The sequence below is a fragment of the Homo sapiens genome, chromosome 16, assembly GCF_000001405.40.
Source record: "Homo sapiens chromosome 16, GRCh38.p14 Primary Assembly".
NCBI classification, from domain to species: Eukaryota; Metazoa; Chordata; class Mammalia; order Primates; family Hominidae; genus Homo; species Homo sapiens.
The window spans coordinates 61,205,069-61,277,157 of record NC_000016.10 but is presented as its reverse complement, the minus strand read 5'-3'; the positions used below and the strand labels follow the sequence as shown (position 1 = coordinate 61,277,157).

Sequence of the window (72,089 nt, the reverse complement as noted above, 5' to 3'; positions counted from 1 at the left end):
TCTCTTTCAAAGACAGTTTTTCTGTTTTTTGTGTGTGTGTGTGTGCTTGTGTCTTCAAAAAGTTTGTGCTATGGCCATGCTAAAGTCTAAGAATAAAAAACTATGTAAAAACAGACTATGTTGTTGAAGCATCTATTTTCTGGTGAGGATAAGAAAAACCTTTTCGGCCGGGCGCGGTGGCTCACGCCTGTAATCCCAGCACTTTGGGAGGCCGAGGCGGGTGGATCACGAGGTCAGGAGATCGAGACCATCCTGGCTAACAAGGTGAAACCCCGTCTCTACTAAAAATACAAAAAATTAGCCGGGCGCGGTGGCAGGCGCCTGTAGTCCCAGCTACTCGGGAGGCTGAGGCAGGAGAATGGCGTGAACCCGGGAAGCGGAGCTTGCAGTGAGCCGAGATTGCGCCACTGCAGTCCGCAGTCCGGCCTGGGCGACAGAGCGAGACTCCGTCTCAAAAAAAAAAAAAAAAAAAAAAAAAAAACCTTTTCATGAATACAGGTAGAATATGCAGTAGGACCAAAATAAAGTAGTCATAAACTTGACTGGTGATTCTTTTTTGTTAATCATAAAGTGGAGACAGAATTTGTGTTGATATGAGGAATAAAAGTTTGTCATGGCCAGGTGTAGGGGCTCACACCTGTAATCCCAAGACTTTGAGTGTCTGTGGCAGAGGATCACTTGAGTCCAGGAGTTTGACACCAGCCTGGGCAACAGAGCAAGACCCCATCTCTACCAAAAGCACAAAACAACTAGCCAGGCATGATGGTGCACACCAGTAGTCCCAGCTACTCAGGAGGCTAAGATAGTAGGATTGCTTGAGCCCCCAGGAGGTCGAGGCTACAGTGCTATTGTGCTACTGCACTCCAGGCTGGATGACAGAGTGGGACCCTGTCTTCAAAAAAAAAAAAGCCATATAAACCGTGGTAGAAAACTTTTCCAAGCATAGAAGCAGCATAAATAAAGGTGCAGAGGTGAGGAGGTGAGAGAGAGCCCAGTCTATGTGGAACAGCTAAAGCACCAGGTGTGAGTAAGACAATGGGGCAACTTGGTAGGTAGTGAGGCTCATCCGGGAGGGAGGAAGAAAGAGAGCAAAGCTGCAGTTTCTTAGGCGATATATCCCAGTGTTATCTTGTAGGCAGAGGAGTCCTTGACATGATATAAATCATGATTCAAATATGATTTAGACAAAGAAATTTGACAAAAACATCTGCAATGGAATAGAGAGTTTTAAAACTGACGAAAGGAGAATAAAGGAAATAGTTCAGGCTAGAATTAAATAATGTGCCGAACTGGCATAGTGGGAAGAAGATTGGAAGCTAGTAGGAAGACAGAAATGACAAGATTTCATCACTTTTCATGTGTATGGCTAAGAAAAGATGAGTATCCAGCTTTACTGGAATAGTTTTTACTGGAAAAACTGGAAGAGGAAGGGAAGAGGTGAAGATGAGTCTGTATGGGGGAATGTTAAGTTTAAATGTGGGGGAAGGATGTGAGGTAGATATAGAGGTTAACCTTATGGGAAATGTGGGACCTGGAAGTGTGATTTAGAAAAAAACACTACTTACATATTATTTCAACCATTGTGGAAGACAGTGTGGTGATTCCTCAACGATCTAGAACCAGAAATACCATTTGACCGAACAATCCCATTACTGGCCATATACCCAAATGATTATAAATCATTCTACTATAAAGACACATTCACACATATGTTTATTGTGGCACTATTTACAATAGCAAAGACTTGGAACAAACCCAAATGCCCACAGCCATAAAACAGGATGAGTTCATGTCCTTTGCAGGGACATGTATGAAGCTGGAAACCATCATTCTCAGCAAACTAACACAGGAACAGAAAACCAAACACTGCATGTTCTCATTCATAAGTGGGTGCTGAACAATGAGAACACATGGACACAGGGAGGGGAACATCACACACCAGGGCCTGTCGGGGTGTGGGGGGCAAGAAGAGGGAGAGCATCAGGACAAATACCTAATGCATGCGGGGCTTAAAACCTAGAGGACAGGTTGATGGGTGCAGCAAACCACCATGGCACGTATAGTATACCTATGTAATAAACCTGCACATTCGGCACATGTATCCCAGAACTTAAAGTATAATATTAAAAAAACAAATAAAAATAAAAAAAACCCTTTCTCCTCCTTGAGAACTGGCATATTGTTTTGAACCTTTCACAGGCAGCAGCTTGCAACCCAGATCTGCCCTGGGTCCCAGGCTGCCATTAACTCCTTTCTCAGAGAGTTGGTTTCCACAGCCCCTACAGAGCAGAGCAGGCTCTGAGACAACATCTCTTGGCCTGCCGCTAACTGAACTGAGGTGAACCTTTTCCCTCATTGAATCCACAGAATCTCTGTCTTGATGATTTATACCAAAAGACTGAGAAAGCTGGAAGCTGAGCCACGTTAACATGGGAGCCCTAAGTGAGGGTCCATGAACTTGGCTTGCTGAGGTCTTTGAAACTGCCCTGGCTCTGCCATTCCTATGTCTACAAAGACACTGTGGCTTTTTTGCAGATGATGAGTCCTGTATCCAAAACCAACTTGAGAAGATTCGGCTCCTTAGTACCAAAATTGCTATCTAAGAAATGCTAAATCTTAGCGAGAACATACATCAGACTCACGTGGGTATTTCTGCTCCCTACTCCATACCATGGGGAGGAGTCTCCACAGCCTGCCCTCAACCCATCAATGTTCCTGCCCTCCAGCCAAAGGCAGGAAATGACTACCCCGTGGGGCAGGGGTGCGGACATGGGAAGGCAGTGGGGACCAGTCCACAGACTGCTACCTACCCACAATCCATCACTGGTCATCAACAAGAAGAGCACAGAAACAGTGTTGGGAACTACTATGACAATTTCTCAGATCAATTTAATATCTGCAAAATATAACAATAAGAAATTAGAGCTTGTGTTTTGAAAAAAAAACACTACTTAGATATTAAAGATTCGGTGTATCAGTTTGACAAGAGAATAGCACTTCAAGAATGTTAAGGTAACAACTATTTAAAGGAAGTTAATACAAAGATAAGGCAAAAGAGTGAATTCCAGCAACAGGTTTACTATTAAAATTTCTGGTTACTCCTTTTAAAATAGAACTGAGGGCTTGATGGACAAATTAAAGGATTTCTAAAAAACAAACAAATAAACAACAAACAAAAAACCCCTGATGTTAGATAGTTATCTGGGGATTCATGGGGGCAGTTTCAGAGGAGTCAGGGTGTAGGATGGCCAAAAACAGACGGAGCAAATGAAAGTAGAAGATTCCTTCTAAATGCTTGCCTCAAGTTTTAAGATGAGTTAATGACTGGAAAAGAGCCTCCACTGACAACAGATTGTGTTTCTGCATCTAAAAAGAGCATTGTCCAGAAAAACAATGCAATATTCCACAGTTATTTCACCACCTGGCGCAGACTACATGGAAGAAGTATCTCCAATAAAAGCAGCATTTTCCTGTTTTTATCCCAAATTCATTATTCTCCTGTCTCTCAACCCGATGTGGTTTGAATGCTGTCACATGTTGAAATGTGATTACCAATGTTGGAGGTGGGGCCTGGTTGGAGGTGACTGAATCATGGGGGCTGATCATTCATGAATGCCTTAGGACCATCCCCTTGATACGTGAGTTCTTGCTTTGAGTTCACGTGACATCTGGTTGTTTAAAAGAGCATGACACCTCTCCCCTCTCTCTTTCTTGCTCCTGCTCTTGCCATGTGATACCACCTGCTTTCCGTTTGGCTTCCGTCTGACTGGAAGCTTCCTGAGGTCACCAGAAGCCTCACCAGAAGGAGAGTGATGCTGCTAAGCTTCTTACGCAGCCTGCAGAACCGTGAGCCAATTAAACCTCTTTTCTTTATGTTACCCAGCTTCAGGTATTTCTTTATAAAACACCAAGAATGGGCTTACACACAATCCCATATCCTGTGGTTTAAGCATCACTGTGAAGAAAGTCACAAAGCTGTTGGGAAATACATAAGGAGATCAAACATGAAACTGATAACTTTAATTTAAATGAGCTTTTTACTAAAATTGTTTGAACATGTGACTCTTTTCTCATGACAACGTTGCCAACTAATAGTCTGGGAAATATTCTTTAAAAAAGGTTTGTCTACGTACAACAATAGATGATACCTATGTAAACAGCAATTTGTCACACAAAGGATAACAAAATGCTACTTAATTTTTTCTCTATTTTCCATAAATTTATTTTAATACACTTCAGTTTCAAGAGAGTAAACATTCCCATTATAGCAGTACTTATCAGAGCCTTTACCATCTGACTGTCCATGAGTAAATGCTTCAATATATTACCTCCCATTTGAGATTCACAAACAAATGTGACCATCATATCTTGTTTATTTGTTCACTTGTGTTTGTTGTTGCAGTTCAGTATATTGTAGCCTGGGTATTTTGTGGTGTACATTTGGGGAATTATAAGAGGGACTGTACAGAACCTACTGTCTACCAGACATTATGGTAATCATTTTTCATATCACAGTATATTTTTCTTCTAATAACTCTATGAATTATGTTATTATTATCAACATTTTGCAATTAAGGAATGGAGTTTTTAGAAGACTAACTCGTGTGCACCAGGCCAATCAGGTAGATTGGGGCAAGAGAAACCTGACTCAGAAGCACATATTCTTAAACATGATTCTTTACCATCTCTCATTTGTTCATCCTGAGAGATGTTGAAAAGTTGCTCAATAACTGTTAATTCCCAGAATAACTAATTTGCTCTATTGTGGTCATGTTTTGTTCATTTTTAGCCTCATAAGAAAGTCAATTGGCTTATACTGCTGATGCTTTATCGAGTTCTGAGCATTATTACAAAATGATTTTGAAACTGTAGTTACAAAGAAATCTTTGTTAAATGAGTTTCCCACTTGTCAGAAATGACTTTGGATACAGTACACAGTTTTTAGAGTTTTCTTAACTCTTTTGCATTATATAAATTCAATTTCACATTTACAAAGTATTCCAGATAGTACTTTCTACAGTGAATATTACATATATGGGCTTGTTAAAACCACTTGTCCTTCAATTTTTTTACCTCCCCCTAAAGAAAATTATAAACCTGTAGTTATGACTGCCTGTTGAGTTATATGCTGTGGAATTCCACAATAACCGTGTTATTCTTTCCCCACAAGATATTTCTATGCAATACAGTGTATCTGTATATTATTCTTACAATGCAAAATCCTATTAAAGTCAATGGTGCATGTATCCATTTCATTTCAATGTGACTTTGTATAACAAAAATAAAATATAGTGAGGAGAATACATAATGAGTTGCCTGCCAGAACTATTCGAAGTACAATTAAATAACTGAGGAAGTGAGAAATTACCTTGGTACAAAAGATGTATCCACAAATAGATTACTGCTAATTTAGGGTATGCCCCAAATTATACACAATTGAAGACTTCCTTAGTCTGCAAGGTATCAAAATACCCACAGGGATGATTAATAATATCCCCCTTCCCGGAAGACAAATGTCAAAATACACTACTCATTTTTCTCTTAGCTTCTTGACAATTACTGTGCATCCCTATATGACAAGAACTGTGGAATGTGTGTCATGAGCTGTACGTTATTTTTTAAATGAAATACATTCTCCTTTACACTGCAATAAAAATTCAATAATTAGCTGAGTATATTTGTTAGTGGTTTCAGAATATTTTTCCATTCTTTCCAACTATATTTTGCCTATGATCACATAGAATTGAAAATATTTTAATATTGAAGTTTGGGTTTTCCTAGACTGTCAGTTATTTCTAGTGAATGAATTCTATTGAAAAGGGGTGTGGTATATAACAGGAAAGGATATGACTTCATATGTGAAACAAAACAAATATTATAGACAGTTTACAATGAAGTACTGATATCTATTTTGGGTTGAATCACCTAATTTTGAAATATAATTTTATTCCTTCATTTATTTAAAGAAAATCTAGCAAGTATCATTTACATGTCCTACCCCATGATGTTCCATTAAGAAAATCTGCTTTCTAGGTCAATACATTCCTAGCCCATGCTCCTTTCATTAAATTATTTTCAACAAATCTATAGCACTTTTTTATCCATTGATTACCTTCCCAAGCATCAGAGTTCACTCAAAGAACTTGGGATTTGAAATCAGAAAGACTTAGGTAACAACCCCATGTGAAATATTTTTATGCTGCTTGACCTTGTGTAATTTAGCCCCTCTGAACTTTAGCACCTTTATATGTGTAAAAGTTGTTAATGTTTATCCTGCAAGCTATTTCTTAAGATAACAGCTAAAGGAGATGAATATAAAGCATTGGCTCATAGTAGAAACTCCATAAATATTAGTTACTTTTCCTTTCTTCAATTTGCAATACTAATTGGATCTTATGTTTTACAGTACTTTCTCAATGAAACAGTAATCATGTTGAAAATTAGGATTATTCATATTCCCTTTATTTGTTATCATCTGTTAGGTTGAACATCTTAGCTTCAGCTGCTTCATCATTTCTGGATAGTCTTGGTATGAGTTTTCTTTGTTTAATTCCATATTCCAGCCCAAGCAGTCTCTTCATCCCAACAAAATCTTAGCACTATTTTAAAATGTGGATGACATAGCACCACTTACATGAAATCTTCAGTAACATCCCAATAGGTTGTAATATTTCCTCTTTGAACTCAGAGAAGCAAGTCATTGTAATAAAAAGAAAGAGGTAAAATCTGTAGTTCTGAAAATAAATTAGATCTACTCATCCCTGTCTTCTTGTAACTTACAACCTCGCTGGAACCGCATATGTGTGGGGACTGAGTAAGGTAGATTTGCATGTATTCGGTAGATGAACATGTCTTATGCATCTATCTCCCACCCATCTATTCACATAAAGGAAATAATCAATAGCTGTTAAGACTAGAATATTTTATCCAGAAGAGCTAAACAATCTTGAAAAACAGAACAAAGTTGTACTCACATTTTCCTGTTTCAAAACTTGCTACAAAGTTAGAGTAATCAAGGCAGCATGGTACTGGGATAAAAATAGACATATAGATCAATGGAATGGAATTTAGAATTCAGAAATGAATCTTCTTATTTTTGGTCAAGTAATTTTCAGCAATGGTGGTAGACAATCCAATGAGGAAAAAAATAGCCTTTTCAATAAATCGTACTGAGAAAACTAGATATCCACATGTAAGGAATGAAGTGCTCACACCATATACAAACACTAATTTGAAACAGATCATAGGCACAAACATAAATACTAAAACTATAAAATTATTAGAATAAAATATAGGCATGAATTTTTGTGACCCTGATTTGGCAAAGGCCTCTTAGATATGACAACAAAACTACAATTGACAAAAGTAAAAACAATATGCTAAATGGACTTCATCATAATTAAAAACTTTTATGCTTCAGAAGACACCATGAAGAAAGTGAAAAGATTGATAAAATTGAGGGAATATTTTAAAATCATATATCTGATAAGGGTCTACTATCTAGGTACAGAGAAATTTTATAACTCAGTGAAAAGTCAAACAACTCAACTAAAAAATGAACAATGGACATGAATAGACATTTCCCCGAGATATACAAATGCTGTTAAATACATGAAAAGTTGCTTAACATTATTGGCCACTAAGAAAATGTAAATCAACACTGTAGGATATCTCTTGCTACCCAGTAGGATTGCTATAACCAAAATGATGAAAATTAATGTGTTTTCAAGGATGTGGAGAATTGGAACCTTTATATATGGCTGGTGAGAAAGGAATATGATGCAGGCATTGTGGTAAAAAGTTCCTCAGTAAGTTAAACATAGAATTCTTCTGTGACCCAGCAACTTCACTTCTAGGCATAGACACTAAAGATTTGAAAACAGATTTTTGTTTTGTTCAAACAAAACATATATGCAAATGTTCACAGCAGCACTACTTACAAGTTAAAAGGTATAAACAATGTAAAAGCTTATAAGCTGATGAATGAATAAACAAAAAGTGATATAATTATATAGTGGAATATTCAGCCATGGAAAGGAATGAAGTATTTATACAATATGAACATTGAAAACACTATGTTAATTAAGAGAAGTCATTCACAAAAGACTACCTCATATATGGTTTCATTTACATGAAATGTTTTAGGTATATCTATAGACACAAGAAGTAGATTTGTGATTTCCCAGGCCTGGGGGTGAAAAGGGCTTGAAGAGAAATGAAAAATATGATGAGTCAGACATATATATATTTATTTTATTTTTTTTTTTGAGGCAGAATTTCGCTCTTGTTGCCCAGGCTGGAGTGCAGTGGCCTGATCTCGGCTTACCACAACATCTGCCTACCGGGTTCAAGCGATTCTCCAGCCTCACCCTTCCAAGTAGCTGGGATTACAGGTATGTATCACTATGCCTGGCTAATTTTTGTATTTTTAGTACAGACAGGGTTTCAGGGTTTCTCCATGTTGATCAGTCTAGTCTCAAATTCCTGACCTCAGGTGATCTGCCTGCCTCGGCCTCCCAAAGCGCTGGGATTACAGGCGTAAGCCACCAAGCCCAGCTGAGTCAGACAATTTTTACAGTCTGAGAGAACAGTCCCGACACGAGTGCCCTAACTTCAGACACCATCTGCAAATTTGGGTGGTCTCAGGACCACCCTTACTTCAGATCAGCCAAGTGCACATTGTGGGGATCCCCACCATAACAGTCGGTTTCAATACTTTGCTAGAACAACTCACAAACTCTGGAAAATGCCATATCTATGGTTATGGTTTTATTAAAATAAAAGAATATAAATTAGCATCAACCAAAGGAAGAGACACATATGGTAGAGTCTAAAAGAGATCCAAATGCAAAGCTTCTGCTATCCTCTCCTGTGGATTTTTGGACAGTGCTACCTTCTCCTGGCTATGATGTGTGATAATACAGAGTTTTGCCAAGCAGGGAACTTATCCAAGACTTTGGTGTCCAAAGTGGTTACTGGGGCTTCATCATGTGCTATCTGCGTGGCTGATCTTGAGTTTCTAGACCCTTTTGGAGGTTAGGGATGATACCTTTAGTCTCTAACTTCTTGAGAGGTTGAAACTGATGTGACATGTCCCAAAGACTTCACCATATATCACATTGATCCACTATCCAGTGGCAAACAAAGACATTCCTATCAGGTAGGACATTACAGCGGCCTAGAGATCACTTCACAGTAGCTGAAGGCAAAGGCCAGACCTCACTGAAACCTTGTCTCTACTAAAGGTAAAGTTAGTTCTTCATTATACAGGAAATGACTGCTTATAGGTATGGGGCTTTCGCCTTAGGATGATGAAAATGTCCTAAAGTTGATTTTAGTGATGATTCTACAGCTTTGTGGATATACTAAAAGACATGGAATTGTATACACAATCGATGAATTGTATGCTACATAAACTATATCTCAAAGAACCTGTTAAAAAATAAAGAGATTTGGTTGGAGTGTTCTTAGCTAATTTGCTGAAAATGCTACGTTTTTCTAAGGTTTTATTACTTCATTTTAAATTTTTAATATTTAAGCTTTTGTGGTCATCGACAACAATGTGTAATTTTTTTTCATCTTTCAAGTTCAAAATACAGCTCCATTTTTACACACAGAAAAAAGGATTGCCAACACGTTTTCCTGATATCCTCCTTTATCTAAGGACTGAGCAAGAGTTTCTCATGAGGACTTAAAAAAGAAACAAAAAACAAAAAACTATACTTATTCTCTACGTTAAGAAACTCATACAAACTCATGCAAAGGTGACATTCAAAGGCTGCAGAGAACAGGCCTTTGAGAGATGGGAAACAGAGTGCTTAGCAAAGAAGTTTGTCAATAAGTTTCAAATTGAGGATGAGAAGCCCCAAATTGAAAACAAGAAGTTGAACTTCAAATTCAATCATGCAGCAGTGGCTATTGCTGAAAGAATAAAAACTGCTTGTTAAGAAGAAATGGAACAAAAGAAGGGAGAAAAAGGAGCTTCATGCAGTGTAAAATAGCTTTAACCATGCAGGCTGTCTGAAGTTCTAGGGAATTAGAAGCAAATACAAAATCTTAGAAATAGTCTATTGACAGCTGGTATAAATCTAACAACAAACTAGAAATAAACAATGGATAAGATTGTCAAGGATGAGAAAGACAAGAATAGTGTTTAAATGGTACCCAGTCTATGCTCTGTACCCAACAGAGTGAAAAGACTAGTTAACTAGGCTTTCCATTTAAGGGATGCATTTTGGCATCACACTGGCTATGGTTTTAATCATTGAAAAGTCACATTCGGTGTAACTTAGGGAAATTCATTGGCTATTTTTTAAGCCTTAGTTTTAATCTCTGTAAATCTGAAATAATAAAAGCAGAGATCTCAAATGTTTTGTTAGGATAAAATAAAGTGAGCTAATACATGAAATACATGTATCATCTTATGGATGCAATGTCTGGACGTAGTTGATGCCCATGATCACTATCATCAGTAGCAAAACCAGTTCATGTAACAAGCTCATCATTTTAGATTTATTTCACCAAAGGGCATGAGTGGTAGACATGACAACCTGGAAAAGGGATTATACCACTATATAAAAACAAACAAGATAATCAATTCTATTTATAAAACTTTCTAGGTTTTAATATTTTTTTGCATATAAGCCTTCAAAATTAAAACAAAATCAGATGTGGGTAATGAATATTGTGTTTCCATTTCAAATGACACTTACAGGTTGCTAACATAAAACAGAGAAAATAGAAGAATTCATTTCACAGTTCTTTGGTCTATTCTGTAATTTTTTTTTTAGTAATAAATCACAAAATTTGGATTCAGCACACTCTAGACTAAGTCACTGTGTCATTTAATAAATAGAGAAAGCCAATCAGACCAGACATATTTAGAGATATTTTTATAAATTTGACTGCTGGATAATTCATTACAACAAAGACTAGTGAATTAGGTTTTAATTATTTTCTGAAAAAAATTTTAATCAAGATAAAAGCTTCATAAAATGTACTAATTTGACAGCTGATGACATAGCCAATTAACTATTCAGAACAACAGCTAGTGTTTTAGGTGAAATAATTTTATTATCAAACAAAAGATGATGTTGAAGTCTATTCTTTGTATTAATCATACTGTGTATTTCAACAGTACACTAGAAAAAATATATAAGCTAAAAATGAGTCAATGTTTTGATTTCATGGCATTAAATTTTAAAATGCCTTAGAATTGTTAAAAATGAGAGGTTGAAGAGGGTAAGGTATTTAAATATTATTAATATATCAATTAAATTTAATAGCTAATGAAGCAAAATAATTTCATCCTAGATTATGTAAAAATATCAGTAATATTGTTGTAGAATTATTTTGCAGTCAAGGCATAATGACTGAATGTCTCCATGTCAGAGTTCAAGAACAGCTCACTGTGAAATATTTAGATTCATGCTGCTGCTGAATTTCATTGCATATTTCTGATTTATTCCTAAAACTGAGACCAACTACTAGCTATAAATCAGGATTGGAGAGATATTATAGTATAATTTTTATTTTTTACAAAATTGATATAGTTTCTGTTAAAAACGATTACTGGGTAATACCCTCTTGAAAAAGGAATTAAGGAAGGAAGAAAGGAAAGAAAGATGAAGGGAAGGAGGGAGGCGGGGAAGAAGGAAAGGAGGGAGGAAGAGAATAAGAGGGGGGAAATAAGGAAGGAAAAAGGAAGGAGGGAAGAAAGGAAGCTAGTTAGTAAGTAACTAAGTAATTAAGTAATTAGCTAACTCATTTTTATCAGGATGTTTTAACAGAATGAAATGAAACTGTGTTTCTGGGGCCCAGATGAATGAATGCTTGCTGAAGTTTCTCTTATATGTGCCTATGGTTTGCTTTTACACATTCACACCCAAACTCCTGAGAAACGTATATTACTATTAATTTCATTTTTCAGAAGAGAAAACAGAATTATGTGTATAGTTGGATTTGTGTAAGGTTATATATTTGGAAGATGTAAAGATGGGATTTAGATCCCTCCAAATATGCAGAGGGAATTACCCAGTAATCACTTTTTCTGGCTTTTGCAGAAGGGCATCTAACAGCAAAACAAGGCCAAAGCAGCCATTGCATTTCTTTGAGATCCTAGGAACCAGGATAACAAGAACAATCTTGGGGATGATCAGGGTGGCAGATTGGGTGTGAAGTGCCATACACATGCTCTCAGGTTTACAGACACGTTGCTGTCGAGCCTCTGTGCATCCTCTCAAGGAGAGGAAAAGAGCACCAATCCCTGGCTCCTTCCTGTAGCTTTGGGTTCCAGTTCCAAGATTCAAGCACATGCTGACTCTGGGAATTAAGGATAGACAAGTGGTGATGATTCTTTCCTCTCCCTAACTCTGTAGAGGCCAAAAACTCTCCTACCCCCGAGACTCACTGAACCCACAAAACCTCAAATTTACTTGTCCTTCGTATTACACATATCCTGCTCATTCCTTAATAACTTGTCTTCGGGCCGGGTGCAGTGGCTCACACCTGTAATCCCAGCACTTTGGGAGGCCGAAGAGGGCAGATCACATGAAGTCGGGAGTTCGAGACCAGACTGACCAACATGGACAAACCATGTCTCTACTAAAAGTACAAAATTAGCCGGTGGCACATGCCTGTAATCCCAGGAGAATCACTTGAACCCAAGAGGCAGAGGTTGCGGTAAGCCAAGATCGCACCATTGCACTCCAGCCTGGGCAACAAGAGCAAAACTCCTTCTCAAAAACAAACAAACAAACAAAAACTTGTCTTTACTTATACTAACTCACTTTATCTGCTAGAGGAAAGGTATCAATAATGTTGTTACCTAGGAAAGTATATCACAAGAAACATCACGTGTATTTGGGGCAACTTTTATTAATACAATTAAAGAGAGAGGCCAAAAACATGCTGATTTGTTAGTAGAGTCTGAATTAATCTCTCTCTCCCCACCTCTCTCCCTTTCTTCTCTCCCACTTCACACACACACCAAGAAGGCTCATACATAGAATCAATTGCACTATTCTCTGCCTGCTAAGAAATCCCTATTACACCTCCATTAGGCTCTTACAGCCAAGTAAGTTAAAGTGACATAAATAAAATAATAGAAGTTAGGTTTTTGTTCGTTTGATCGGTTGGTTTGTTTTGCTTCTTAAGACTCCTTCAAAGCAAACATAGCTAAAAACAAATATGGAATGCTCTTTACCTCTTCTGTGCGTTTTTAGTAAGGCAGGGTCAGCAAGTTTTAATGATTATATCAACAAAAAAGTTAGCTGTCAGAGTCATTGTCGACATCCACATTCAATCCACTCCTTGCTGAACAAAGATTAAGAGAATGGCAGATGGTGCCAAGTTGTGTAAAATATTTTCTCTGACTGCAGTCTCAACCTCTTTCATTTTCTTCCTCTTTGGCAGCCTTTTTTAGCAGCTGTGTTGGCAATGATGACAGAACCTATCAAACACAAGGAGCTGATGAGCCTTCAGAACTACCTTATTAGGGTACTTAACTTTTGCTTTGTACTCTCCTACCTGTCTCTGAAGTTTGTGAATGAACCTCACTCATCTTCCAATCAAAACCCCTGGGAAGGTTCCAGGCTGGAAGATGATGTTTTTGTCATGTAAATTGTTCACAGACCTTGGGGCTGTTTTCTTACTTATTTGGGAAAGAAAATAGGAACTCAAGCAAATGCTTGAGGACATAAGATAAAATGTCATTCCAAATGAGGGTTTTATTTATCGGAAACAAAAACACTCAAATAAAATATTTATGGGTTTTGTATTACAACTGGTAAGCAAGAATATAGCTCCAGTCTGTGCTTTTACCTTTCTTCTGCATTTTTTCTGTCTTACCCTATCTTGTAGCAGAGTGTCTAGGCATTCCTCCAACTCAATTCTTTGGAGGAGGTCACTTTTACAATACTGTACACCGTGTGTATGTCACATGTGCATGTACATGTGTGTAATTTTTCCCAAACAGTGAATGCAATTTTTGAGAAATGTCTGTTATAAAATTTTCAAATCAAGTATAAGTGTCTGACACCAAGGCATATACTGTTCTCTAACCCTCTTCTTCCACTCAACATTGTTCTCCATTCTTTATGGTGGTTTTGATACGATAAATAGACAGAGAAGTTCTTCTCTTAATATATTGAAGTTACTATCTGAGAAATATAAAGTATTAGGAAAAGGTTTCCTCATCCTGTGTGTAAGTCACTCTGAAATGCAGAAAAAGCTGTCAATTCTCTTGGGATAAAAAGATAAGGACATTTTACTGATTCCTGGGATTGAACTAGGATCAAACTGTAGGGAGATCAAGATCTATCATGAGAGTGGAGGTAGGACCCTGGAGGGAGAGATGGGAGAGTATAAGAAATGTATTAGGTGCTGTAAGACAAAGGGAGAAAAGAGATCAATGAATGGAAGCTGGAACTCCCAGGCACCCAGAGGAAGTGGAAAGCTTGGACATGGAGCTGACTCAGTGGGAAAATTGTGCTCTGGACTTCCTATGGGTTTATGATTTTTAATAGAAAAAAAAATTCCCTCTTTTTTTGAGAATGGATTCTTCTTTTATGTGTGTCCAGGGTAACTAAGGGAGCACACAGAGGAAAAAAAAAGGAAAGTCAGTCACAGTCATGTGCTAAAGAGAATGATATATAGAGGCTAAGTTCAAGAATCACTTCATTAGTTATTCAAAAACAGCGAACTCTCTTAATTTCACTATCATTTACAAGAAAGCAAAATTAGCTTAGAAAGTCTCCAACCATTATATCAATGTTATAACTCTGGAAACTTTCTAGTAAGCAAAAGATAATGGATGAGAGTTAATTGTACCTTACTCTGTGTTTCATATTTGAAAGGTGTCAAAAACAATGAATACACTACTTGGTGCCCTGATAGTTTTATTTATTTTAGGGGGTAGGGGAGAGACTAAGCCACTATTTTTTTGTTGTTTTGTTTTGTGTCTACAATGCCTAGGATGAAATGGAACTCTTTTGCTAAGGATTTTTCACACTTAACCTTTGATGTCTTTATGTAGCTGAGATTACACTACTCTCATAGATGGTTAATTTAAATTATAATTGAATGATAGACATTTATGAAATATAGGTGTTGTTACTTTTTATTTGTCTTATTTAGGAAACTGGGAATAGGATTTTCAATATCTCAGAACATTAAACAAATCCATTGGTGATGTGTGGAACTGCAGGAAGTTCTCACCTTAACATTGGATATTGAATATAATTTTAATATTCTTAAAGAAATTTTTAATAAAATTAGTATTATAGTAACTGACCCTTTTATTATATTCCCTGAAACAAGAGATTGACTTGTTCAAAAACTCTGGCTGCCAATAGACAAACAAGAGTATTATTTAACAAGATGTCTATAGTAGGATAAATACCGAGTTATACACTTCCACTTAATCTTCAATATACCCCTTGTGAGAGAATTGCTTTTGCCCTATTTTACTGCTGAGAACAAGGAGGGTAAAAATAAGTGAGAGACTCTTCTGAGTTTGGATTCTGATCTGCCTTCAAAGACCACAGTCTTTCTTCTTTTTGTTGTAAATTGAAGAGTAGAACACAAGGATTAGTTTATTATTATTATTATTATTAGTTTTTAAATTATTATAATAATATTTTAAGGATTAGTTTTTAAATTAGTTTATTATTATAATATGAAGGATTAGTTATTATTATTATTATGCTTTAAGTTCTGGGGTACATGTGCAGAACGTTCAGGTTTGTTACATAGGTATATACGTGCCATAGTGGTTTGCTGCACCCATCAACTCGTCACCTACATTAGGTATTTCTCCTAATGCTATCCCTCCCCTAGCCCCCCACCCCCCGACAGGCCCTGGTGTGTGATGTTCCCCTCCTTGTGTCCAGGTGTTCTCATTGTTCAACTCCCACTTATAAGTGAGAACATGTCATGTTTGGTTTTCTGTTCTTGTGATAGTTTACTGAGAATGGTGGTTTCTGGCTTCATCCATGTCCCTGCAAAGGACATGAACTCATCCTTTTTTATGACTGCATAGTATTCCATGGTGTATATGTGCCACATTTTCTTTATCCAGTCTATCATTGATGGACATTTGGGTTGGTTCCAAATCTGCTATTGTGAGCATGCCACAATAAACATATGTGTGGATGTGTCTTTATGGTAGAATGATTTATAATCCTTTGGGTATATACCCAGTAATGGGATTACTGAGTCAGATGGTATTTCTAGTTCTAGATCCTTGAGGAATCACCAGTTTCAGATTGAAATTTGAGGAGATCAACTTTAATAAAAAAAATAAGTAATAATTTACAATTCCTCTGGATTAAAATCACAGAGAGGGCAGTGCTCACATGAAAGTTAGCTATTGAGTAGAAACAACGCTCTTCCAGGTGTCTAGTAAGTGCTTGATAAGCAGTTGTCATATCACTTGCAGACTTATTTTGAAAATGACATTCTGATTCAGTAGAAACAGTGTATAACCCAGAAATCTCAGTGAGTGGAAACCAATAATCCACTTTTTCTTTTTTATTTGTTTTTGAAGTCCGTTCCTTCCCAGTTTAAATGATTTTTATCATCACTGAGATCCAAGAAGCACTAAGAGCCTTAGAACAATTACGCATTCCTGAACTTTAAAAGTGGTCCATTCACCACACACACACACATACACATATGCAGGCACACACTCTCACACATACAATACACATATTACCTCAACATTATTCTTTATATTTGATTGATTTTTAATTACTTGCCTTTATAGTATGAGGTAGTGGTCCAAAATTATGTTCTTCTATGTGTATCATCTATCTTTAACAACTCCAATAAACAAATATAAATACATGTTTTGATACAACAGACAACAGAATTTAAATGCCATTCTTGTCAAACACTCTATCTGAAAGTAAAATTGTATTTGTATCTAGAAAAAAACAAGTGGTCCAATGTAGGAAGAATTTGATTACAGGCCAAAAGCAGAATACCAGGTGGGGATTCAGCTGCTTAGGCAGTTATCCAGGGATGCTTACACCTGGATTACCATATGTTTCCGGGTAGCCAATAAGTTATTGTGCTGAAAAAATAGTTGCACTTGTAAAACTAGAGAGTTGCTGTCAAAAGCTAGAGTTTACAAGATACAAAGATACTGTGATAATGATTACTCTATGGCTAATAGGATCAGAGACTACACTTTATAAATGTTTCAAGTGTTATTACACAAATATTAACATGGAAATTATTTAAAAGTAGGGTTTTAAAGAGTAATCTAAAATGATGTAGAAAGGCCTGGCACAGTGGCTCAGGCCTGTAATCCCAGCACTTTGGGAGGCCGAGGCAAGAAGATCACGAGGTCAGGAGATTGAGACCATCCTGGCTAACACGGTGAAACCCCATCACAACTAAAAATACAAAAATTAGCTGGGAGCGGTGGCACGCGCCTGTAATCCCAGCTACTCCAGAGGCTGAGGCAGGAGAATCGCTTGAACCTGGGAAGCGGAGGTTGCAGTGAGTCGAGATCATGCCACTGCACTCCAGCCTGGGCGACAAAGTGAGACTCCATCTCAAAAAAAAGAAAGAAAAAGAAGTTAAATTAACTTGCTCAAGGGAAGCCAGGGTTAATTTAGGAACCATCGACAGGGAGTCTGGAGACCTGGATTGAACACTACTACTGTATCTTTTTGTAGTGGAGCACAAATATGTGTGTGTGTATGTGTGTGTACGTGTGTATGTGTGTGTACGTGTGTATGCCGTTCTTCAAATAACAAGAAATCCCTGCTGCTTGTTCTCTAAAGTGACGTGACTTCTGTGGGAAGCAAAAGATACTCTATTTAGGGAAATTTTCTAATACAGTACATTGCTTGCTAGCAATATTCCTCTATATTCCATTTAATATCTAGTGTGAACAAGAATATACATTCCCCAATAGTGTAATAAGAGTTGGAAGAACTCAACTAGATTGAGAAGCAAGTGAGCCAAAGAGAAGAGCCTGGTAACATGGCTGCAGGGTAGTTTTTGAGGACAGGGTGTCCATAAAAGCCAAAAACTTGAAATTTTAGAGTAGCCTATTGCTTAATATTCTCTGCAATACAAAACTGTAACCTTCATTCACTTCCACTCCAACCTTACATGTGTGCGTGTACACACAGACACAAATGCAAACACACAGCACATACATAACACCATCAGTAACATTTTAAAAATGTTAGTTCACATTGAATTGTACACCAAAATTTTATCAATAATTGCTATCAGAGTTTTTATAAAAGGATGAAAAATTTTGACTTATGCATTTGAGTTGCTACCAGAAAGACAGAAAAAGGCAGTAATCAAGGTATGATGGGATTTTAGAATTAGCAAAAACAGGAAATTGGAGTAGGGAATAACAAAGTAAAATACCAGCTCTCTAAAAATCTCTGCTGACTTGCTGCTTACATCACTGAACAACAACAAAAAAATAATAATGGAGTAGCTGTTGCCCTTCTCCGGTTGTGTGTACAGTATGTGTGGAATAAAAAAGGGAAACTGTTTTCACAAAAAAAAAAAAAAAAAAAAAAATCTCTGAAGATGTTCCAGGTATAGTAAAGAGGAGTATTTAAGCTAGTTTTCCTTAAATCTTATAAAATAAAGTGAGTCAAGCAAGCTGGATCACTTGAAGCATTCCAGGCAATTAGAGTCCACTTTTAATGTTCATTAATGGTTAGAGATAAAAATGATTAAACTTTCTAATAAATAAATGAATAAACAAACAAACACACATAAAACTACTTAGCCTTTATTTTTAATCTGACAAAACATATATTGTTCTGTAAAGGGGTCATGACATGTTGGTAAATGCAATTTATTTAGATTTGAGGTTTGAAATCAGATCTTTTGAGTCCTTTGGACAAATTAGTAAAACTATCTGAATTTTGATGTCTTCATTTATAAAATGTAAAAATGCAAGAACCATGTTATAGTAATGTTGTAAATGTCAAGTTAAATGAAGTAAATTTATATAAAAATTAGATAGGACATTGCACATCTCATATTTGTTAACTGACTTAGGCCAAGTAAGTGTCTATTCAGTAAGAATCATAAGATCAAAAGGAGAGAAATGTGTATGTGTGTATGTGTATGTGTGTGTGTGTGTGTGTGTGTGTGTGTGTGTGTATCATACTCCTCCTGCCTGGTGCAGAGGAAATAAGTAAGGTGCCCTAGTTGTCAAGATAAAAGGCAATCTCTCTGCATCCAATCAGAAAATATGCTGGGAAACATGTTTCATCCTAGCACTTTTCTGTCATTAATAAGTAATGGTATTATTTGTATCTATTCACCATGCTAAAGGACATTGATTACTGAAGTGCTTACATTACCAGAAAAAAACTGTATACCCATTAAAAGGACCTGGCAGGGGTGGTTGGAGAGGAGAAGAGTCAAGGGTGATGGTTCTTTTTTACCATCACAGAATTCAGATTGCAGGCTCTCTTAGAATATAGCCTTTGGTTTAGTGCAGCCTTGCTCAAGTTTGTTTTTCAATCTACCTGCCTTAGACTAGAGCTAAACCTCTTTATTTAATCAGGTTTAGGAGTGGGGTGGGAGCGTGGAAAGATAACACAGTGGTCAAGAGTCTGATTCCTGACATTTATCATGAAGCTAAGGAAATTTAAACCTCGCTTTCATGGGGAAATTTAAACCCCTTCCAAATCCTGAAGGGCATGTGTTGTATGTTGCTTGGGCACCTGTTCACATAACCACACATTTTTGTAATTTTTCTAAAGTAAATGATTTAAATCACAAAGAATTCAGTTTGCCTTTGGTCCTGAAAGTGTTCTTGGAGAGGCCATGGATCAATACTTGGGGTAAGAACCCAAATCACTGACACCTGTACATCTTACTAGCTACATGACGATGACTTTCTATGTGGACATCTTCAATAACATGACTTTACTCTTCAGTAACACAACTTTTCTATTCTAAAAAAACCCTTGTCGGCTGGGCACGGTGGCTCACACCTGTAATCCCAGCACTTTGGGAGGCCAAGGTGGGCAGATCCCGAGGTCAGGAGATCGAGACCATCCTGGCTAACACGGTGAAACTCCGTCTCTACTAAAAATACAAGAAATTAGCCAGGCATGGTACTGGGCGCCTGTCGTCCCAGCTACTCCAGAGGCTGAGGCAGGAGAATGTAGTGAACCTGGGAGGCGGAGCTGGCAGTGAGCCAAGATCGCGCCACTGCACTCCAGCCTGGGCGACAGAGTGAGACTCGGTCTCAAAAAAAAAAAAAAAAAGAAGGCCCTCGTCCGGGAAGATAAAAGTCACAAAAAAATATTGCTAGTTTCAGGAACATCCTGAAAAAAATGAGTGAACATCAAACTGTTCAATTTAGGAAGTTTGATTTACTTTTTAAAACTTTTCAAATTTGGATTTGAATTTCTCATTTTGCTCTGCCCATCTATCCTAAACTATTATATAATGATCCTTATTCAACCTTAATCCAGACATGCATTGAAAGATCTGTCTTAAACTAGACTCCAAAAACTTACTGTATACAGATGTTGCCCTCAGTCTTATTAACAAGGTTTTTTGGGACCAGGTGCAGTGGCTCATGTCTGTAATCCCAGCACTTTCAGAGGCCAAGGCGGGTGGATCACCTGAGGTCAGGAGTTCGAGACTAGCCAGGCCAACATGGCAAAACCCCATCTTTACTAAAAATACAAAAATTTAGCCAGGCATGGTGGCAGGCACCTGTAATCCCACCTACTCGGGAGGCTGAGGCAAGAGAATCTCTTGAACTCGGGAGGCAGAGGTTGCAGTGAGCCGAGATCAAGCCACTGTACTCCAGCCTGGGTGACGGAGTGAGGCTCTGTCTCAAAAAAAACAAACAAACAAACCAAAAAAACAAAAACAAAAAAACCACCAAGTTTTTTGGATGGTGTTTTTAGGGAGCTAGCATTTGACTTGAGAATCTGGTTGAGAGGAAATTGAATTGGGAATGCATTCAATTTTAATAGTTTATATTTAAGGGGTTTTCAGTTACTTCTGTATCAGCTTTAATTAATGCTGGCTGCCCTGGTGTGGGAGTGGCTTCTGGGAATTACCTTTCTGTCTGCTGTGTTAACTCAGCAAGGGTTGTGGTAGGAAAGTGCAAATGTAGAGGTCCTATTACTATATGAACATGTCCTACTGAACAATGCCAGGCGACAGAGTTACATAGTGAAGAAGAAGCAATGCTGAATGATTCTGATGCAGAATCTAGCCTGTGAAACATTTCCCAATCATCAGCAATGCTCAGTGAAAATCAAAGTATTCAGTTCTTAATCAATATCTAGTCAAAAGAAAGTTCACCGGTATCAGAAGTAGGCTAATCATGTAACCTATACATTTCCATATGTACCAGCTATATTCAATTCAGAGTATTTAAAACCAGTTATTGTATAGGAAAAATTCAAAATGCTCTGAGCATTTAAACTTATGTAAAAGGAACCTGATAGAGGTTCCCCCAAATTTAACAATATCAAATATCTGCATGATATTACCAACAATGGCTGTTCTAAGTTAGTGACAATTTTTTAATAGCTTTAATTTTTAAATTAATCTAATTTTTAAACTATTTTAGAAGGGAGACTGATTTAATTGTTTTATGCTCTCTAATAAAAAATATCCCACAAAAATAATTGTCATTAAAAGAGGCAGAGAGTAAAATTTTTATGAAAAAAATGTTGTATCTATAGGTGTACCAGTCATTTTATACAAAGATTATGTTTTTTTCTTCTTGTATTTTGTGATGTTTGTATGTTTTGTCATTTCTCAAATTTATATTTTGTTGTGACAAGTTTTCTGATTCTAAATCAGTTCTTTACTCAATTCTGTATTTGTGAATCCTTGTGTCTTGCAGCCCTCTTTAAGGTTAAGATTGATGCATTTAGTGATGCGGTTCAGGGAGGAAGCAGGGAGCACAGTGAGAGAAAGAGAGCTTTGCATTTTAGTTTTCCTACTAGCTTGCTGTGCAATATTAGGAAAGTTACTTAATCTCTCTGAGCTTTAATTTTTTTTTTTCACTTAAAACCAGAAATTATTTTACTTAATTGAGTTACTCAAGAATCAAGAGTGGCTGGGCATGGTGGCTCACGCCTGTAATCCCAGCACTTTGGGAGGCCGAGGCAGGCCGATCACGAAGTCAGGAGTTCAAGACCAGCCTGGCCAACATGGTGAGACTCTTTGTCTCTACTAAAAATAAAAAAGCCAGGTGCAGTGGCACATGCCTGTAGTCCCAGCTACTCGGGAGGCTGAGGCAGGAGAATCACTTGAACCCAAGAGGCTGAGGTTGCAGTGAGCCAAAATCGCACCACTGCACTCCAGCCTGGGCAACAGAGCGAGACTCTGTCAAAAAAAAAAAGAATCAAGACTACTAAATAAAAGTGAGCAATACTTCTAAAAAAATTGTTGGCCTGGCATGGTGGCTCATGCCTGTAATCCTAGCACTTTCGGAGGCCAAGGCAGGTGGACTGCTTGAGCTCAGGAGTTGGTGATTAGCCTGGGCAACATGGTGAAACCCTGTCTCTACTAAAGTACAAAAAATTAGCCGGGTGTAGCAGTGCGCATCTGTAATCTCAGCTACTTGGGAGGCTGAGACAGGAGAATCGCTCGAACCCGGGAGGTGGAAGTTTCAGTGAGCCAAGATGGTGCCATTGAACGCCAGCCTGGGCTACAAAGCAAGACTCCGTATCCAAAAAAAAAAAAAAAAGTTACATTGTTACATGACTTTTTTGTTGTTGTCTTTTCCCCTCAAAGGATACATCAGCTTCAACTTAACTTTTTCTCCCTCCCCTGAAAACCAATTGATATTTATCTTCCAGGTGAAGTACATTAGAATTGGTGATAGTACGTGATAGAAATAACTGGGCTAATGCCTAAGTCTCATTTTTTGCACAGACAGTTCTTTCAAAGGGATCACAGAATGGCTGCACTTTTGTATCTATAAGGAAAAGAGAAAATCAAACAATATAATTTTAAGTAGAAATTTCATCATAGTTTTAGAAAGTAGTTCCACAGAATACTTGTTATTCATAATAAATAGACTCTTTTGAATGACCTCATTGCTTAGTTAAGTCCTTTACTAACTTTGCATTAAAAGAATATTGGCCAAAGAGCCTATTCAACTTGGCCTCGTTGATTTTGATTAAACAAAAATATTTAATTGTAAATGAAAGTTCCACCTTCAGCCACATCGGGGAATGGAGATAAATGTGACACTGTAGTCTGATTAGCTCTTCTGCTTCCAGGCTGAAGTGGGGCCCTGTGCCAGCCACATCCTAGGAGAGTATCTCTAAAAGAGGTGTGGAGTCACTCCAGAATTTCTACGCAAGTTCAGAAAAAAGCAATCCAGGTCTGCTTAGCACAACAGAGTGTTGAGGTCTCATACTGTCCTTTTTGGACCAAAGCCAACTCATACATGATCTGAGTTGCGTGTTATACCTTGCTGGCTTCATGCTATTAAAATCAAAACAAAACAAAAACAGAAATCAGTTGCCTTCTTGTGGAGATTCAGTAAGAGATTTTACACACTAATCTGAATTTCTTTAATCCCTTGAAATATCAGTTTCTGTCACCATTTGGCCCTCACTTATACGTCGCTATAAGTTCCTGGAGAAGAGTAGAAACTGCTCTTTTTCAGATGAGGAAGGGGTTGCCACTGTTCTATAATTCCTACTGATCTCTGCATCTCCCTACATTTGGATAGAGTGTTGATTGCCATTTATCACTCCTCTTGGACTATTTTTATTTCTCAGGTAGCATTGAGAGAAATGTGAAGGGTGTTATTTTGCCCATGTTGCAATCAAAGGTTAAAATTAAATAAAGTTTTACAGGGTAATGTATTAGTCCTTTTTCATGCTGCTGACAAAGACATACCGGAGATTGGGAAGAAGAAGAGGTTTAATGGGACTTATAGTTCCACATGACTGGGGAGGCCTCAGAATCATGGTGGGAGGCAAAAGGCACTTCTTACATGGCAGCAGCAAGAGAAAATGAGGAAGAAGCAAAACCGGAAACCCCTAGTAATTTACTATCTGATCCCATCAGATATCATGTGACTTAATTACTATTACAAGAATAGCATGAGAAAGACAAGCCCCCATGATTCAATTACCTCCCCCTGGGTCCCTCCCACAACATGTGGGAATTCTGGGAGATACAATTCAAGTTGAAATTTGGCTGGGGACACAGCCAAACCATATCAGATAGTATGACTCAAGAAAAAATAAAATGATAGTTTATCCCTTGGAAGCTGTGGTGCCACTACCTGGTTTAAATCCTGACTCAGCCATTTACTGGCCAGGGAATCTAAGTAAATTATTTAACCTATTTAAATCTCAATTTGCTGATCAATAAAATGGAGAAAACGATAATACCTTCTCCAAAAGGACTGCCATGAAAATAGAACTTAAGCTCTGGAAACAGTTTGGGCACAGGGTAAACATCAAAATGTTCGCTATACCTATTATATTAAATTTGCATGCAGCATATGTCTTAGCCAAAGTTCCTGACCCTGATTGCTCATTTATGTTTTCCACTATGTCTATCAATCTTTCAGTTTGTTCCCTATGATTAATTCTAAAATATGAGCTAAATGATCCACAGCATGGGTTGTAATCTTGTTATTTTTTACAAAAATTAACCTAAGCTCAGGTCAAGGACCAATAAGATATTTGTTCTGGTTTTGTTAAATTAAAGCTGTTTTCTAAACACCTCTCTACCCTTCAACAGGCCAACTGCTTCACCCTGGGATCATGTTAACTGAGTGAAACTCATCTCAACTCATCCCCACAAATCCCAGGAGCAAGTGACCTAGTGTCTAGATAAACTACAAGGCAACTGAAACACTGAATGTTCCTTACTTCCCCTCAGCTATTTTGTAAACACCAGAGACTTCTATGGAAGCTACTCCTGCCAATATTTGTAACTCAGCTAGAACTTTCACCAATAGGATAAACAAATTACTAAGATATCTTCTTCACTAACCTCTCCATTTTAAGACCCTTCTTTCAACACTCTCTTCTCCTCCTTTCCAGTTTTTAGTCAGTCTCCAGCAAAGAGGATTCCTGCCTCTAAGGTTTGGCCAAAACTTCCTGAGTGAAGTCACGCTCTAGACAGTATCTTACTGTTATTGTTGTGTTATTGTTACCCTATGGTACAGGTGTACCTGATGAAAAGTAAGATGCCTAGTGTTAAAATAATTAATTGGGAGGCCATTAGGCTGAGAGGGCCCCAGCAACTTGAGTTTCTAATCAAGCAAACTGAAACTCAACTCACAGTGAATGTTCATACCCTAGCGAAAAACAAAACAAAACAACAAAACTAAGTGGAACCCATCCAAAAACCATGAACTAACTGCTAAGTAGAGACTTCACCAATTAAAAACTGCCCACTAAACTCTAAGGACTTTCCACTTTAACCAATCAAATATTTTTTCCTGTTTCTATGAACACCTTATAAAAGTTATTTCCTTGCACTCCCCAGTGGAGTTCAACCACCCAACCGCTTGCAGTCTGGTGCTGCCGGATTCATAGATTGCTGAGTGCTCAAGTACACTTCTTAAGATATGCCTAAGTTTCATTTTTAATACTGGTTAAATGTAAATTTTAGCTATAAAATGAATAGAGCTTTTAAAAATATAGGATACACATATACTATACACAGTCATTCCTCAACATCATGGGAATTGGTTCCAGAACACATCCCCTTTTCATGAATACTAAAATGTCCAGATATTCAAGTCCCTTACATAAAATAGTATAGTATTTGCATACAACCTATGTACATCCTCCTGTCTTCTTTAAAGTGTCTCTAGATTACTTATAATATCTAATACAATGTAAATGGTATGCAAATAGCTGTTCTATATTATCTAGGATATAATGACAAGAAAAAAAAAGTCTGTACATGTCACTACAAACACAATCATCCATTTTTGTCCCCAAATATTTTCCATCCACAGTTGGTTGAATTCATGGATGTTAACCTCACAGATATGGAGGGCCAAGTGTACATGTATATGTTTGTGTGTGTGTGTGTGTGTGTGTGTGTGTGTGTGATTTATCTGAAATTCAAATTCAACTAGTTGCCCTGAATTTTCATCTGCTAAATCTAGCAACAATTCCATCATAAAAACCTATGCTGTCTCTTTTTCTACTCCTTCAGGCACTAACATGCTGCAGCTTCTGGATTAGCTCACAATTTTAGATAATAACCTGTATTCTATGCTAGGTGCTTGGTACTTATACATCTAGTCCATTTTCTATATTGTTCAGAAGTAGTGCTTTAAGTCTTCCAGTGCAGGAAACCCATGAGTCAGGTAACCCACATTCCTGAGTAAGTCAGTGAGAAGAAAATGATATTGGCAATTATGTTAAAGTTTCACCCCTCCCTTACATTCGTTTAACACTCTGGACAGTCCAAAGCACCTTCCAATATAATATTGTGTGTTAATGGTCACGGTCCCTATAGAATTAGAAAGGCTTTTGCAGATTTATTAAGAAGACACATATTGCGGGGGTCCCCAAACCCCAGGAGGCAGACCAGGAGTGGTTCGTGGCCTGCTGGGAACTGGGCAGGCACAGCAGGAGGTGAGTGGCATTGCAGTCTGAGCTCTGCCTCCTGTCAGATCAGAGGTAGCATTAGATTCTCATAGGAGCACAAACTCTAATGTGAACTGTGCAGGCAAGGGATCCAGATTGTGTGCTCCTTATGGAAATCTAATGCCTGCCTGATTAGCTGAGTTGTAATGGTTTTATCCTGAAACTACCCACCCCCTCACTACATCCGTGAAAAAATGTCTTCCACAAAGCCAGTCCTTGCTTCCAGAAAGGATGGGGACCACTGATATATTGCGTATCTGCCATGTACCACACCCGATTCTAGGAAAGCAATGGGTTAAAGGGATGCTTGAGACAGACATGGTCTTGTGCTCAAGGAACTTAAGTGAAAAAAGTAATCTTAAATACTTTAATAGGTTCTCAGCATATGCCACTTTGTGATTTGTTGTGATTTTTGTCAATCCTATGAAAGTAAAAGAATGCAGGGTGCTCTAGAGATCTGACATAGTGGCATCAGGGAGGCTTTGTGTGGGTGCTAATTTATTTTTTATAGATGAAGAAGTTTGAACTAGATCAGTCACTCCCACCTGCCTGATGATCCAAATTACCTGAAGAGCTTTTCAGAAATGCAGGTTAGGAAAAAAGGAGAAAGGAAGAAGAGAAAGATTTCTGTTCAGAGAGAGTGGTAGGTACAAAAACCCTGAAGATTGAAAGGACATGCACGACCTGACTACTTCCACGTTATGTCCTGAGTGTCTGAACACTTTTTGGTGTTCATTCTTATCAGCTGTAAGAGTGATCATGCCGGCCATCACTTCACAGACCAAAATAAAGCACTTTTAAGACGATTGATACCATGTTTTATGGAATGTCTATCTTCTGCAACAAAAACAACTAATTTACATTTCATTCAGCTGTTAGGAATCTAATTTAGACATAAGTCAAAATAAACATACTTTTCTGAAACTTTCATAAAAACATATGCCTACTTTGATATTTTCATCTCTCTATCAAGTTTTCCAAAATAGTAACATATGGTGGGATTATCACAAAAATTACTGGAACAGAAGATTCCCTTTAAGAATATTTGACATGATCCTCGATGTAACAGACAAGAGAGTTCTTGAATGAAGTGTCAAAGGCTTTGATTGCATGGACAAGCATATTCGGTAACAGTCATTATTATTCCTGCAATGATTTCCTGAATGCTCACAAGCCTGACACTATTTAAAAAAATTAATATTTAATATTAATGACATTAAAATATATTTCCCAAAGTAGACTGCTGAAAGCTAATTTTAAAAGAAAATTTTACCTTATTATCATGTTACTTTCTATAAGTAAAGGGAACTATGAAAATAAATACAATGCAAGACACACGAACTCACACATACTTGACCCTCTGCCAATGCCTCCTCATTCTCTTTCATACAAAAAGATACTGGTAAATAAAATAATACCACAGTAACTTCAAATGGACTTTATCTGACTTTATCTTTGACATATCAGAAAAAAATTTGAAAAAATAAAAGTGACTTTCTTACTGTTTCTATCAATGTTACTTGATTTTCAATTTGTGTCTTATCAATGTCATCTCACAAACTACCATGGGAGGAATCCTGTCTTCTGGATCTGTTAAACATATAGATCTGTTATCTATTTTAGTTTTATCTGTGGAATTTGGTGACCAAAAATTCCAAAAACAAGGAGCTGAAAATTAAAGAGATATATTACTTGTGCAGAGAGCACTAGAATGGGAATCAGATTTAGATCTTATTCATTGAGTCTCAATCCTCACTGATAATTAGAATCACCTTTGACTTTCGACTCTTTTGTTTTTCTTTGTTTTCCGTGTGCTTCAGAATCAAGAACTACTGATCTGTTTTCAGCTCTGAGTCTCAGAGTATGTCCCTGAATGAACCACCCTGGCCCTTTTAGTCTCAAGACTCTCATTTACACTTAAAGGACATTAGTGTTGATTAGGCGTGTGTCAGATATACTGACTATTAGAACCATTTGGAAAGTATTTTAAAATGCAGGATCTCAAGGATTGTGGATGAGAGAATATGTAGTATGATCTCTCTACCCAGGTATACAGTCATCTAACTTTGAGTTTAATGTGTAATAATGATGGATTCTTTAGCATGAGGGTCTAGTCAACTGAGCTAACCTATAAAGCAAGCTATTGAAATTCAGACAACTAATGACTGGGGGAAAATATGTCCTGTGTTGAGTGATGTAATCACTCCATAATAGAATATACCTGTGGTGGATAAAAATTATCTCTACTTGATGTGGCAGTCATTAAATCCTAAATCATTTTGTGAAAGTATCTCATGTTCTAATATGTCACATAATAATATTTGTATGTGACATATGTCACATAATATTGTTTATTGTCAATAATTTAAAAACAAATTTGGAAAGCTGACTGATTTTTCGCTCTATTTTCTCTTTCAAAATGTGACCTAGTGCTGAGTCTGTCTTACAGACTCTGGCTGAGTGACGGATGAAAGAAGTATGCTGACACAAGTATTTTGCCTGACAGGGCAGGTAGGGGACCTCACGGCTCAGCACCGCCGATGAGAGTGCTGCCCCCATAAGCTGGCCCCACTCACATTTATTTAGTACAGATTTAACGACAAAGGCTTGGAGCAAACACAATTTGTGTGTAATAAACAGTGTCGACCCCGAGTAGAGAGCAGCCCTGCATGCAAACGATCAAAGGTTGATTTCTGGAGACAGAAGTAAACAAATTTGTCTAGATAATCTCCTTTACATGCCCTTGTTATCTGCCCTTTGCTCTCAGCAGCCGGATAGGAGAATTTGGCTGCCTTCAGCCATAATTCTTTACTGAAGCATTTGCAAAACCTCCCGGCCTTCCAAGAAGGTTTGCATCTTTCCCTATAACTGTTTCTTATAACTTTTCCCACCACCCTGACTGATCTCCTACAACCTGGGGACAGACTACAAGACTGAGGAACACTGGATATTTTTAGGAAGCACTGGATATTTCTAGGACAGAACCCATGACATGGACTTAATAAACATGAATGCTTTCAAAACTGAGAGAGCATTTTTGATTAAAGAAACAAAAGTTTCTTTAATTGAGTAGCATCAAAGCATCAGAAGTATACAGTGTTTAGCAAACATGTACTAATTAATCTCAGAATAAATTTATAATATAGTTAACAATAAACATGCTTCACAATTCAATTTCTAACCATATAATGATGAAATAGAAGTGGATCCAAGAAACATGGAAGAATATAACTAAACATGGGCTGTAGTCTAATAAAATGGAAATAAGATGACAATTATGACATGGTAGAGACAGCCCTGAACTTACAGATTGAAGTTTGGCTCTCATCCTAGTGCTAAATAACTTAATTGATTTATCTGGAGGACAACACAAATAAATCAGGTGGTGTGTCAGGCATGGAGGGAGATTATACCAAGAAATAACATGCTGACTCTGTGCTCACATTCACAAGCTGGCTGAAAAAACATTACACCCTACTTTGTGTGTGTATTGTGCATCTTCTATGAGTGAAAATGGAAATATACACAAGATATTATGAGAATGGACCAAAAAACTTCCAAAGCTATTAGAGGAGAGTGAGTTCAGGAAGGCTTTAGGGAAGAGGTGACTTTTCAGCTACTTCAAAGATATGTATGTGTTTAAATATGCACACGTGTACTATTGAATGATTGTGAACAAGCAACTTTCACCCATTTTACAGATGGGAAAACCAAGGAATGCTTTACTTTCTGATGGTTATAAAATTAATTGCTTACTAAGCAATATTTGTTGTCATAAAATATTTAGCTTACAAAGGTCAATTTTACCACTAGAGTTTTAGCCATTGAAGGACATGGACCTTTTTTGTAGCATGAATGTATGAAGTTGATGCAAAAGTAATTATGGCAAAGACCACAATTACTTTTGCACCAACCTAATAAAAAAACTAGATGTTAAATAAATCTATGCTTCAGGCCCTAGACTGGTCACTGGAAATTCACCTCAGCTTCACAAATATCCACAGTTTCTAGCCTCAGAAAACTTACAGTTTGGTGCCTTATTGTAGTTTCTGGAATATTTAGAACCCACATGTGAAGTAAAATGACAGTTGAGTTTAAGTACCATAAAACTGTGAGGGATTGTTATTCCTGGATTAACTGAAGTGCCCAATATGGCTCTTCCTATGATCTTACATAAGACAAACAGAGGAACACTTGGATGTCAGCCCTGTCCACACGGCAAGGTAGGCTCCTGGGACACAAACATGGGCTGGTGATAAATGACTGTGCCTGGGCCTGAAGGGAACTGGCTGGGAGTTGGGGGTGTGGAAGTGGGAGGCAGGACCAGTATAGGCCTGTTTGTTTTCTTTTCTTCCTTTATTAATGATCTTTATTCAAATGATAGATTTGAATAAACTGTGTAGCAATCAAATTTGCAGATGGTACAACATAGGGATCAATCTGAAAGCATCTGAACCAATACAACTGGAAGCTGGAAGCTCAGGGAATATGAGATAATTAGAAAACAGTGGTGTTAAGACAGACCTGAGGGTGTTAAAATGTGATGTCCAATTAAGCTGGAGAGAGAAATGCCAAAGGGTAGAAAAATGCCCAGAAGCAACTTGAATTCAAAGCGAAAGCACTGGACCCTTTAGTCTGTGTGAGCTTGGGATTCTGAGTTAAATTCTGTTTCAGAAAGAACAGCTTCATGTCTTATTCTTACATTCTGAAATATCTGCATTAACTGGACAAGGAAAGTAACTTATATTCTTTGGAAGAAAAAATACACCACAAATACAGTGATTAGGCTTAAGTGTCCTTGATGATACAAAGTTGGGGATCACTGACTTCATCTTTTAAGAGATAAGTGGTCTATAGTTTTATTAACAAAAGAAAGGTATACTTGACAGTGAGCTCTGATTAGTATAATTTATCACTGTTTTGCACAGAGATGATATTATTCTAGCCCAGAGCAAACACATTTAATGTGCTTGTTAATTTGTGTGACCAAATTGAAATGAATATTTAATTTCTGATGGAAAGGTGAAATATTTTAATTACCTGAATCCCCTCAAAGCAGCTGCAAACACAAATATTTTAATTACCTGAATCCCCTCAAAGCAGTTGCAAACACCCCCTAGGCATTCAGAAAAGTGGTTAAGAGTTGTCTAGATTCAGATATCCCAAGTTTTGAATCCAGTCAGTGCCACTAACCAGTTTATTTACCTTTGGTAGATAATTTTGAGATTAATATCTCATCTATAAAATGATGTTTAATTATCTCAAAAATTTTTGCAACTATTCTGAGGACATTCAGAGTATGTGACGTCAAAATGCATCACTGTGGCATAAAGATTATTTTAAGGTGAAGGCAATTGAGAAAAAGCAGACACAGGATGAGCTCTCTGCTCTCCACCCATCTGCCTGAAAGCAGAACATTTCTTCCTTTTGTGAAGGTGACCCCCTACTTCCCATACCAGGAAGGGAATAACAACCTTGTCACAAGTGACAGGATGTCACCAAAAGAGTCTCCAAAAGCCAACATAACTATTCTTATCTACCATTAGTTTGCTCAAACATTTGCCTTTTCACAATTTACTGCTCCTTGAAGCTCAGCATTTTTTCTTTTGATAGTTGCAGGAGACAGACAAATTCCTACGCAAACAGAAATGGGTGCTCGGTAAAACCCGACCTTCAAGCAAAAGACAGCCTAAAGCCTGAAAACCAGTGGCCAATTCTGGGTGGAGTTCACTATTGGAGTAAGAACTTTCTCTATGCCTTTTAGCCAATCGAATGGTGTTTTTTCAAAGCCTACTCGTGGACCAATCAGCATGCACTCCCCCATTCTAAGCCTATAAAATCCCCCGGACTCAGCCTCACAGATGACTACCCGCTTTCGGACTCCCTCTCAGAGGGCTACCCACTTTGGGCCCCCTCTCATTGTTGAGAGCTTTTCTGTGGCTCAATAAAATTCTTCTCTGCCTTGCTCACTCTCCTGATTTCTCTTGATCGTGGGACGAGAACCCAGAGCCTGCCAAACAGTGGCTGCTGCGAAAAGAGCTGTAACGTGTGCTCCTGCTTCCTGAGCTACAGGAGTGAAAAAAACTGCTGGACGCCACACACCCCGATTTGCTGAGCTGCCAGCGCGGGACCAAACGAGTTGCGACACACCCCCATTTGCCGAAGCTGCAGGTGGCAGGAACAAACGACAGCTGTTAACACTTCCTGGGGGGCTCAGACCTTGGGACTCCCCAGGCAAAAGCTAGAACACCCCTTGGGGCTCCACAGTTGTTGGCATCTCCAAGTTTTCAGGTACGGCTACATTCCCCTTGTCCAGATGCTGACACCCAAGGCGGAAGCCAGTCATGGCAGGCTGCAGGACCTGCTGCAGGCTGAGCACAGAGCCACAGTGGGTGCAGAATCCAGGCCATAGTACGAGCAGAGCACAGCCTGTCAGGCCCAGCGGGCAGAGCAAGCCCCATGGGTGGGAGTGAAGCACAGGCAGAGGCACTGCCAGCGGTAGAGATTTCCAGATGGCAAAGTGGCACCAAAAGAATCCTATGTCATTTCTTCTTGTCACTTCTCTACAAAATTATTGCTCTTTGGTGAAGATGCTCTATGGGCCCAAGCTTGAGCCATGCCTGTGAGTTGTACTCCTCACTGGGTGCTTCTATGTGTGTATGATGCCTGCGTTCAAGAACTTCTGCTTGTTTTTCTCTTGTGAATCTGTCTTTTGTCAGTCTCATGTACAGGGCTTCAGCCAATAAACTTAAGATGGGTAGCGGAAAATGTGTTTTTCCTCCTCTACAGTTCTTTGAGATAATATATAATGCTCTTAGCAGAGGATCTAACAAAAAGTAAGTTTTTCTTAGCCGGGCATGGTGGCGGGCGCCTGTAGTCCCAGCTACTCAGGAGGCTGAGGCAGAAGAATGGCCTGAACCTGGGAGGTGGGGCTTGCAGTGAGCCGAGATCGCACCACTGCACTCCAGCCTGGGCAACAGAGCAAGACTCCGTCTCAAAAAAAAAAAAAAAAAAAGTAAGTTTTTCATTAGCTATCATGTTATGGCTATTGCGATTGAAATTCTAGGAACTCTATAATTAGAATCATGTTGTTAATTCATTGTAAATATCATATTGTAAATACCTTGGTATCCAAAAGTACACTCTTAATTAATCTCTGCTAATAATAGCTCTATGCACATAATACATGTGCATGTATTTTACATATATAGAGAGAAAGACAGTGCACTCTATATTCTACTTCATGCTCCATTCTTTCTCTATTTCTGTATATATCTATTTTCACATTGGCCATGAGAATTCAGGTCCTATGCTGTCCTCATTTTGACACTTTTATGATTAAGGTCTTTAGGTGAAATAATGATTACTCTACAAGCTAACTAATATTCCTAGAATTTAAGGACATAACTATTAACCATTTTGGTTCAGACAACTGAGATGTCAAACTAATTCAGTTATTTTTAATAAGTATAAGAAAATAGCACATGCTTATTTGATGATTTTTTATAATCTAAAAATACATTATTGGCCTTAAATATGCATACTGTTCTAATTTTACACATGTGGACACAAATTCCATTTGAAAGAAATAATTATGAATATGATATTAGTTTACAGAGATATTCAGCTTGAATTACTTAAAATAACAGGTGCAAAAAAAATTGAAGACAAGTATTTCCCAAATTCATTCTTTTAGATTAATAAATTATCGTAGAGTCACTCAATGGAATTCTATGCACCCATTGAAATAATAAGAGGAAGATTATTATTTCACAGATAATGAAAAAGCAATACACTATTAACTGAGGGAAGAAGATATACATTTATATAGGTACTATGATTACAGTGAGAAACAGACTTATATAGAGGGAAGAAAAAGACAGGAAGATAGGAAGAAATTTAACAACATGGTGACAGAATTATTTTAGAAGAGTAGAATTAATAATGCATATAATTGTATGTTTTTTTTCTAAAAATTTTCAAATTTTTATGCAAGTTGGCTATGTTATATGGCAAACATGTACACTGAATCTTCACCTCTACCAATAGGGATTTAATTAAATATAACTTCCTGTAAAACCTGGTTCCTCCTGGATTTAACCTCAGTATTTCCCACTATAAATTTGCTGTAAAGTGTCATCTTATTAATATTATTTTATTCATTTTCTAACACACTCTTGCTAAGCATGTCATGGTTTTAGTAATTTTTCTGAAACTACGGGCAAGTTGACAGAATACTAGAAGACTGTATCAGGAAACAGTTACATGGATGACAGAAGATGATGTTTTCTATAAGTTTGATGTTTGTGCTCTATCTTACATTCCTGGTGCAACTAACAAAATCCTTCCACTACCTCAAGAAACTAATGATATAATTTTGGTGACACACACACATGCTTTGGAGGTCTCATCTTAAGGAGGCTTATAAAATTATCCCTTCTAAATATAAGATCACTCTCCAAAAGGTCAATTCTTTTGTAACCATCACTTTTAGAAAACAAATTTTTTCTATTCAGATATAGAAATTGGGTTCTATTCAAGTATAGACATTTTCTTTAGTTTCAGAAAGCATGCAGAATGCTTCAACTAGCATTGGGAAGTTTTATGACAGTATACACCTTATTAAAACAAAGACAAATAAAAGAAATAGGAGGCCTGGCTTTCTTTCATTAGAAAAAAAAAGAGTGTAAAATTAGCAGAATATGTGTCAATTTATTATGAGTCTGAAAGGTAAAAGAATGAAGACCTTGTCTTCTAATGCACTTTTAAGGCCTGGATGTGATTGAAGTAATATGAGGCTAATCAGCTAACAGCAGTTCAGGCTATTTTCCTTCACTAATACTTTCCAAATATTTATGATTATACCATATCATACTAGAGAGGAGAAATCCAGGTCTCGGAAAGGGGATGATATTCAAGGAATTGAGACCATCACAAGGACATGTATATGTATGTATTTCTCAACTCATGGGCTTTATGAAATATTTAACCCCTAAAAAAAGTAGAAAAAAGTAGACCTCTTCAGAAAAAAAAGATTATTTCAGTTGTTAAAGATTTCAGTTTTCTCTGGAAAAATTAACAGGAGTCTAGGATAACTTACTGTTTCAACAGCTTTGTTGAGAGCTTTTCTGTCGCTCAATACAATTCTTCTCTGCCTTGCTCACTCTCCTGATTTCTCATGGTCATGGGACAAGAACCCAGAACCTGCCAAACAGTGACTCTGTGCTGAAATAGGAGCCTCCCTCTTTTCAGAGACCAAAGTGGGCAGGATTATTTAGGAATCTTATTTACAGGATGAGGAATAAGCCAGTGTCAATTTCATGTCATTGGGACTGAAGAGGTGTTGTGTCTGGGGTAAATACCTAAGGTTTGTCGTCTCACACAAAGGAAATCAAGGATGCAGACAGAATAAGTGGGTTTAGGAGCAGAGGTTTAATCAGCAAAAAAAGAGAAAGGAGAACAGCTCTCACTCCTCTGAGAGTGAGGGGCTCTGGAGTGGGACTTCTGGACCATAGCAGAGCACACAGGGTTTTATAGATAGGCTTGAGGAGGCAGTATCTGATTTATATAGGGCCCAAAGATTGGTTGGACCAGGTGTGAGGTTATCATAGCACATAAGGAAGCAGGCCACTTCACCCTAATCTTTTATTATGCAAATGGAGTCTCTACTTGGCTGGCACATGTTGCCTGTTCCTTACTGTACCCATGGTTGACAAGGAAAGGGGAAGGGAAGATGGAGCCCCCATGTTGGACATGTCTAGCCCCCAGGTAGCCTTTTCCTATTGGCACAGCTGCCGGCATTCACCTGTGCAAGCTTCCAGCTTGCTCATATGTGTCTGCAGCTTGATTTTACAGGCTGTTTTTTATTAGAAAAGAAAATTATTTGGGGGCTGCTTTTCATTAAAAGGAAAACCTCACTAGCTGCCTAAATAATTTCTTCTTAACTCCTATATCAGGACCATGAAATGTGCTTCTACTGGCAGGAATTTAAGTTGAGATCCAGAGGTCCTCAGTACAGAGATGTCCCATAAGTCATCCCCAAACTTAATTTTAGACTTTTAATGAAACTACAAATGTACTTGGATCTGTGTCTGTATCTTTTTTTTTTAACTATTGTGACAAAATCCCTATATTCTGATACCCTAGCTTATAGAAATTCTTGATACCTGTTAAGTAATGTTTCCTTTTATTCTTTTAAAGTGTCTTGGCTATTGTCAATGAAATAGGTCAAACTCTAAAATGTTTGAATAGATATATTCTTAGCCAAATATGTGTCACCATTGTCTGTGACATAGCTCCAGGAAATCTTGAGAACATGTGCCCAAGGTGGTCAGGCTAACAGATTGGTTTTATGTATTTTAGAGAGACATAAGATATCAATCAATACATGTAAGATTTACATTGGTTTCAGTCGAGAAAGGTGGGACAATTCAGAGTGGGGGTTGTCAGGGGCCTCTAGATTCTATGTGAATTCAAAGAATCTCTGATTGGTAATTGGTTAAAAGAGTTTATCGAAAGATTGGAATCAAGAGAAGGGAGTGTCTGGGTTAAGATAATGAGTTGTGGAGACCAAGGTTCTCATTATACAGATAAAGTCTCCAGGTAGCAGGCTTCGGAGAGACTAGATTGTTCATGTTTCTTATCAGATTTAAAGAGTCTGTTCTATCAGTTTTTAGGTCTCTTTTTCAATGTAAATGCTGGTTAGCTGTGCCTCATTTCCAAAAGGAGTAGGGTTTAATGAGGTATGTCTGAGCATCCATTCCCATAATGTCCTGAACTGGTGTTTCATGTTTATTTTAGGATGCCTTTGGCCAAAGAAGAGGGGTCCATTCAGTTGGTTGGGGGGCTTAGAAATTTATTTTTAGTTTACACTATTGTTTGTCATCTGAAACCATCTGTCAATTTCTACATAAAGACCTGTTTTAAAGTACTGATTGGCATTACAATCAAGTGTCTAGAATAGTTTGGGGAGTATCACTGCATATATGACACAAAGTCTTCCCATCCATAGACATGGTATATTTTTTCGTATATTTTGTGTTCTTTATGACTTATGAAAAGAGTTATAATATCGTACAAAATATCTAACTGTCTCTTGTAGGTTGATTCCCTACATTCATTATTTCTTTTGCTGACACTTTAAATAATATCTTTTAAAATTATATTTTTGTTACTAAATAAAAGATTCAAATGATTGTTTTATGTTGATGTATCCAGCAATCTTTCTGAACTAGCTCAATAATACAGCAATGTTTCTGATCTAGGTCAATAATTTAGGATCAGGTTGCTACAACTACCTCTATACTACTATAGAGATCAATAATTTAGGACCAGATTGCTACAACTACCTCTTTATAGTAGTATAAATATAGTAAATTATTTCTTTTTAAAAGTCTCATCAAATGATAAATAATTTTTAAGGCAAAGAGAACCAAATGGGCTATAGAAACCTGTGTGTGTGTGTGTGTGTGTGTGTGTGTGTAAAGTTTAATTTGTTCTTTCCAGTTCTTAAATTATGTTCCTTTGTCTTATTTTTAAATTGATGCCTATGACTTCCAGTAGAGCATTGTACAGAAGCAGTGAAGTGGCATCTTTTATTTGTTACAAATATTAAAGAAAATATTTCTAATCATTCGACAAAAATTTATTCTATAGATTTATCAGGTTAAAGATATGCTTTTCTATTCCTAAAATCATAACCACATCTTTAAATTAATCAAATATTATTTCTAAATCTATTGATTACATTTCCCATCAATAGGTCAGTATGGTGAATCACACTAGTATTCTAACTGAATTAAGTCATGTATATTTTTTAGAATAAACACTACTTAATCATAATATATTAGGATGTTTCAGTCAATAATCAATAGATTTGGTTTGATACTTTAAAGAAAATTTTGTGTCTATATTTCTAAGGGATTATATAATTTTTCTTGCTTCAACTATCTTTCACTTAGTTGGGGTATTAAGATGATGTTGATTTATATTACCTTGTCATAAATGTTAAATGTTGTTACCATAAAATTGATACCTACTAGGCACTCAACAGTTGCCCTTATGATTTTCTTTTGTCTTGATTTTCTTTAAAAAAAAAAAAAAAGGAGGCTAGCAAAACCTACTGCTCAGGCCGTTTGTTAGGCTTAAATAAAATAGGATCTGTAAAGTGCCTAAGGCAGTGTTTGGCACATTAGAGGACTCATTAAATGCTAGCTCACTTGCCCTTTCCCCTTGGCTGTATGTTTTTGAAACAGGGCAGAAAAGCAGGCACGATGGAATGCTCTTTTTGTGAAGCCAGCTTAAAATAGTCATCAACACTGAAGTCAGTGAATGTGTTTGGTTTCCATTCAAAATGTTACTTTCAGAAATACACACAGGGTTCATTTGCATAATCACTCTCCAGGCTAGGAACCTGTCCCTGAGGGGTTATCATTATTTAAATCTAAGTTAGGTTATTATCGTTCTTCATGCTGAGCTGCTTGGCTTTTCTTCCTTCCCTTTCCCTTGACTGCTGCAGCTGCATCGCTCTGAATGGGAGCTTGACCGGTGGCTCCGCTATGGAGAGATTTAGGGCAAAAGGCAGCGTGTCTAAGTGGAAAACGCCATGGGCTCTGGAGTAGCAGATGAGGTTCAAATCCCAGCTCTGCTTCTCACTAACGGTGGTACCTTGGCAGCACGACTTCACCACTTCTCTAAGCCACAGCTCCCTGTGCTCTGAATGGGAGTTCAGTTGTTGAGAAGCGTAACTGGTGTTTTACAGATTACATACACCATTTTAACTAAAATATACCCTTTAATGATGTTAGTCCTCTTCTCTGCCTCTTTCTGTCCATATGGAGGAGTTAACACATCTCAGAAAAGAAACAAAGACATATCAAAGGAAAGAGAATTGGCAGTGGGGAAAAGGTAATCAGAGAAGTTCACTTAAATAGCAAAAACTTCTTACCTGTGAGAATCATTTTTTGGGGAAAAGAATAAACATGAAAGTCCAAAGTCAAGGGACACGGCAGAGGAGAATATGAAATTTCATACTGGGTATTGCATCAAGGAAGATATAATAAGTCTCCATGGAGAGAGAGAGGAAACCACTTGGTTATGGGGAGAATTGGAATGGTGATGCCAATTAGAGACAAGAATGATAAAACATAAATATTTTGTTCCTTTATTAAGTGAGGGCTGTATGATGGAAATAATGAAACTCAGAGGAAAGACATCATCTATGAGTTGTCTTCTGTGCTGTGTTCTTCCAACTAGAGGATGTAGATAATTTAATGCTCACTAGTATACTTTATAGTAGGTAATGCATTGGTGTCTATGTTATGGGTGAACAAACTGAGTTTCAGACACATTAAGTAAGTAATTTGTCCAAGACCACTCAGCTTAATGGTGCCTGAGTTGAATTCTAATTCAAGTCCAGCTAAATTACAAGTATTTCATACTCTTTCCTCTTGGGAATCTAACCATACTGGGTCTTCCACTTTCTAAGATTATAATGGTATGCCAGTATAGTTTATAAAATGTGCTTGTGTGCCAGCAAAGCTTTTTAAAGAAGGATACTTACAGCAAACAGGCAGTGAGGAAAGGTGCTAATGTTGACTGCAGTTTAAACTCAGTGAAGATTGTGGCCACTAAGGAGACTTCTTACAAAAATAATGGAAATCTGTTTTGTTGTAAACAATGACACATTTCTATCATCACACATATTGTTTCTCCCCACAGTCCACAGAAGATTCTAGAGGATCATTTTGTTACCAATTAATATGGTACTGGGCGCCAGAAATAAAATGCATTGTATGTATTGCATGAATAGCACACCTTTAGAGTACAGGAAATATATATTATATAAATATATTATATTATTATATTAATTAATATTATATTAATATATAATATATAAGTATATTTCCTATACTCTAAATATAATATAATAACATATATATATTTCCTGTACTCTAAAGATGTGCTATCCAGTAAGGCCAGTAGCCATGTGAGCTATTTGAAGATACATTAATTAAATAAAATTACACATTCACTTCCTCAGTCTTCTTAGTCACATTTAAAAGTGTACATTAGCCACAAGTAGCTAGTGTTTACTGAACTGAGCAAGGCAGCTGTAGAACGTGTCGATCTTGATAGAACAGTCTGTTGGACAGCCTGTATCATAGGTTCCTAATTCAGACTTGGCTTGGGGTTAAGATACTAAACTTACTGCCACTGATGCTCCCAATACTTCCAGTTGCTTATCAGCAGATTCTAGATTGTTTAGTCATTTAAGTAACCATGTAAGAAAATAATGAAGGATGAGGAGACCAAGGCTCAAAGTAGTAAAGCAATTTACCCAAGGTCACTGAGCTAAGAAACAATGGCCTGGATCCAAATGCAAGCATGTCTGACATCAGAGCCCAGGCTCTCAACATCAGGGTAATCCTCCTCACATCTAAAATACAGTGTGGCACATGGGATAATTGTACTGTGTGCAAGTTAAATAAAAGTAGTATAGAAAGCTAGGATCGCTCAGGGAATTCTTTACCAAATAAGGGATAACCAGAAAAAGTTCTGAACTGTAAATGAGAATAATTTGGGTGAACAAAATGAGGAAGAGAAGCGTAAACAGAGAAAGAAAACAGCAAGATGTTCTGAGTTGCCCTTTCAAGCCAGTGCTATTTTATACTTTTCTTTTTTTAATTGAGACTTTCTAAAATGTATGTCTTGGGCACCTACTGTGTGCTTGGTATTGTGCTACATCTTGTGAATATAACTCAAAGAGGTTGACCAGTTCTCTGAAAGTTCAGAGTCTCTGGAGAGCACATTTTGGAAAGGAAACAATTTGAAATAGCACTAGAGTAGGTTCTATTTTGTATAAAATTCCATTTATTAAATGCCATGGCCATAGAGTCAAATAGAATCAATATTAATGGAACTTGGAATGTCAACAAATCTTACTTTCTGTCCAGAGGAAGAATAGTTTTTTTCTTAGTCCATGATCGCACATTGTCTTGATTGACCTAGTAAAGTTGAATATACCTGTTCAAAGATACTGCATTGGAAAAAAAATATATTTAAAATGCTATTTCTTCCTTACTTTGGGTGCAACTTTTGGGACATGAAAGAACCTTTTCAAATACTTCCCTAACCTTAGAAATGAGAATATTAGTATTTTTGTATAAGTGCTCTTCTGAGTATTTTATGAACTCATGTGTATTATCTGTTTAGCTTAGTGTCATGCCCATAGTATAAACTGAATAAGTTACATCTCTTTCACTTTCACAGGAAAGGAATATATTTAAACTGTTCTAATTATTAAAATTGTCTTTGTACGTGACAAAGGGCATATTTTGTCTTTACAGGATATTTCTTTTTTTTTTCTTTTCTTAGCACAATATCTTGTTCTTCAAAATCCCATGGTATTTCTTAAATTATTATTGTCATTTTATCATTTATCTTGTAATTTTAACATTTCAAACCAATATACAATAGAATGGAACAGCCATATAACAGTACTAAATAATTACCTAAATAATGTTTTGCATAACTCTCTGTGCCCTCTCGGTTGTAGAGTTACCAAGTTATCCATTCACATTTTAGTAGAAAAATAGTAAGCATAGCAAAATTTTGTTTCTCATGCATTTTACATTTTGTATGAAAAAAATAGAAGCACTTTTACAAAAGTAAACTGTCCAGGCCGACTTCCTCAGAAAAGATTCTATTCCCCAAATCCTGTCAGTTTTCTACAGGTTCAGGTTCTGCATGACTCTACATTGAACATTCAAATGAGGTTACACAGTGGCACTGCCGTGGAGGAAACTGCTTAGTTATCTCAATTCTCTCAAGATCTTTCACCTCATCCTTCCTGGTAACCTTAAGCCTGTCCTAATATTTTAAGAACAGAATTATTTCACTGCAGCTCTGAACGTGGAAAAGCTACATGTTTGCTCAAAGGAAACTGTTCATATTCAAAATTAGTGAGTAAAATCTAATGTAATTTCTTTTTTCAAGCCTTAATGTGGTTTCTCTGAAAAGCTACCCCCTAACTGTATATTCCATACTTGGGTTTCATGGCATTAAATTTTTATGAGCTTAATTTTCATCAGTTTCCTAAATTCAAGCAGCAATTTCAGTAATAGTATATGTGCTTCATAAACAACAAGTGCATATGCATAATGTTGTTTAATCGGAAAAACTAAAAAGTTAAATTCTCTGTGATCCTTTTTAAAAGGAATTTTCCTTAGGATGGTAAAATCTTAAGAATTTTATTGCGCCTGATGGTTGTTTTTTTTCTTGTGCTATTCAATGATATTACATTTAGCTTTCAATGACTTCACCAACTCCAAAACTAATTATGTAACCTGAATACATTCCCTGAAATTTACTATTATAATACATTTTCAAATATAGCTTATATTAGAAAATAATGCTAAGTTACAGTTGACTTTATTAATTCTCATCAATGAAAACAATCTGCATAAGTAACTTACATCTTATTCATAAATAGTTTGTATTTTAATATTTCCAGCTTATTTATTCAGTTACTGATGACTGGGGTAACAAAAATAGCATGGCCCCTGTGTGTTGCATCTATTGTTTTCCTAGGAAGTTTCAAATCCTTTTTTACAACAGACATCCGGAATAGCATTGTGAAATAACCCACATGGATTCTGGCTTCAGTTTTCTGCCAGGAAACGTGAGACTGCGTAAGAAAGAATTCTTAATGATTGATCAGCTAAACTTTGCTTTCTTTTCCTTGGTTACATTCTTTCTTCCATTTGGGCTACTAAAGCCATTTCTCATGCAGTAGTTATACCTTGCACTAGGGTGAACAACTGTTCACAGATAATTTATGTGCACAGATAATTTCTATGACGGATTCCTTTGAGGAAAGAGCACATTTTAATCAGAAGAGAGCGGCAGAGAGAGAGAATGCTCATGGGGAATCAACGACCACTTTTACAACAGCCTTAAATGCCTCTGCAAGGTCCTTTTCCCACCAAGCCTTCACAGAGGAATGGCGCTACCATCCGCCCAAGTGGCTCAAATGAGCCTATGTCTACTTTGAATAAACTCTGGTACATCTCCCCCAGAAAAGCACAAAGTACAGTGTGATTACGGATTAAATAATAATGACTACTGCCCTCAGATGTCTCCTGACAAATCTGAGGTATTTAATTGATATGAATTCTCTTTTAGTCCTTTTCCTCTACGTGCAGAATTACTTTATCTTACATCTTATTGAAAGAGCTAGTATCTGAAGCCCATTTAAAAGTAAATAATTCATTCTCACTGAAAAAGTACAAAAATCAACTTTATTAGAGAGAAATGTATGAGACTAAAGAAATCAACTAATCTGACCTGGATTATCTAGTTCTCTGTTTATAGCTAACTTTATCTAGTCATATTAAATGGCATTCCTAACAACAATGTATAGAAATTTTCATGTCAACTAAAGCAAATTTTTTTTTCAAGTAAAAAATAGATACTATGTGATTTCTCTAATGTCAAACTTTAATTGACCAGAGACTATTCTGGAAATGTGAATTCTAGTCCTAAATGAAGGAGGAAAGGAGAGCAGGAGTGAAGGAACAGTGAAGAAATTAAGGGACTTAATTTGAGGACAGCATTTGAGACTTATAAGAATTAAACAGATAATATGTGAACATGTCTGCAAATGTAGGATTATTAGAATATTTTGGAAATACATTTTTAAATTTTAAGCCAGTTTGGATTTATGGTGACATTGTGAAAATAGTGCAGAGAGCTCGATATACTCCACAGCCAGTTTATCCTGTTAATAATGCCTTAAAATAGTATGGTGCATTTAGTTGCCATATCATCACACAGGCTTGTTTGAGTGCTACAGTTTTTCAAACTTTCCTTGTTTTTCATGACCTTGACAGTTTTGAGTAATACTGCTTAGGTATTTTGTAGAAGCCTCCTCCACTGAGAATTTCCTGATGCTTTTCTCATAATTACACTGGAGTATGAGATCTGGGGAGGAACATCACAGAAGCTGTATTTTCACCACATCTTACTGAATGCACATACAGTCAATATGACTACTCACTGTTGATTTTGACCTTGATCACCTGATTTAGATATCATTTGTAAGGCTTTCTGAATGCAACATTGTCTCTATTCCCAACCTTTGATATTGTACTCTTTGAAAGAAAGTCATGATGAGCAGCACACACTGAAAGAGTAGAGTCATGCTTCACCTTCTTGTTGGAGGTACCGACATGAATTACTTGGAATTCTTTTGCAAAGGAGATTGTCTATTTCTTTTTGAGTCAGTTTCGGTAGTATATGTCTTCACAGAGATTTGTCAAATTTAAGTTAGTTGTCTAATTTAGTAGCGTATTCCTTTATAATCCTTTTCATTTGTGTTAGAACAATAGTAACATCACCTAATTTCTCATCCTAGCAATTTGAGCATTGTTTCTCATTTTTTTTCTGTCAATTTAACTAAAGGCTTGTGAATGTTGTCAATCTTAACAAATAATAATCTTTTGAATTCACTCTTTTTTCTCTATTGTTTTTCTATTCTCTATTTCATTAGTTTCTGATTTAACTTTTTAAAAAAATCCTTCCTTTTGCTTGCTTAAGGCTTAAACTTCTCTTATTTTTCTAGTTTCCTAAAGTTGAAGCTTAGGTTATTGAATTTTGGTTCTTTCTCTTTTTTTCCTATAACTGTATATACATTTATGCTATACACTTTCCTCTAAACACTTTTCATTGCCTTGCACAAATTTTGTTAAGTTGTATTTTAATTTTCATTAAATTCAAAATAAGTTTTAAAGTAACTTGAGACACCTTCTTGGCCCCATGCGTTGTTACATAGAAATATGTTGTTTAATCTTCAAATATTCATAGATTGTCCAGCTATCTTTCTATGATCTTTACTTTGCATTGTTAGGTGCATACACATTTAGGATTACTTCATCCTCTCTGAGAACTGATCCCTTTATCACTATGCATGCTCCTCTTTATTCCTTATAATCTTCTTTGTTCCAAAGCCTGCTTTGTCTGAAATTAAAACAGCTATTTGAGTTTTCTTTTGATTTATGTTAGCATGGTATTTTTTCTCCATTCTTTTTGTTTCTAACCTATCTAAGTCTTTATATTAAAGTTAGATTTCACTTTTTTTCTTGTACAGTTGGGTCTTATTTATTTATGTGTAAACTTTTATCCAGTCTGATAATCTCTGTTTTGTAAAACATGCATTTAGAACATTTACATTTAAATTGATGATTGATATAGTTGTAACTGTAGGTGCCAGCATCTTAAATTTCTTTTGATAGAATTGTTTTTGTCTCTATTCTTAAATTTTGGCTTCCCAAATTATTCATCTTCAGGGAGAGTCTGCGTCTTAAAACTCCTTCAATTCTAATGCACCAGACTCTCATTGGTGCGGTGGTAAGGCATGGAGGTGGTGAAACATTCTATGTGTCTTTTAGAGAGCTTGTATCCCTGGCTGTAACCTTTACAAGTGTTTTGTAGTTTCTGCCCCTAACCTGAGTTGGAGAAATGCCTTTCTCCCAGACAGAATGATTGTGGTGAAATCTTTCCCACAGAGCATAGGTTATGGTTATGAAGAACAGTTGGCCATATTTGATTTAGATTACTCTTCTCCATCCTTCCATGATGGGCTCTTTCTTGGTTCCTCAATGCCACAGCCTACTGAGGTCCCTGGTGGTAAGATTCACCAATATGTGGGGGCCTTCCTAAAACCTCAGCTCCTAGGAGCTTCTCACTTTCCTGATAGTCCTTATTCAGTTTCCAGCCATTCTTCAAAATTGACAGTTTAATGTTCTTACCAGTTACGGCTCTAGAATCTTCTGCTCCAGTTAACCAGATCCAATGAATGTCCCTCTCTCTCCAGGCATTAGGGTAACAGTTTGCCATGTGATTTCTGTTCTCCAACACACCCAAGAAAAGCAGTTAAAAAGCAGTTTGTTCAGCTTTTTTTCTCTTAGTATAAGGTTGGGAGTAACAAATTTCAAACCTTTTACATGTTGGAGCTAAAACTAGGAGCTCTCTCACAAGGAAAATTTTTGGAAATGAAATAACTAAGTATCTTAGCTTGTTTTTGACCTGAAACAAAGCCTGAGAAAAGGATTCCTGTTTCAACAGGGTATGCAGATGTTGATTCCAGAAAGTATCATATGTGGTCAGGAACATGAGACAGAGAAAGAACGAAAACCCAAATAAGGTATGTTAATAAACAGATTTGTTATAGGCAAGTGGTTCTTATCCTGTGAGACCCCGTAAACTCCTGCTGAGAACCTGGGAGTCTTACATAAAACCTAGAAGCAAGAAGCTTGGTGGTTACGAACCAACTTTCATTTGTCATTGGTTGGAAAGAGCTCCCAAGCCACTAAATCCTTAGCATTCTAGGATGCTCCCAGTGAAGGTCCTCAGGCAGAAAATAGTAGGTGATCACAGTAAGATGCTGTTGGCCAAGGAAATAAGTGAAGTACTGACAGCATTTGTTATACCAGATTTCTCTTTGCAATGCATGTCAATGCCTATGCTGTACAGTCAGTGCCTGGTAAAGGCAAAAATCTATGGATTGTCTAACTCCAATGTTCTTTTTACTCTCCCTACCAAATAATTTTCTTCATAAGAAATTACAGTATTTCTGCATTTCCACAAAATTTCTTTTTCTTGGTATCTTTCAGAATTTACTAAGTGTTGCAAAAGATATGAGAGCCCTGCTGGTCATATGACCTGACCTTGCAACAAGAAGCTAGAGGGCAGCTACAGGAATCTCTAACTTGCTAGCCATTGATGTTGGGCTGCTCATTCAGAAAGACATCCAGCTTTGAGGATGAAGCTTCCAGGGAAAAGGGATGTTCATTTCTATTTGCTGCTTTGCTGTCTCCCCTGAAGCTGCCCTCCTACCAAATGTACAGTTTAGAAATCATTTACATTTGTTAAGCTTCACTGCCTTTCTATCTAAAGTTATAAAAAGGATTCATCTCATAGTTTCTCCAAGAACTTCCATTAAAAAAAAAAACCTTTCTATTTAATTATCTCAATATGTGTTCTTTTAAATTTCAGACAGTACTCTATGTGTGGAGGAAATGAGTGGAAAGATTTAATATCGGAAATGTCCAGGAAGTCACTGAAGTCCAGAAATTCATTGTCTTTCTTTTATTTTCATCAATTATACTTTCTAAGATGTATGCAAAATCTTTGATGATGTCCATTTTATTCATTCTACATCAATTTTTATTCCAAAGCAAGGCATTTTTTCCTATTAAAAAGCTATACACTGAAAGATTTTCCTTGATCTGCCTTAGTATAAAATAGAGATAGTACAGAATACCCTTATTTTATACTGAAGCTAATGCATGCAAATCAGACTCCAAATCAGATTCTGTACTGATTATGTCTTCGTTACCAGCTATGTGGCTCTGGACAGGTTACTTAACCCCTCCAGGACATCAATTTGTTTATTTTAATAATGAAGAGAATAATATACCTTAGGTAAATGCCTATACTAGATAATAATAAAGTTTGCTGTTAGTAGAAAATTCCATAGACCTGAATGTGATTGCCATTATCACTTAATTTTATAATGTTACCCCTTCCCAATCTTAAAAATAATCACTAATATCACCAACAACAGTCTCATGAAACCTACAAAGACAATCTTTTGTGGAGTTTGAAGTTTCAAAAAATATGTTTCAATATACAAATTTTATTATTAAAATTAAAGTATATTACATATTTGTATATTATCCCCATATGCCCCCTGAAGCCTACTATATATGGTCCTAGACTCTCAAATATAGTTAAATTATGTGTGGCTGGAAACTTTGACAACATTTTTGGAAAAGACCTAAAGTAATATTTTCCCATCTTTTGTCAGTAGCAGTTGAAAATAGATTTCAATAAAACAAGTTAAAACCACATAATGCTCCAAAATATCCCCGGAACAAACCAGTCAAGAAATACACCCATTTATGCTGACTTCATCAGTTTGAATTTCTGTTGAATTATCTCCAAGTTGGGCTCATTGTTAATTTTGAATTTTGCAGAATGTTCATTAACTTCATAGCTGGCTGTAACTGTGAGTTTGCACTACATAAATTTGGACAAGAAAAGAAATCTAACTAATATTTGCCAAATTCATAAAATGTTAATGAAAGTAAATAAAAAACCTTATTTTTGCTTGCTAAGTATTTTACGTCTTGTTCTCATGGTTTCTTCATATGAAAATCATTGATCCGATCATTAGTAGATATTTCCCTTAGGTTAGGATAAATTATAGGGCGATTCAGATAACCATAAATTTGAAATAATCATTTCTTACTGAAATGTCAATTTTCCTTAAAGAGATGTGTATGCACACTTTAATTTGAGAATCCAAAATCAATGTCATTCATAATTAAATTCATGGCATACCACACCTTGGAAATTATCTCCTTTTCTATTCAGCAACATTTCCTTATCATCATAGGTCAGTGGTTTTACACATAAATTATTTATTTAGCCCAAGAAATCAGATGAGACCATTTACCCACCCCATTTATTTTTTGCCTCCTTATACAAGCTTCTTATAAGACTCCCACAAGCCTGCAGAGTAGTAGAGTTCAGAGAAACCCTACATAGTTAGCTTTTAGTTCCTCAGTAACCGTATCTACCAAGAACTCAACTTCAAATCAGGAAGAAATTTTTTTTTTTTTAAAGCAACATGTCAAAGTGTGTGTCACAGAGCCCTTGTCATAAAACAGGACCCGCAGTCAGCACGTATTGATGGGGACTTATTTTATCTGTTGATTTATTTTAATTTTGCAATGCTATTACCTGGCATAAACTCATTTTTAAGTACATCAATGAGACCCTCTATAAGAAGAATAAAATAAATAGCCTTTGTTGTCTCTGCCTCACCAACTAAGTTAAATGCCACTAGTTTGTGCTCTCTTAACATCGTCTGTTGGCCTTTTAATAATATTTATTACATCATGTTATAACTTTTTTGTTTTGTTTGATCCATGAGCTCCTTTGACATATGACTGATATTTCTTTCTGGCTTAATGTTTATGGAGGAGATCACCAAATTCTACCTACTTTAAAGTCTAAGACAGTCTTTATCAGTGCATTTCCATATAGCAGTTCTTAGGGTTCTCATGGTGGTTCAGTGTTATTCACAAGTAGACAAAATTAATGTTAAAAGTGTAAAAAAGGCTTTGGCTGCTAATATGGCTTACCTGTATTTGCATATGAAATTTGTAGGAAAGTATTTTCTTTCATGAAATACTTCACTATTTTTCTGTTTAAAATTATTTCTATTTACCTATCTGTTTCAAAGAAAAAAAAGTAGCAAGAAACCACATTTTACTGTATTAAACTGTATTAACAGTTTACTGTATTAAACTATTATTAATACTAATGACATTAATAATACCCACACCAGTAATTATAATCATGTTATGTCTTATACTTTCTCCTATATGTCCTACCATTTATAAAACTCTTCCAGAAACATGAACTTATTTCTTTTTCATAACATTTCCATGAGGTAGCCATCATTGTTTACATTCGCTGAATAAATAACAAGGATTAGAAAGATTAACAGATTGCCCAAGTAATAAGTGATGGGGCTAACATTTCTATATTTCAAATAAAACATATAGGTTGCACTTAAATAGGCTCGGCCTCTGATTCACTCCATTGTGTATTAGTGGCAGTTTCTTAATTATTTTTTATTTATTTATTTTCTTTTTTTGAAACAGAGCTTCACTCTTGTTGCCCAAGCTATAGTGCAATGGCACGATCTCGGCTCACCACAACCTCTGCCTCAAGGGTTCCAGCGATTCTCCTGCCTCAGCCTCCCGAGTAGCTGGGATTACAGGCATGCACCACCATGCCTGGCTAATTTTGTGTTTTTAGCAGAGATGGGGTTTCTCCATCTGGATGAGGCTGGTCTCAAACTCCTGACCTCAGGTGATCCACCTGCCTTGGCCTCCCAAAGTGCCGGGATTACAGGTGTGAGCCACCATGCCTGGCCTCTCAATTACTTTTACTGGACAATCACAAAGCCTAGATTTTTCACATCAAATGTATTTTGTTGTTAGTGTAAAGATATAAGAAAGATATAAAATTTAGATTCTTAATTCATCATACCATGCTGCTGGGGTTAGAAGAAAAACAAATTTCTAAATGTTTTGAACTAGTTTCAAAGAATTAATGCTTTGACAAACCCTTTGTGCTCCAAATACCCACTAATAACAATTAAAAATGGAAACAAAAGCACGAATGTTTGGTTTATCATGAAAGCAACCTAAAAGTCGTGTGTGTGTGTGTGTGTGTGTGCATGTGTGCAGAAACACCCAGAAATGGGAAACAATGGATAGGGCTGAAGCTCTGGGTCTCTAGTCACTGGATTCAGAAGAAGGCAGTGGCCATTGGGAATTGAGTTTCTCTCGAGGAAAAGAGAATTAAAATTATTCCTTAATCAGGGTTTAAAACTCTGGCTTGCCGATAGAAGAAAATATAATGTAGGCAGAGGCTATTTTTGACATGTAAGTTTGTCATGTAGTTTGACAGAGGTTTTATGAGTCAAAAGGGAAAATCTAAAGCTCTGTGACTATCCCTGACTAAGAGATGAATCTGGGTTGTCCCTAATTATTACTGGAAGTCATAAATGCCACTATAAAAATCTAATGCTTTATAGGAGCCATCATAGCTGGGTAGAGACACTAAAACATGATGGACATACAGGAGTTGAGAAGAAAAAAGAGGGAAAGAAGAAAGAAAACAACATTCTTCTCACAGTGGGTGAATAAACAAATGGAGAATTTCAAAGAGTAAAAAAGTGTGTACTGAGACAGCCAATGAAATCAGCAATCTGAACATGAATACATTCCAGGTAAAGTTAAACTTAGATTAAACCCCTCATCAATATTTTAAACTATGAGAATTTACAATGATTAAAATGATTCATGAAATACTTCCATTTAAAAATAGAATAAAATTATAAAATAAAACGTGGCAGAATAAAACAAGAAAATGTGAAAATAAAAAATAATAAACATCTTAAAATACATATCATGGAAATAAAAACAAATCACCATTGTAAGATAAAAAATACTAAATAGGTTATATGAATTCTAGTGTGGGGGAATACCAAAAAAGAAAATTACTAAATTTAAATGAATTGGTATAGAACTTAGAATACAGCACAGTTAAATAAAGAAACAGCAAAAATACAAGAAACCAAAGAAGAGATAGATAATAGTTTGGGAGATTAAATATATAATTTAATAGCAAATGTAGAGGGAAGAATCGAGACAATGCAGGAGAAAAAGTATTTGAAATAATAATTGCTGAAGGATTTCAGAAATTAAGAATAAAAATGAGTGCTGACTTCAGGCTCTCAGAATACAAAAGGACAGGAAGAAATGAATCCAAATGGCAGGTGCGGGATTAAAAAAAAAAAAGCTTCAGGGAAATTGACAGGCTACGTTGACAACTTTAACTAACAATTGTCCTGTTCTCATGGTCCTTATGGAGGGAGTTTTGAGGTTGACCCTCTATGCTAATGACTGAGCAGAGGTAAGTTTAATTGAAAGATAAGGTATTTGCAACCCGTATGGCCATACAGCTAAGTTACATTGCTCACATGGCTTTATCCATGATACAGTCACTATCTATATCTACATATTTTCACTCCAGCATTTATATTTCAAGTGTTTTCAGACCCAAAAAGGGAGGAGAAAAACAAGGATTATTGACCCTTTAATATTTTTAAAATACTTATATTTAAGTAATAACAATAATAGTGTTAATAATGATGTACTGCTCCCCCCAAAAATCTATAGTTTTCAAATCAGCAGCAATAGCACAGAAAGAAAGAGAAAGAGAGATTATGGAATACAATACAGATCTAACAGAAGACAGTAAGATAGTAGAGAAATTTCAATAGCGTATATCAAGCACAAAATATACAATTATTAAAAATCCACCAAAAGACAAAATACATCATCCTGTGATTATTATAAAAAAAGATAAAACAAAATGACAGAACCATATAAAATACTTGAATGTAAATGGAGAGAAAAGATTTAGTTTGCTAATATAACCAAAAAAGTTACCATAGACATATTAATAAAATCAAAATAAAACATAAGAAAAAACTTTAACAAGAATAAAATAGACAGCATACATTAATAAAATAAACCTAGAAGACACAGCTGTCTCTAATATAGATGTACATTACATCATAGCAAAACTTGGTAGAATTACAGAGAAAAAAACCAACAAGGTGTGATATTTTTATACTGTTTTATCATAAATTGATAGCAAATGCTGCAAAGTATAAGAAACATATAGAAAATCTATTATAAAATGGACAATTGTAGATATATATGGAGGAATGTAGAGCTCTTTTCCAATATATGAAGCATTAAAAATATGAGCACAAAAATATAAAAAATTAAAATATATATTTTGCTAATTTGAAATTACATTAGAATTCAACATAAAAAGATAATTAAATTCACACAAATGTTGATTTTGAAACTTTCAAAATTAATTCTTGGATGATTCATGGGTTAAAGAAATTACATAGGAAATATTTGAAATTTAAAAAGAGAAACAGTACATGGCATATAACAAAATGTGTGAAACACAGCTAAAGCGGTACTTGCATATAAATTTGCACCTGCAAATGGGTGTATTAAAATTTTAAAAAGCACACAAAATGAATTTTGATGTTCAAACTAAAACTTTAGTTTTAGTTTAAAGTGTTTGTTAAATAAAGTAAAAGAAAGAAAACTCTAAGAGCGTAAATTAATGAAATAAAAAAATAATGAAATAATTACCAAAACAGAAACTTTAAACACTATAGTTATATAATATGCAAATGTAAAAAGACTGATAAAAATTATTGAAACAAATATAATTTAAAAGTTAAAGGTTATCATTGCATAAACACTGACATTTAAAAACTACTAAGCAGGCCGGGCGCGGTGGCTCACACCTGTAATCCCAGCACTTTGAGAGGCCAAGGCGGGGAGATCACGAGGTCAGGAGATCGATGCCATCCTGGCCAACATGGTGAAACACCATCTCTACTAAAAATACAAACATTAGCTGGCTGTGGTGGCACATGCCTGTAATCCCAGCTACTCTGGCGGCTGAAGCACGAGAATTGCCTGAACCCAGGAGGCCAGGAGGTGGAGGTTGTAGTGAGCCAAGATCGCGTCACTGCACTCCAGCCTGGCGACAGTGAGACTCTGTCTCAAAAAAACAAAAACAACAACAACAGAAAACTACTAAGCATATTCTATGAACAACTGAACAATAATTTTAAAAGTTTGAATGTACATATTGTTCTCTGGAAAAATATTAACTACCAAATTTGACTAGAGACAAAAGACTGAAGAAATGGATTTCCATTAAAGGATTTAAAACTGCAACAAAAATTTTCCCCTCAAATGTAACCAGAAGGAAACGTTTTCTATGTAAGTTTTACCTAATTTCAAATATCAGTTCATCTTTATCATACACATATTACTTCAGAAAACGTTAACAAATAACAAATAAATCAAACTGCATTCTATGACTTTGACAGCAAAGCCAGGCTACACAGAGCACATGGACAGATTAAAGAGAAAAAGAAAAAAAGTTAGGATCAATTCCATATCTGTGCAAAAATTCAAATTCAAACTTCATTCATAGGAAAATACTTAACAAACTAAAAATACAAACAAGCTTGTGTCACCTAATAAGGGGTATACAGTAACCTAGAGAAAGCTAGATACGGAATACTAAAATTTTAACAGCGTTTCCATTATTTCAGGAACACTTTAAGAATTCCCTCTCACAAATCTGGTTTAACATTATGTCAGGTAGTCTAGACACTGAGATAAGAGATTAATAAAAACGAAGAGGAGGAGGAAAACCAGAAGGTAGAAGGAAAGGAGAGGGAGAAGGAATAATTACAAAGAAAGAAAGAAAATTTAATTAGCAAATAGCATGATTTTCTAACGAGAAAATCCAACATGCTGTACAAATAAGTTTTTAGTTCTAAGAAAGTTAAGCAAATTGCTAAATACAAAATCAACTTAAAAACCAACATTTCTATAAATCATTTAGATAATAGAACAATCTTTAATGCACCAGAAGGGCAATTCTATTTTCTTTTTTTATTTTTATTATACTTTAAGTTCTAGGGTACATGTGCACAACGTGCAGGTTTGTTACATATGTATACATGTGCCATGTTGGTGTGCTGCACCCATTAACTCCTCATTTACATTAGGTATATTTCCTAATGCTATCCCTCCCCCCTCCCCCCACCCCACGGCAGGTCCCGTATGTGGTGTTCCCCACCCTGTGTTCAAGTGTTCTCATTGTTCAATTCCCACCTATGAGTGAGAACATGTGGTGTTTGGTTTTCTGTCCTTGTGATAGTTTGCTGAGAATGATGGTTTCCAGCTCCATCCATGTCCCTACAAAGGACATGAACTCATCCTTTTTTATGACTGCATAGTATTCCATGGTGTGGGGAACACAACAATTAAGTATGAATGAATTTAATAGAATATATGTAAAACAATTACGGAGAATTGCACAGTGCAAGAGGAGTCGGAATAATCCTGAAGAAGAATTAGATGAGAGACTCACCATATCCGATATCAAGCATCATTAAAGCAACAGAGTTTGGTATTTAGAGTAGGGTTAGAAAAAGATATTAGCGGAAGGGAACTGGCCATTTGAAAGACACCCATACATGGCCGGGCACGGTGGCTCACGCCTGTAATCCCAGCACTTTGGGAGGCCAAGGCGGGCGGATCATGAGGCCAGGAGATCGAGACCATCCTGGCTAACACGGTGAAACCCCGTCTCTACTAAAAATACAAAAAAAATTAGCCGGGCGAGGTGGCGGGCGCCTGTAGTCCCAGCTACGCGGGAGGCCGAGGCAGGAGAATGGCGTGAACCCCGGGGGGCGGAGACTGCAGTGAGCCGAGATCGCGCCACTGCACTCCAGCCTGGGTGAAAGAGCGAGACTCCATCTCAAAAAAAAAAAAAAGAAAAGAAAAGAAAAGAAAGACACCCATACATGTGTAGGCACTTATATGACAAACAGAAAGGAACCGAGATCTCTACCTCACACCACAAACAAAAACACTTCTAGTTAAATTAAAAAGCAAGTGCAAAAGCAAAACTTTATCACTTTTGAAAAAAATGAGAAACAAGTAATCAAAGTAGAGAAGTCGTGAGAAAATATTAAGACAATTTAAAATATTAAAAACATTGTGATTAACACAGTAATTCACAAGTGGAAAACTTACAAAACTATAGACTGGGAGAAAATATTTACAACACAAAAAAAATCCAAGAAAAAAAACTGACATCCAGAATTTTAAAATATGTAAATAGAAACCCTACAAATAACAACATAAAGACAAACCCAGTAGGAAAAATGGACAAAGGTGTTGACAGGCAAGTCAGAGAAACAGAAACAAGGACGGCCAATTAATATATGAAAAGACGTCCCATTGTATTCAGGTAAATATAAATTAAAGCAGAGACATCACTCATACCCTGATATTGGCAAAATTTAAGAATCTTAATAATTATGTTTGGGCAAGTAAAGTGCTTATACGCTATCAGTGGGAGTGAAAAATTTTATAACCAATTTTTAGAACAATTGAGTCATATCTAGTAAAGCTGAAGAAAACTTAGTTATTATCCAAGAATTTTACTTCTAAAGACACTCTTTGAATTGTCCCCAAGAAGGTATGCACAGTGTTCACCTCCACATTATGAGTAATAACAAAAAAGTAAATATTTATAAAGAGGCAAACAGTAAACACATACATAGGAGTTAACACAAATGAGACACGTATTGAAATGGTTAAATCTCAAAGCATATTGCAAGCAGACCTAGAAACGTACAGATTATAGCATTTATATATTTTTTTAAAACTGAATTTTACTTCTTAGAGAAGTTTTAGGTTCACAGCATGAGAGAAATGTACAGAGATGCTCCATGTGCCCCTCCTCCCCCAACATGTACAGCCTCCCTCATCACCAACACCCCCACAAGAGTGGTACAATTGTTACCATTGATGAGGCTACATGGGCACTTATCATCATCCAAAGCCCCCAGTTTACAGTAAGGTTCACTCCTGAAGTACATTCTGTGGGTTTGGACAAATTTATAATATATGTAGCCACTACTGTATCACACAGAGCAGTTTCACTCTCCTAAATGTGAGATTTTATAAAAGATTTAATATATGATTTGAAATCCTGCAAAAGCATGAAACGCGTACTATTGTGTGTAGATAATATGTCATGTAGGTTCAAATGCATGGGCTGTTTATGGTGTATTCTGATTCAGTGTGGTCCACATACAAAAGTCAGAAGATATTTTTCATCTTTGTATTCCCAGCGACAAGCAGAGGGCCTGGCAAAACTTAGGAACCTCATGATGTATGTTTTAAATTAAAGCCAACAATAGCCTATTTAATAACAAAAGCAAATATTTCTTTCGTTGCATTCTATTTTGTTGCCATTGCTAATAAATGAGTCCTGTAACTGATAAAATTTAAGAAAATGTCACTGGGGAGAAAGACTGTGCTGAAATGAGGTTTTTTAAATAGTACAGCAGTTACAAAGGAGACAAACCCGACAGGCCATTTCTGTCCTCATTTGCTGGTACTCTCAGGTCTGAGGGACTTTTCCCAGTTTCTCAGTCAACACAAATCAAACATAATCACACTAGTTTGTCCTTTATGTTTCACTGCCCAAGTATCACACTATTACCCAATGTTCTTTGGGCTAGAGCTAGAAGCTTTTTATCTTGGTATCTAAGGCAGTTTGGTGATATACCTGATATTAGAGTCCAAACTAATCACAGTGATGCACAGAGCTAAGGTCATTCTAGCTTTACATGCTAATTGTTCTGCTAACAGTCTTCAATTACAAAAATATTAAAGGCCATGCTTATGTAGTATTTAGCGCAAGAGGCAGAAATCTATTGGTTAATTGAAATCCCAAGTAAGATATTATTACAAAAAGAAAAAAAATGAAAGAAAGTTGAATATAGAAATTTTCTTCTGGGAGGAGGAACAGTTTCTTAGATTACAACAAACTATGTAAAAGCAAATTGAAGAAGAGTACAAATCTATGGCCTATTTCTGCTTGTCTCCTCCAGCCCATTCCTTTGCGTTAATGAAACCTCTACTTGGCTCCACAGATGGACGTATAGGTTAATGTTGTAAGGGTCATTTTTTTCTCAGCTAAAATGACTGTGTGCTTTCTATAAGCTTATTGGAAAAAAACAACTGTTTTTACATTACAGTTTCCAGTTATTATAATTTCAGGCACAATATCTGTGTTTTATTTTTCTTCTCGTTTTTCTTAAGTTGTCTAGTCTTCATATACATGAATCTGTATATATGTATCTATATATTTTCATACACACATATACACACACACACATGAAAGCCACTCTAGGCCATCCAAATTTTCCCTCTGAAAGTGTTTTCCCATTGCAGCAGTTCTGATAGCAGGAGCTTATTATAACATAACCTGATGGAGTGTTGCAGTCGACTTTGGAAATACGTTTTCTGGTGTTTTATCCTGCTTATTAGTGGGTCTCCAGGTGCGAATGTAATTCCTCAAGTGTCGAAATTACGTGAAGGGCCTTTGACTTAGCAACACTGGCAGAAGCTGGAGGGAGGGCACACAGATATTTTGCGCTGGGCATAATGTTGTGGCCTACTGCCCGGAGAGTGCATTTGCCATTCTAAACCCTTTGTGTCTCCTCTGGAACCATTTTCCAAAAATACATGTTGTGGTGTGTATTTAAAGGATAGTTGGGGACCCAAATACCACTATATGCCTTTGAAATACAAAATAATGTTAAAATAATAACACCATGGTCTTTCTTTGGGTTGCCCAGGTTCCTAAGGATAATTCTTATTTTAAATTTTTGTGAAAAATTAGCAGTGTGCAATACATTAGAACACACTAGAGGCTTTTTAACTGTACTCACTACTGAAGGACAAATTACTTTTGCCAACAATGTGAAGCAGGAGTGAGACGTCATCATGGTTAAGGAAGGAAACAGATGATGATGAACATTTATCTCATGCCTATAACTTTTTAGGCTCTGTACTAATTACTCTGATTTCCCCATTTAATTATATCCTCACTTCATTTTTGTGCTGTAGGAAGCTCATCTTGGAGGTGAGAAAACTGAGCCATATTGAAATTAATTCATGTGACCCAGGGTTACACACCTAATGTATGTTAGCATTGGGGTTAAAGAACAACAAACACAGCAAAACCCACATCACGTAAATATTGACAGTTGTGTCACAAACTATTGGCATGTAATACTTTTAAGATTTTTTTTTGTCTGAAAAACGATTATGGAAGAGAACAGACTTCAAAATCATACAGAAAGGCCCCAAATCAATGTTCCTTTTTTCCTATGGAGAGGCTGTCGCTGATATACGCAAGTTATACACACACATATACATATAGATATTACACATACATAAACATATGTAAAATTATATATGTAAAAAGAATAGTAATAAGACAGGCCTATAGGAGTAATGATAAATAGTATGTCAAGACAGTTCAATATTTCTAGTCATATGAATAATTGTCCCCTTAACATTCTGGTGGCCACCTATTGTAAGTATGGGAATAGATGAAATTAAGAATGCCAAGATATTTTGATGATGCTTGATAGAAATTTAAATATATTCATGTGTTTCAATATGTACCGAAATTTACATTACATTTAAAATACATTAAATGGTATATGCTTATATTCAGATTAGATATTTTAATTTGGCTTCAGCAGGATAAAGAAAGGCGGTGCTCATTTTCCTTGAACTTCATTACTGAAAGCTAATGATCTTTTATTCTATGTTATTACACCCTGCAGTTTTTTGAGAAACCCATAATTTCTAAGTAGCATCGCTAATTAGCTAGATGCTGTTGTTTGCATACAAATAATAGTTACTGTAATTCTGTTCATCTTTATATAAGAAATAGCACATTGTAACAATCAATTCCCCTTCAATTGATAAACTGGTTTTCTGTAGTTCCCAGGTGTAACATATTAAATAAGGCATATAAGAACTTATTTTTAAACGTGTAAATGAGTACTAGTCAGGAAATAAGCTTGGAGTATTATGGGGTGTTGAGATTTAATGTCATTAAAGCTCAAGCTTTGCATTTTTAGGGGCAAGGGTGCGTGTAAAGATGTAGGGGAGATAGGGTAAAAAGACAACATTTTTAAGGAGCTCTTCTAGACCTCATCAACAGAGTCAGCATTAATTGGCACTACTTTCTGCCTGCATAAATGCTATGGGTCTTGTGTAAATAAGAAAAAGAGGCTTTTAAAATTCCAATTTCAACTCATGACTTAGAATTTAATGAAACTGTTCAAGTTCAGCACTTTAATCTCACAAATTGGTTTATCACAGCCTAGTGGCCACTTCTTGTTTCATAATAAGCACAACAACAAATATCTATGAACACTTAGAAAATTAAACCAAGGGAAGTATATGCAATTCTGAGCTCATTAGAAGCAATTCATATTTTCATCTGTCTCATTAGAGAGGTTTTTATGAACTGAGTAATAAACTTTTCTATCTGTGTTTTTAAAATTTTCAGTCCAGCTGGTAGGAGCAAAGTTTTCTCATTATCCCCAAACGATATACATATATATTTTTAAAGCACAACTTGTGATTGAAAGAGCAGAAATGCAAGGCAATAAAGAAATTCAGAATAATGAGGGTATAATATCGATTATTCAGAAAAGTTTCAGTGAATTATTTTGCATTAATACCCACAGATTTGACTCCACATTTTGAGGATCCTTTATTTGAAAGAACAATTGGCATTACAGACAAAAATCATAAGGTCAAAAATGGAAAAAAATGACGTATTTGTTAATGAGCACTGCTTCAGCATATTTTTTTCCTGTATTAAATACAGTATCTGTCCTTTGTAGTGTGTATAGAAAACTTTCTTCTCTAGTTTTGTCAGATAAAATCAAAAGTGGGCATTTTTTTCGTGTTTCAAACCAGCTGAATGCAAGGCAAAAATTGTTAAACTTGAATCTGAACTTAAAAAATATTTCCAAATGATGTCTTTCTTGTTCATCTTTAGAATAAACAATATCATCTCTATTTGGGTTATATTTAGGTGTTGATTCTATAATAACAAGCAATATAATTTAGCCCTAAGCACAGCTTAAGGGTGCCTTTTCATAATCTTCATCATGAGCTGCTATGAATTAGAATATTATTGGAAAACCTTAGCACCTGATAAAAGTATCTAATGTATAATTGATTTCAAACTGTGCCTTGAAAATGCTTGAATTAAGTATATTGAATCATGCTGTGGTTTTACACTTCCCTAACCTTGAACATGCTACTGCACCTGGAATATAATTTCTCTTCTCCACCTGCCTATTCTTTGCCTAGACAAAGCATGAACATAAATATATTATCATAAAGAGGAAGTGAGTTGTGATTAGTGGAAAAAAACTTAGAGTTTATTCACTGTTCTGTTAAGGTCACACAAACATGAATTACAATTTTTCTCCAAAAACACAGCAATATTCCAAGAGAACTATTGCGGCCCAGGAGTAACTTAGGTAATAGGGCAGCATGTTCAAGGTTAGGGAAGTGTAAAACCACATGATTCTTCTGAGAACTGTAAATACTTCAGCATGACTGGAGCAGAGGATGCAGTGTGTGTGTGCGCTGAGGGGTGAGCAGAGTGCTCCTAAGAAAACAGATGAGAAGAACATGTTGAAAAGATTTATATGTCTTGCTAAAGAATATAGATTTTCATCCTGAAGGCCATTGCAGTCACTAGTAATTTAAACAGGGAATGGCACTGGCACGTTTGTATTTTGAAAAATTATATTCTTCCAATAAATTTCTAACTACTTTGAGCGGGCTTCTATTTTCCTGGAATATGAATGGGGTGGGATGGGCAATCTTCCATCTCAGCCAAGGCCTCTTCTGTTTGCTAATGGCAGCCTTTTTGTGATCGTGATGGTTACATTTTGAAACTTCAGAGCACAGCATCAGCTTTCTTGCTAACGCTTCACATAGGTGTCTGGATATTGTCCATCTTTACTGTTACTCAAATTCCACCTCACTTCCTTGGCTCTAAGATTTTTGTCCTTTTAGATGAAATTTCCTGCATCTTTGTCTATTCTATTACTGTTGAGATGAGTGGAAAAGAAAGGATAGAATGGAAGCCAGGTAATCTGGAGCCAGCTTATAAATTTGCCTAGCAAATATTGTACTACATCAAACACATAATATTCCAGTCCTCAAATCCCAACATAAATTAACAACAAATCTTGGGTTATGTTTACAAAATAAGTTAGTAAACAAGTAGGACAGAGTGCCTATTGTGTAGCTACCTTTTGTCACTATATACATTGGTAGGAACTTAAGGAATTTGTAGCATCTGAAGATAATTTGGGTGTCAGTTGGAAGTGTGCCCAGGATTGAAAGCCTGCTGTTGCTCTAAAATGTCACCTGGGACCATGTCATCAATCTACGCACCTTTCCTGAATGGCTTTGATGCCGATCAGTCTGGTTTCCCTGAGTATTAAAGTAATGGGCTCCTGGCTCTATTTCAGCTCTGTCAAAGTAGCTGCCGCTCCTCTCTATTGCCTTCCTACAGGGATTTAATCTACTCCAAGTTCCCTGACACATTATAAGGAGGAAATCTGTTTTCTCTGTCACTTTTTCTTTCTCAGCTAGGTCTGCATCAGAACATCTTTGCTTTGGATAAGATGGTGCAGACTTGCCATGAAAGCCGGTGTTCTCATCCGTGCTATGAGTTGTCTAACTTAAGGGTATTGTTTCCCCACACCCCCAAGGGTTCCTGCATGTTTCTGCATGTAAGAAATACCTTGCAACAAATACGTGCTCAACTTATTTTCACCTCTTCTGTGAAGTGTCTGACCCCTCAAGGAGACAATGCTACTTCTTGTGGACTTGCAAAATTACACAATTTCATGCCTATAAAATCCTTGTAATATATTTTATTTGTTACTCTTCTATCTTTTTCCTACTGGAGAGTAAACTCTTTGATGAAAGAAATTGCACTTCTGTAGTAATATTAATAACAAAAATATCCATGGACTGCTTACTCTGAGAGACACAATGGACTAAATACTTTTTGTGTATTATCTTATTGTATCTTCACAACAAATGTGATGCTGCTTTTGTTTGTGTATTTTTTTTAGTTTAGTTTAGTTTTGTTTTGTTTTTAGATTGCACAGAAGCTTAGGAATATGTGCAAGCCTAGATGTGATCCCAGTCCAACAGATTTCACAGCCTTCTCTCTACCTGAGTTTTACTTCGGCTCCCTGACAACAATGCAAATTTGTCAAGCAGCTTGATTGTCTGAATCAATCCTCACAGAAACCTATTTTATGGATGAAGAAACAGAGGCTCAAAGATGTTAAGCCATTTCACTAAAGTCATGCAATCGGTAAGCTATGGGGGCAAAGTCAAGCTAGCTAAAAAATTGTGTTCACTCGGTGAATGTCCTGTGAATGACCTGTCTCCCTGTTTTACTTTTCTAACGCAAGAATCTGGACCAAGGACTCACAGAGGATAATAGAATAAGCATTGAATAAACTAGTTTGGTTGCTTACTGTTTAAAACCCATTTTAGAAGGAAATGAAATATATTTTCTCAGAAAATTAACATTTTAATATCTTATGATTTTCATCTACTTGCTTCTGTGTGTGTGTGGATATGTACATTATAAGTCCTAAGCCTATCAGAAAATTTCATTTTCCTAGATAAAATCATTGTACAGGGACTGACAAGTGATCAATAAATTGAATTTTGGTGAACTATTGCTTGAAAGGCTGGGAGAAGCATGTTCTCTCCTTTGCATATTGTCACATCCAGATGAAGCCTTGAAATTCTTGAGTACACAACTTTCTGATGGAACATGATGCTGATACCAAAAAGACAGGCAAGATGGGAAATGTGTAGATAAATGGATAAATGAATAAATGGAGTCACAACACCTAGCTTAGGTGAAAAGCAGAAACTGGCCTACCTCCAGAATTCCAGTGATGTGTACTGCTGATACATTTCCTGATGGTTTAAGCCCATTGATTTGGATTTTTATTATTTGATACAAAATGTATACTAATTGATATGTTTGCAGAATTGAAATTCATACACCCGCTCTGGCAGACACTAGCCATGGGATTTGGGGTTAACCTAAATGGATCCTCAACTTCTAACCAAATAGAACTACATTTCTACCCAAATTGGTTGCTATGAGTATGAGACAGGACAACTTGCAGTAAACACTCATTAAATAATCTGTGACCATATAGCCAAGTAATTGTTTGATATTAATTAGGTTACTTATCTACTCCTTTTATCTCCTGTTGCATTAAAAAATAACAAACCCAACATTGTTGGGCATATACTGTGTCCCTGGCACTGTGCTAAAGGCTTCATATTTGTCAATTCACTTAATCCCAGGTACAGCCACAAGAAATGGATCCTAGTCTTACCTCCTTTTTATACACGAGAAAATAATGGTGTTACCCAAACCCCTGGGATACTTACTTATTCTTTGTAAACCACAAACTCTGAAAATAATATTTGGCACAACAAAATGGAAATATTTGAAAGACATTTCTATAAAAAAAAAAGCATTCCAGTCAATACTAACCTTTCAAAATAGGCAGCCAAAAAAGGTGTATGCCATCAATAAAAATCGTCTGATAAAAATTATGAAATTTACTAAGTAAGTTTATTTCTAAGTGGGATTTGCTATAGTGTAATGAAAAAGAGATTTGATACTAAAGAGAGTTCAAGACTCCTTATTTGAAAGGTCAAGGTTTATGGGAAAGTCATGTATTCATTTTTAGTCTCCTCCATCTCTATGAAATAGAGATAATAATTAAATCTCTTTCCAACCCTAAAACAACCAACCAAGGACACTGCACAAACAACACAGAACAAAGGTCCAGGGCTATCTAAGTGCTCCACAAGTGCTATTATAATAATTATTATATTAGTTAGCAGACGTTTTTGTGCTCCTAGTTACTGCTTTTTCAGTAAAACATGTATTTCTGATTACAATGAAATTAAAAGAAATGTGCCACCATCGACTGAACAATCACTGTGCTTGTGGTTGCAAAGGATTTGGCAGAATTCTTGAAAAAATTTTACCTGGGAAAAAAGAAAAATAAAGTATCATTTTGTCTGTGAAAGAGATGGCAAACTACTTAGAAAAAAAAAAAAGCAGGCATGTAAACTATTTTCTCTGAAGAGTACTTTTGAGATGTCAATGGGATTTATTTTTTTCAGCAAACATCTTTATGGCAAACTGCCTTTTGCCTTTCAAGTTTGTTGGTGGTAGGGTTGCTGCCAGAGTATGTGTTGATCTTTGTTTAGTTTTATTGAAAGTATACATTGTACACACCATTTGCTAAATGAGGGGGCATCAGAGAATAATAGAAATCTCGTAGGTCTTACAGAGCTGACTGGTACTCAGACACATTCAGACGGATTGTGTAACAGCCTTTAAAAAGATAAAAATTGTTATGTTTGTAGGAATCCCCTGAGATTCTCTTACATACTCCTTAAGAATTTTGTTGTTGTTGTTTCACATTCCTTTATCTTTTAAAAAAAAACCTTATCAGACTCTATATTTTCAGAGCCGGCAGAGTTCTTACCGTATTTTACATGCTTAGTAAATGTCTTCCATTAAATAGAATGAATGACTAGGACTAAAAGAGTTTTCTTCCGCCTCCATGTCATAACTCATGTGGGCCAAACTGGCCTGAAGGCCCCAAAATTTTCAACATTGAGCTCCAACCTGGTCTGCACTTTTCCTCTCTGAATTGGTGTGATCAATCCTTTCCAATTACACAGTTTATTGTGGTGAGAACTTCTAGAAGGTGAGCCTCTTGAGAATGTAAAACTCACAATCCAATGTCCAACTGAACACTCAAAAAATATAATTCTCAGTGCATTTCTGGAATAGCTGATTTTTAGGCACAAATTATATCTGGTCAAAATGGAGTTTTTTTCTAATAATCTGTTCCATTGTAGGTGCCCTACTCATTCCCCACCAGTGGTTTGCTTTGCCTGTGAGTATGAAGGACAGCTTGATGCCTCTCATCTTGTATTCCCTGGGTATCCATGTGATAATATCTACATGTCTCTCAGTGACTTCTGCTTAAAAGGAGATAGCCAAAAGTCTACTAAGCACCAGTGAGAACCTGGGATCTTCATGTACAAAATCATCTGCTTTCAGGCATAGTTCATTCCCTTTAATGACCTCTGGCTCAGCTTACCTCTCATAGCATCTCCTCTCTCACTCAGAATGATTTTAAGGACACCTATGGTTTTCTTTCCCATGTAGAAGCTGATGACCCACATCTTTTTCTTCCTATCCCTTACTTTCTTCTCCTAAATAATAATCACATATATGCATTAAATCCATCTCCAAATTCAGCATTTACCAAAGAAGAGTCTTCACCCAAAATGTTCAAAAGAGTTAAAAATACTCCTTTCATTTTATATAAAACATTTTTAAGGGTAGCAACAAATAACAAAGCCATGTGTCTTTTAATGATTCTAGATGGCTCTTTCCCATGTGGTCCCTACACTTTTTTGCTGCAGATTCCTGGTGGCTCCACCTCCTGAGTATTTGTCAGTGCTATGAGATAAGTTATCTTACCTCTAATGTGGGAGTGTATGTGGGAGTGGTCCCACATACACATTATGATGTCCAATCCTTGCAATAAATCTTTGAAAGATGCCTTTTATTCCCTTATCAATGAGAAAACTGAAGTGTGCCTAAGCACCTTCAGCTAGCAAGTGGTAAACCCATCTTTGTTCTCAAGTCTGGCTGAGATCATAGCTGATATAATCTATTATGTACCACTGTTTTTTGATTAGGAAGATAACATTTAAATACGTGTAGTTCTATTCCAGTGTCTTTCTGACCAATTTCCTAGGGTGATCTGGGCTATACCTAACCATTGCTGATGAAATAATGTTTTAAAAGGCATCCTAAGGAATTGCCTTGAAATTACCCACTCTCTTACTTGCCTAGAGGTGATTACAATGTTTCTAAAGGAAATTAAAGATATATATTTCCCCTACTTAAGTGACCCAGGCACCCCTAAGAGAGAAGCTAGTCTGCTTAGCATACTTCAGGGGCTGCTGAATTATTTGTGCTGCACTACAAGGTCACTATAATTCCTCACTAGCTATCAATTGTTTGACAATGGGGTGTCATCCATCAGCCTGTAACTTTCATTGTCAAGTGCATTCTATTTTTATATACCCATGAACTCACACATTTAGCAGAGACAGGAAGGTGTCTTTCTCTATAGGATAAGCAATGAATTGTGTGTTTCATCTGTAATATGTTATTTTACAACATATTATTCAGAAATATCCTTTGCTACAGACAAAAAAGACTTTGAAAAAATTGTAATCTCTTCCTTCTTAAAAACTGTCTTTTTTTTCTGTGAAGGTTTGCTACAAAGAGCAGATTGAAAAAAAATGCCTTCTATTCTGCCATTTTATAAAATACGTCTCAGCAAATAGTCATAAATCTGTCAGATATTGCAACCCAGTTTGGTATTATATACTAGGAAAATGAACTCAATAGCAATATAATCTTACTTTCCAATGCAACTGAACTCAGGGAAAATACCTTAGGAAGAATGCAGGCATAGAGAGCAAATAAAATCTAAGTACCACAGATATAAAGAAGTTTATGATGGCATATACAACTTTGGATATTGGTGTTTTCCTTTTATTAATTCTAACACAAACCCTCAATCATATCCTTTTTTAATTTGGTTTATTATTTTTCCCTTTTTTCTGAGAAGAGTGAAATTACATTTTATCTCTTATCTACGTTTTTGTTTGTTTAGGTTCATCTTTCCATTAAAAATATTATTGGAGCCCTATTTAGATATTAGCCAATTTATACAAACCATTTTCTCAGAGTTGACTCACTGGTTATCCGTATCATAGAGATTTATTGATTTCTTTTATTTGAAAATCAGATAATGTGTTTCCATTTATTAAATTGAAATTTTAATTGAAAAGTGAACAGAGAGAACTCAAATTATTGCTTGGCAGTGTTTGATGGTTCCAACTTTTTAACTGCTTTGCCTTAGTGAGAAGACTGACATATTTAGCGAGTTCAAAAAACACTATTCAAATTCTTAAAAGATCATTTTTTGCTTGCAGTAGAGAGGATGTGCTGACTTCAAGTTTTTTTTCTCACCTAAGCCTTTGGAGAATGATAAACAAGTGAATGACTTAAAGGAGATGGAGTTGATTGTTCCTTTTTGGAATAAGTCTGCCCTTCATTCACATTACACCACAATTCAGCAAGTATTTATTGAGTAATGTAGAAATCAGACAGAGTAGAAGTTTGGGAGAAAGAGTATGAATTAGTGGTAGCCTCAATAAGAAGGACCCTGGCTTTGTTGTATGATAATCAGTCAGAGAAAAAATAGCTCCTCATTGACCTAAAATACAGAGTCCTTAATTTCTCTCACTGTGCCTTTTATGATCTAGCTGTTCATTTGCTCCCCTGCTTCATCACTTATGACTACGCCACTTTTTCTCCTCCGAACTCCATGCTCCAATCAGAATAAATTTCTTTCAGTTTCATGAAAAAGTCAAACTGTCTTTTTGCCTACAAGACTTTAAACACTCTATACTCTTTGCACAGATTATTGTCATTCTTCTCTCCATCCTCCACTACTTCTTCCTTCCTGAGATCAGAGATCAAATACAGTTTCCATGAAGCCTTCATTAGATGCTCCATTCTGAGTCCCAGGGACTTCACTTCTCCTATCCTGGTTTCATGACATTATACTGTAGTTCCTTATTTAATTATTTCAGTTTCCCAATAAACTCAGAAAGGAACAGAGGTTGCCTTGCCTAGTGTTGAATCCTAAATTCCAGATTACAAATGTCATCAATGAGAAGCATTTCAGGTAGAGGGGAGGACACAGTAAAAGGTATGGCTTTTGGAGAGTTATAGAATGTGCTGAAGGCATAATAGGAATTCCAGGTATTCTGAAGAAAAAAATTTTAATAAATGAGCTGTAAAATTTACTTTGGGGTTATAGTGTATCTTAAATGCCAGTATAAATGCTTTGAACTTGAATCTGTAGGCAATGGGATGACATTTAACATCATTAGACTGGACATTGTTTTCTGAAACTCAAGAACTAAGACCATAAACATGTTACATGTTAGTGTATACATGGAATGTAGACTAAAAAAACACAAATTACATATGAAGTAAAAAATCTATATTAATATGAAGTTAATATTATTAATACTGGAGAGGGAGAGGAGATTAGCATCAATGAAGCACCTGCTATGTGATAGGTAGCATGTAATGTACCATCTCTTTAATGCTCACTAGTCCTCTTTGGGACAATTCACAGTGTCGTTTTTTAATATGAAAAAAACTAAAGGTTAGTGAAGTAATGCACATTAAACTTCAAAAACTTCAAATGCAGCATTCTTTTCTTCATTGTTTTTAGATGCTTAGAACACACCCTAGATAGAGCTAGTTACATAATAATCCCTCAATATTTTTGCAGATTCAGTTCAATAAACGTGTTTATTTCATGATCTCAAACAACCCTTCAGGTAAGTAGGATTACTTTCTTATATACAAAACATAAATAAGATAAGTCTTCATCAGCTTGGGCTGTCATAACAAAATACCATAGATTCAGTGTCTTAAACAACAGAGATTTATTTTCTCAGAGTTCTGAAGCCTGGAAGTCTTGAAATCAGGGAACAAGCATGGTCGGGTTCTGGGAAGGGCTCCTTCTGACTTGCAGATTAATGCCTTATTGCTGTGTGCATGCGTGGCTTTTCCTCAGTGTGTGAAGTGTGTGTGTGTGTGTGTGTGTGTGAGAGAGAGAGAGAGAGAGACAGGGAAACAAAAGAGAGAGAGAGAAAAAAGGAGGGCAGACAGAGAGAAATCTCTCTTTTTGCCTTCTTATAAAAGTACTAATCTCATCATGAGCATCTCACTGGCATGACTCATCTAAATCCAATTATCTCCTAAAGGCCCCATCTCCAAATACCATCACATTGTGGGTTAGGACTTTAACATGTGAATTTTGGGGAGCACAAATATTTAGTCTGTAGCTTTATATCTGACCCCCCAACATTCATGTCCTAGGGCATGCAAAATACAATCATTCCATCCCAACAGCCCCAAAATACTTAACTCATACGAGCATCAACTCTTGATTCCAAAATTCAAAATATCATCAAAATCAGAAATGCATGAAAACTGAGGTACGATTCTTCCTGAGGCAAAATTCCTCTCTAGCTGTGAACTTGTGAAACCAGGCAAGTTATGTACTTCCAAAATACAATGCGGACGCAAGCAAAGAATAGGCATTCTCATTCCAAAAGAAAGAAATAGGAAAAAAGAAAAGAGTAACGAGTCCCATGCCAGTGCAAAACCAAGCAAGGGGAATTCTAAAGATTGTAATGTTCGAGATTAACTTTCTTGGTTGATTCTCTGTCCTCCAGGCTCAGTGGGGCAATAGCATCACCCTCATGGCTCTGGGCCATGTCTTGCCCCTGTGGCTCTGTCTGATGGAAGTCACACTTTCAAGGCTCTAGGTGGCTTTGCCTCAGTGGCCCTGTGTGGTAGTCCCCCACCCATGGATCCATAGTGAAGTCTTGTCTTCATCTCCTTTACTTCAAACTTAAAGTATTCTCGCTTATATAATCTCATAAGCTTTTTTCCAAGTCATAATTTACCACACCCTTGGTTTTATCTTCTAAATATGCTTTCTGATGTTTCCCAATATGAACAGGCTGAGAACCTTTCAAATTTTTAAGACTTGGATCCATTTGAGTAACAATTTCTCCTTCAAATTCTCTCTGTTCTTTCACATGTTTACTATAAGCAGTCAGGAGGAACCAAGGCACACTTTCAACACTTTGCTTAGGAATCTCCTTATCTAACTACCCAATTTCATTGTACACTAGTTGTAACTTCCCCAAAACATCAGAACACAGTTCTTTTCCTCTTTATAACAAGAACAACCTTTTCTCCAGCTTCCAGTAACATGTTTCTCATTTTCTGTCTGATACCTCATCAGGATGCCTGTATCATTCATATTTTCAGCATGTACCTTAAAACTCTTCCAGCCTGTACTCATATCCAGTTCTAAAGCTGCTTTTACATGTTTAGGTATTTGTTATAGCAGCACCCCACTTCTCAGTAACAAAATCTGTCTTGGTCAACTCAGACTTTCATAACAAATACCATAGATTATGTGGCTCAAAAAACAAATTGAGTTTTCTTAGATTTTGGGAGAATTGAAGTCTGAGATAGCTTCTGGTGAGGGCACTCTTCCTGGTTTGCAGACAGATGCTTTTTCACTGTGTGCTTGCTTACATATTCTTTCCTTAGTATGTGAGTGTTGAGAGATGTATCTCTTCCTCTTCTTATAGGGACACTATTTCCATCATGAGGACCCTACCCTCATGAATTCATCTAACCCCAATTACCTCCTGATGGCTCCAGTTTCAAATATGCATTGGGGGTTAGGGTTTCAACCCATAAATTTTGGGGGATGCAAACATTCAGTCCATTAACATTACATGCAATTGTAAGAGATTTGCCTCAGATCACTCTGCTGGGTTCAATAGTGTCTCTTGAACCTCAGCGGAGGAGGTTGCAGTGAGTCAAGATCATGCCACTGCACTCCAGCCTGGGTGACAGAGCGAGACTCCGTCTCCAAAAAAAAAAAAACGTCCAAAAATTTATGTCCTTCCTGGAACCTCAGACTACGACCTTATTTTGAAATAGGGTTGTGCAGAAGTGATTAGTTAAGACGAGGTTATACTGGATGATGGGCCCCTAATCCAATATGACTTGTGGCCTTACTAGAAGAGGGGAAGAGATACAGAGGCAGACATACACAGGGAACCACACATAACAATGAGGAAGACGTTAAAATGATGCATCTACTAGCAAAGTATTGCCAGCAAACACCAGAAACTAAGAGAAAGACACAAAACAGATTGTTCCCCAGGGACTTCAGAGGGATCATGGTCCTGCCAATAACTTGATTTCAGACTTCTAGCCTCCACAACTGTGAGACAGTACATTATTTTTGCTTCAAGCCACCTAGATCGTGGTTTGTTATAGCAACCCTATGAAATGAATATAGACACAATTGTAGAAAGTGAGTGTAGCCCTTACTTCTGACCATAAATTTAATAATCTGTCAATATATTGGCATAGCATAACGTAAAAATGTAAGAATTATTTGTGCATAAAATCAACAGGGGTTATTTCAATTCTTTTTTTTTCTACCTCTGTTCTTGATTTTTTTTTAACCTCACATAGGTCATAAAATTTATATACAATAGTTACCACTTGCACTGTCTT

General features: G+C 36.4%; 1 long non-coding RNA gene across 1 annotated transcript, besides 1 other annotated feature; it reads left to right on the top strand.

Moving 5' to 3' along the window:
- Positions 13,178 to 13,827: an enhancer, noted in NCBI's record as "OCT4-NANOG hESC enhancer chr16:61297235-61297884 (GRCh37/hg19 assembly coordinates)". NCBI's record gives its function as "activates a minimal SCP1, AML or CMV promoter by ChIP-STARR-seq in naive H9 embryonic stem cells {active_cell/tissue: H9 hESC(naive)}" and the evidence as "EXISTENCE:reporter gene assay evidence [ECO:0000049][PMID:30033119]".
- LOC105371301 (uncharacterized) lies at positions 42,520 to 47,995 on the top strand. The gene is made up of 3 exons (XR_933655.2): positions 42,520 to 42,577; positions 46,740 to 46,818; positions 47,288 to 47,995. It is a non-coding gene; the product is annotated as an uncharacterized LOC105371301 (long non-coding RNA).
- Positions 47,996 to 72,089: the final 24,094 nt, after the last annotated feature.